Source organism: Dendropsophus ebraccatus, chromosome 11 (assembly GCF_027789765.1).
Source record: "Dendropsophus ebraccatus isolate aDenEbr1 chromosome 11, aDenEbr1.pat, whole genome shotgun sequence".
In the NCBI taxonomy this organism is placed as follows: Eukaryota; Metazoa; Chordata; class Amphibia; order Anura; family Hylidae; genus Dendropsophus; species Dendropsophus ebraccatus.
Window position 1 is genome coordinate 91,533,973 of NC_091464.1, and position 72,089 is coordinate 91,606,061.

Genomic DNA, 72,089 nt, shown 5'->3' on the forward strand with positions numbered 1-72,089 from the left:
TCTATCTATCTATCTCCTATCTATCTATCTATCTATCTATCTATCTATTTATTATCTATCTATCTATTATCTATCTATCTATCTATCTATCTATCTATCTCTTATCTATCTATCTATCTTCTATCTATCTATCTATCTATCTATCTATCTTCTATCTATCTTTCTATCTATCTATCTATCTATCTATCTATCTTTCTCCAATCTATCTATTATCTATCTATCTATCTATCTATCTATCTATCTATCTATCCATCTATTGATTTATCTATATATCTTCTATATATCTATCTTCTATCTATCTATCTATCTATCTATCTATCTATCTCTCTCCTATCTATCTCCTATCTATCTATCTTTCTATCTATCCATCTCCTATCTATCTATCTATCTATCTATTTATCTATTTATTTATCTATCTATCATCTATCTATCTATCTCCTATCTATCTATCTATCTATCTATCTATTGATCGATCTATCTATCTATCTATCTATCTATCTATCTATCTATCCATCTTCTATCTATCTATCTCTCTATCTATCTATCTATCTCCTATCTATCTATCTATCTATCTATCTATCTATCTATCTCCTATCTATCTATCTATCTATCTATCTATCTATCTACCTATCTATCTATCTCCTTCCTATCTATCTATATATCTCCTATCTATCTATCTATTATCTATCTATCTATCTATCTATCTATTTATTTATCTATCATCTATCTATCTCCTATCTATCTATCTATCTATCTATCTATCTATCATCTATCTATCTATCTATCTATCTATCTATCTATCTTCTATCTATCTATCTATCTATCTATCTATCTATCTTCTATCTATCTATCTATCTATCTATCCCCTATCTATCTATCTATCTATCTATTTATCTATCTATCTCCCATCTATCTATCTTCTATCTATCTATCTATCTATCTATCTATCTATCTATCTATCTATCTTCTATCTATCTATCTATCTATCTATCTATCTCCTATCTATCTATCTATCTATCTCCTATCTATCTATCTATCTATCTATCTATCTATCTATCTATCTATTTATTATCTATCTATCTATTATCTATCTATCTATCTCCAATCTATCTATCTATCTATCTATCTATCTATCTATCTATCTATCTATCTCTTATCTATCTATCTATCTATCTCTTATCTATCTATCTATCTATCTTCTATCTATCTATCTATCTATCTATCTATCTATCTATCTTCTATCTATCTTTCTATCTATCTATCTATCTATCTATCTATCTATCTATCTTTCTCCAATCTATCTATTATCTATCTATCTATCTATCTATCTATCTATCTATCTATCTATCCATCTATTGATTTATCTATATATCTTCTATATATCTATCTTCTATCTATCTATCTATCTATCTATCTATCTATCTATCTATCTATCTATCTCTCTCCTATCTATCTCCTATCTATCTATCTATCTATCTCCTATGTATCTCCTATCTATCTATCTATCTATCTATCTATCTCCTATCTATCTATCTATCTATCTATCTATCTATCTATCTATCTATCTATCTTCTATCTATCTTCTATCTATCTATCTATCTATCTATCTATCTATCTATCTATCTCCCATCTATCTATCTTCTATCTATCTATCTCCTATCTATCTATCTATCTATCTATCTATCTATCTATCTACCTACCTATCCATCCATCTGTGAGGCTGGATTACACATGACATACATCCCTCGGGTGAGGTACAGCCATATTTTGCCTCCTGTGATGTCATAGCAGATGATCTCACCGCTGTCCTCATCACCTGAACAATGGAAGCTGAGGTCTGGGGGTCTGTGTGCAGAACACACCCTGCTCCTCTCCCCTCTGTCTGGAGATGTATAGTAGTGTATGGGGGGGGGGGGGGGTCGGTAAATGACATAAGCAGATGAGGGGCCGGGGGCTGGGGTATGAGGCGCCCCCTCTGCTGCTCCTGCACAGGGAAAGTCGTGGGTAATTGGGTACAGATTGTAGGTGTTTAAATATTCATGACAGGGGATTGGGAGGAGGCGGCTGACAAGGATGAGGAGGGGTGGGAAAAGGAGAGACGGAGGAGGCGAGCAGTCATTGAGAGCCAGTGAACAAGTCTGCTGAAGATCCAGGGAGAGGGAGCCAGAGATAGACTGGGCGTGCATGCATGTGATGAGAGCAAGGGACCAGACCCTCCAGTCTCTGCGAACCCCCCTACTGCTGCATGTGTGAGCGTGTGTGCCTGTCTATGTGTGTGTGAGAGAGGGGGAGACCCAAGGAAGAGAGAGAGAGAGGAAGAACAGAAGGAGACACGAAGGAACCACGAAAGTAGACCAACAAATTGAACCATGCTGTGCTGTATGAGAAGAACAAAACAGGTAAATCTCCTCCATCCTTGGCTGGGAAGCAGAAGAGGGGGCGGCGGTGGTGGTGGAGGAGGTGATGGTGGTGGAGTTGTCTGCAAAGACCCCCAGCCCCATGGCCATATAGCATCAATGCATCTGATTGCCTCCGGTGTAGGCGACAGCATGGGGGCTTCCGTATGTGCAGCCTGCACCCACACCTGTTATGGGGGGCTGCTATGTCACCCGGGGGTCTTCTCCTCTATGTGATACATTGTAAGGTGGAAGAATCACTGTGTAGGGTGTTAGAGGTGGAGGATTAAACCTGTTGTTTTATGATGGAGAACAATGAGGATGATGCTGAAACCATTAACATTGGGGGGAATTATAAGGGGGGGAAGAGGATTTTAATGGTTTGTACCCTGTAAATCCCCAATCCTAGTCTGTGGAAGAGATATGGAGGACCCCGCCCCTAGCACATTCCGGGAGACCTGTTACCAGCTGAGGCGGGGGACACGTACAGGTGACCCATCTCATGCTAGTTATACAATGTAATCTGTGATCTGCATATATATGATGTGTAACAAGTGGGGTGTCTATGTCACTTGGACTACACCCAGAGTCCAATCCAGTGATGTGAAGTGATTGGAGACATTGATACAATCCTCATACAATGTATCAGTGTTAGGTATACTGTTATACATTGTATCGATTATGATTGACAGGTGTGAAGCAAGAGCGAGACAGTCTATGCAATACCTTTGATATCTTGTCATTGCCTCATTCCATCTACATGTGGGATTTAATTCCCCAAATGCTTCACAGGGTTATATTCATCCTTTTCCACGGCTTTCATCCATCCCTGGTGGCTATGGAGGGGTTAAAGGTGTGGCTGACAACGTGTATCACTTGTAGAATAGGAGTGAAGACCATGGTAGGGTGGGGTTAGCGAGAACCAAGGAGGGTGGGGGTAAAAAACTGAGCCGGCTTTTATGATGTACCGCATGCTGAAATGTTCCTGAGCTGCTCACACATCTCCGAGACGGTGGAGGTGTTCATTGTGTCTATGGCTTGGGAGGTGGGGAACCTTGGCTATAGGTGTCTCAGATAAGACAGACATGTAAATTGCTGAATAAGGAGGAATAGATGCTACATTATACTTATTGGTCTACTTGCCTATGGGGCTGGATTTTTTTTGTCTCTGGTTGTAGGTGACCTTTAGAGCGTTAAGCCTTCACTATCAGTAGCTGTCAATGAGTTGCCTCCATTGATGATAATTGCTTCTTGTGATCTCTGAAATTAAAATTCAGCTGCCTCGAAATCCCGCTGGGAATGATGACGCCAGTCAGTGCTGCCCTAGAATAAGCACCTGGACTTCTGTCAGTCCCTCTCCAGCCCTTATTGACCACACAAATGAATTGTCCATCTGTAAAATCGTTTAATAGTCGAGCGTAGCCAATAGGCTGGTGGCTATAGGATTTCCATACTTTTAGGTGGCTGTCGGCTCCTATAGGGTGATGCCACACCTATTTCTGCAGCCACAATGGGCTTCTCCATCTTCTTAGCCATGCTGCACTTGTAGGAGGTGCCGGCACGGTGACACTTTATTGTTCCAATTGTGTCCTGTCAATCAACATGTTGCAACGTAAAGCCTATTACACGGAGCATCATCCCTTCTAAACGTTAAACCATTTACAAGTGCAAAGTATTACGGTGACCTGAGCGATTAAGAGAGATTTACTCTGGATGGAAGCCATGTAAGCTGCTCGAATAACTGGGATAAACCATTGACTTGGCCAAGAATTGGAAGCATCTATAGGACGTTTAATGCAAAGGATGGATGGAAAATTCCAAAATCTACAAAAGATGGATTGCTGAGTTGACTTAGAGCCTCTCCTTAATAGCGAATCATTCCACTCCCGAGGCAAAGTCAATGAATGGAGTGGCCCTGGGGGTGGCTTCCAATCCTTGAGTTAAATAAATGTCTGAAAATGAGGACAGAGCCAGGCGGGAAGCAGAGATGATAGATGAATTTCTTAGAAATGGCTTCAGACTGTGGAAAAAATCTTCCTGCTCATTTGGGATTCAGGGAGAACTTCATTACTGTCTCCATGCTCCAGCTGAATTCTCCATTAGTGGCAAAGACGTCCAGAAGAGAAGGATTAAAGGCTTTAAGGGATGGCGAGATGCATGGATGCTCTACACATTGCAGTTTGCCGGTGGAGGTTCTCAGAGATAGACGCTCTTTTTTTTTTTTTTTTCTTGCTTCATAAACCCTTAACTAAGCGAGAGATGAAATGGGTCACTGTCAACTGGTGGTGGCACGTGATGAATGAAGAAGATGCCTTTCAGCTCTTAATATATTCCTACCTCATGTTCCTGTCTGGGTGAGCTGCCAGGAGACCAGAAGATGCAACGTGACTGTGGGATTTCCGGATTTTCTTTTGGATCTTGGAGACGTGAAGCATCTACAGTCAATTGTGAGATTTTGTTCAGGAAGGTCATCGATTAGGAGATGGAAGGACATGCACAAAAGATGACTATGGTGTCCGTGCACTTTTTGCATCATGGGTAGAGACTATGACCTGGGAGGACATCAACAACATCGGGGCCCTGTTAAACCATTTTAAATAAGCTCCTTACTCTCTAATGGAGTGCCTTCATCCATGTCTAACAGTCCAATGAGCTATGACATTCATTGACCCCCCTAATCTAATGGTACAATGCTGGATCTGATTTAGTACTTGTACTGGGTGTCCATGGAGCCTCCATAGTTTTGCCTCTGAACCAGAATACGCAACAGAATACAAATAGTCTATAAATTAAAGTCTGATATAAATAAGAAATAACTATATGATGACTCCAGATGTAGATGGAGCCAAGGAGGTCATTTTATATGATGGAGATATCACAGGGATTGCTGGAGCATTAGCTCAATTTAATTCACAATCCACTAAAGCGACGGTTCAGCAAGTTTAGCTCTGCTACGTCTGTATGTGGATAAAAGTTGCACAAAAACAATCCCTTATACAATGCAAAACATGAATGGAGGAGTTGGATCCAAAAGATCCACCAGCAAGCTGATCCACCTGATCGACTGATTCTACGTTCACCAAAAGGCAATGGTTGAACTGGTTGGCAGATGTTTCATCGAATTCAAGTGGATCATTGGTTACATCACCAAGATTGTAAAGACTATGGGCTGATGGGGCCCTGATGCCAATACATTGGTTTTAGAGGTGAGAGCAGTTTAAAGTGTAAAAGAGACTAAAATCTGAGAGGAGAGAATGGGGAGTAGAGAGAAGGCTGCAGGGATAGAAATCCTTTCATTTCCCGAGTGCACTTGCTGCTTATAGCTGTATGGGGTAGCATGCTAGATTTTCTAACTGGGCTTCACACTTGCTAAATTTGTTAAAGGAAAGTGCAAGTGGAGGTGTTGCAAATGTCAGAAGTTTAACCTGAAGTTACCGAGTCCCATAGGTCTCATAGGTACTAGAGGCTCCATATGTAGTCAAGGCGGTGTGTGGTGTTATTAGTGCAATGATGGAGTCATCTCACTATAACTGTGGTTATGGATTGCCCACAATTACCCATTCGTCTCTAGTCAGGTAATGCAATACTTCCAGGAAACTCCAACCAATATACCCTATGCCCCAAGATTTACCATGACAAGGCTTGGTATATCCATAAAGCTACTGGTCAGGACTACTGTGTTGGTCTAAACTAGATATGGAGTCACTTTTTTGGTTGAACATTCTTCTAAATTTTCTTTGTCTTAAAGTAATTTTTCTGAGATCTCAACACCAACAGTAAGAATTAATCATTCCACGGTCAATGGCTGGGCTTGGGCGGGGGATGGTGGTGGTGATGGGGGTCACTTTCTTTAGCTGTAATGTAACTATAGGAGGTAACAGCTGCACCTCGTGCAAAAAGTGTCACAAAGGCCTCTCTTCCATAAGATACAATATTGTGCGGTATTACAAATGGAGTGTTTCCTATGAAAAGATTTTATAGTGGAGTCCCGTAGCTTAGGCCACCGCTAAGCTCCTGGAGGAAGGGTCTGGGGAGCTCTGTGCAGCTTGCAACCTCTTTTTGTGTGATTCTTTTTTATATAATTTTGCGAATGTGCATGGCTTTTTTTTATTATTATTATTTTTTAGAGAATTTTATATACTGTAGATACTGTTTGCTCTGGAAATTGGTTGAGGTTCCAGATTAAGAGCTCCATTGATCAGATCTCCTAAAGTGACAGGGGGACACTCTTAGGTGAATTTTTCCTTGAGTTGCAATGGACTCTAATGGGCCCAAAGCTCAATGAAGATTAGTACAAGGAATTTAAGGAACTCACATAGGCTTTGTATTTGTACAGATGAAAGGGAACATAACACTGGGGATCCATGGGGACCCTCAGTGGGAAAACTGAGTGTTACCAATGTTTTCTTAAAGGGTAAAAAAGTAAAAATCAATCACAAATGTCTTGGTGATCGTCGCTTTTCATGGTAACCCAACAGTTTTTTTCTTTATTGCAAATCAGTTACACTGTGTGAATGAAGCCTAAGATCATATTGAGGGAAGTTTTTCCGTAGTGGACATTTGATAAATCCTCTATAAAGTTGTTTTTATCCCTTTTTGAAAATCAAATTACAGTGTATTTGTAGTATTATGTTGCACATACTTTGCTCATCTTATAGATCATGTTGCACATACAGTGCTTTGCTTATCTTATAGATGATATTGCACATACTTTGCTTATCCTATAGACCATGTTGCACATACTTTGCTCATCTTATAGATCATGTTGCACATACAGTGCTTGGCTTCTCTTATAGATCAAGTTACACATACAGTGCTTTGCTTATCCTATAGACCATGTTGCACATACTTTGCTCATCTTATAGATCATGTTGCACATACTTTACTTATCTTATAGATCATGTTGCACATACAGTGCTTGGCTTATCTTATAGATCAAGTTACACATACACTGCTTTGCTTATCCTATAGACCATGTTGCACATACTTTACTTATCTTATAGATCATGTTGCACATACTTTACTTATCTTATAGATCATGTTGCACATACTTTGCTCATCTTATAGATCATGCTGCACATACTTTGCTTGTCCTATAGACCATGTTGCACATACTTTGCTCATCTTATAGATCATGTTGCACATACAGTGCTTTGCTTATCTTATAGATGATATTGCACATACTTTGCTTATCCTATAGACCATGTTGCACATACTTTGCTCATCTTATAGATCATGTTGCACATACAGTGCTTGGCTTATCTTATAGATCAAGTTACACATACACTGCTTTGCTTATCCTATAGACCATGTTGCACATACTTTACTTATCTTATAGATCATGTTGCACATACTTTACTTATCTTATAGATCATGTTGCACATACTTTACTTATCTTATAGATCATGTTGCACATACTTTACTTATCTTTTACTGGGCTTGTTTTATCAAGTCTTAAAGGGGAATGATTAGCATGTTAAAAGAATCTAGCCTGCTCATAGCCCTTTAATGCACACGGGGCAAGTTTTATGAGGAGGAAGTTATGTCTCTGCAGTTAGTAGTTTGCTCCATATTCCGGTGAGACCATTAGGAGCACTGGGGCACCTGTTAGAAGTACTGCCCCGCCCCCATAGCGCTGATCAAGCCCACCCCTTTCTAATGATAATGAATGGAGTGAGCAGGGTGGATTAGCGCTATGAGGGTGCGCAGTGCTCCTAATGTTGTCCCCGGACTGTGGAGCAAACTTCTAACTGCACCGGAATGGTGCCGAGGAGGAAGGTAAGAGACATACTATAACTGATACAACTTCCTTCTCTCCATCTCCTATTCAATAGGGACCTAGCAGGTTAGATTTGTCTAACCTGCTGATAGTTCCCCTTTAATGAGTTTTACTTATCATATCTTGATCTTTCCAGTCACATTCAGAGCTGCATTCACAATTCTGCTGGTTTTCCTTTAGACAATCACCCCCTGCAGTAAAAAGGACTGCGTATGTTAAGCACTGCTTTGGATGTGACTCCAATAAAACAGGAACTAAATCCAATGTGAACTATAAGATCCTAAAAGAGATTTACACTTTGGACAATGTCTTTTCTTGGAGGGATTCACTGAGGATAATCAGATCACAGTGTTACAAGCTCCGAGGACCCCTAGTGATCAGCTGTAGTAAGTGCTCATTATACCTGCAGCGCCACCACAGGAAAAATGAAGTATTACACAGTGTCTATTAATATCAATCTGCTTTCTATGTAACTTGTAGATTTGTTGGGTCCTTCAAAAAAGCTGCTTTTAAATGGGCCTACCTGTCCCTGATGAAGAGTAACTAGAGTGGATAAGCCATGAAGTCAGGCAGGGTCTGACTCCTGCTGAGGGGGTCTGTATAGCACACTGTGAGAGGGTACCAGGCTAACCCGTGAAGGTCACTGTATAGAAAGTGTTATGTAAATGCCATGACTGGTGCACTCTTAGTGAACCTAGAGGAAGCCATCGTGGTGTTGCTGACAGCCGCCTCCATGAATTAGGCCTCTGTGTAACATGGAGTTGACCTGACACATGTTCTGTCAATGAAATCTGCCAGCTCCAGGGCTTTAAGTCAGGCCTTAGAGCCGCGTCATGAGCAGGGAAGGCTTTTAACGCTTCCACCTTTCCGCTGACACCGACCGTAATTGCAGATGGTAATTAGCGCGTTTTACAGAACACATCAATAAACCAAAACAGATACATAATATCAGCCACAGTCCAATCCTGCGCCAGACACAGATGCAGCAGAGCTGAATGGGTTAAAGTAATAGTTCACAAAGAAAAAAATTATCTTAAAGCGACTCTGCACCCACATTCTGACCCCCCCCCCCCCAAACCACTTGTACCATTAGATAGCTGCTTTTAATCCAAGATCTTTCCGTTCTACAGGTGATGCAGTTATTGTCCTAAAAAATTACTTTTAAAATTGTAGCTCGGTGCCCTACGGCGTATCTGTGCCCTAACTTTGCACCACCCCTCCGTCCCTCCTCCCCACCCTCCTCATCATTAGGGCACAGATACTCCCGTAGGGCACGGAGCTGCAATTTTAAAAGTAATTTTTTATGACAATAACTGTATCACCTGCCGAACAGACCCAGGACAGATCTTTGATTAAAAGCAGCTATCTGAAGGTACAAGTGGTTTGGGGGGTCAGATTGTGGGTACAGAGTCGCTTTAAATCAACTGGTTCCAGAAAGTGCCAGAGATTTGTAATTTACTTCTAATTAAAGATGTCCAGTCTTCCAGTACTCATCAGCTGCTGCATGTCCTGCAGGAAGTGGTATATTCTTTCCATTATGACCCAGTGCTCTCTGCTGCCACCTCTGTCTATGTCAGGAACTGTCCAGAGCAGCAGCAAATCCCCATAAAAACCTTTCCTGCGTTCCAGACTGGAACCACTTTAATATAGCCCTAGGGCCAGTGGTGGCTCAAGCTACCATGCTGCCCATGGAGTCCCAGCAGTAAGGGGTGACATGGCCTCTCTGCTGCCACCAGTGATTGTGTTGGGAACTGCAGAGCTGCTCAATCTCTGGTCCTGGCACAGTTACATATTGCATATATGCAGCACTTGTGAATCTGATACCCAGGGGTGTTTCTAGGGTCCTATAACATCCGGGGTCCGGGGCTTATGAGTTTCATCAATTTGCCACAAGTGGTTCCCACTAACTTGTTAAGAACAGAAAAATGGAGAACTGATGTCTGATCTATTGTAGGCATTTTTTAATTACACTTGATAGTAATCCTTCTTCTCACACAAGAAACATAAATCTAAATTATAGTGCAAAAAACAAAAATAAAATCTATAGACAAAAAAACTTAAACAAAAACTCTACTAAAACTATATTAAAATATAAAACCGCCATGCCATGAGCACATATTACCACCACCTAATGACTAATACCGTCATACTGTATAGATGTATGGATGAGCATATCACAGCACAGATACTGCACATCCAGTGACTCACAAGGGACGGCTTCTTTGATTGGAGTCTTGCTCTTTTGTTGTCTTCCCTGCTTGGCTGGCCCAGGCTGTCATGATGACTTCTTCTGCCCCTTCCCCAGTACTCATATACACTTAAAAAGGACCCTAGAGGGCATCAGTGCATCCTCTGTGCACCCCCTATATAATGCATGGCCCCCTGTGTAGGTCCACCTATATAGTAGATGTCCACCTTTGTAGTCACTCTACATTAGATGGCCCCCTGTGCAGTCCCTCTTTAGTACATGGTTCCCTCCTTTATAGACCCCCTATTATAGATGGGCCCCATCCTGTGTAGTCCCCTTTTAGTAACTAGCCCTCTCTTGTATTGTCCCCCTTTTATAGATAGCCCCCTCCTGTGTAATCCTCCCTATTGTAGATGGCCCCCTCCTGTGTAATCCTCCCTTTTATAGATAGCCCCCTCCTTTGTAATCCTCCCTATTGTAGATAGCCCCCTCCTGTGTAATCCTCCCTATTGTAGATAGCCCCCTCCTGTGTAATCCACCTTATTGTAGATGGCCCCCTCCTTTGTAATCCTCCCTATTGTAGATAGCCCCCTTCTTTTGTAATCCTCCCTATTGTACATGGCCCCCTTCTGTGTAATCCTCCCTATTGTAGATGGCCCCCTCCTGTGTAATCCTCCCTATTGTAGATGGCCCCCTCCTTTGTAATCCTCCCTATTGTAGATGGCCCCCTCCTTTGTAATTCTCCCTATTGTACATGGCCCCCTCTTGTGTAATCCTCCCTATTGTAGATGGCCCCCTCTTGTGTAATCCTCCCTATTGTAGATGCCCCCCTCCTGTGTTATCCTCCCTATTGTAGATGGCCCCTCCTGTGTAATCCTCCCTATTGTAGATGGCGCCCTCCTGTGTAATCCTCCCTATTGTAGATAGCCCCCTCCTTTGTAATCCTCCCTATTGTAGATGGCCCCCTCTTGTGTAATCATCCCTATTGTAGATGCCCCCCTGCTGTGTAATCCTCCCTATTGTAGATGGCCCCCTCCTGTGTAATCCTCCCTATTGTAGATGGCGCCCTCCTGTGTATTCCTCCCTATTGTAGATGCCCCCCTCCTGTGTAATCCTCCCTTTTGTAGATGGCCCCCTCCTGTGTAATCTTCTCTATTGTAGATAGCCCCCTCCTGTGTAATCCTCCCTATTGTAGATGGCCCCTCTTGTGTAATCCTTCCTATTGTAGATGGCCCCTCCTGTGTAATCCTCCCTATTGTAGATGGCCCCCTCCTTTGTAATCCTCCCTATTGTAGATGGCCGCCTCTTGTATTGTCCCACTTTTATAGATGGCCCCCTCTTGTGTAATCCTTCCTATTGTAGATGCCCCCTCCTGTGTAATCCTCCCTATTGTAGATAGCCCCCTCCTGTGTAATCCTCCCTATTGTAGATGGCCCCTCCTTTGTAATCCTCCCTATTGTACATGGCCCCCTCCTTTGTAATCCTCCCTATTGTAGATGGCGCCCTCCTGTGTATTCCTCCCTATTGTAGATGCCCCCCTCCTGTGTAATCCTCCCTTTTGTAGATGGCCCCCTCCTGTGTAATCTTCTCTATTGTAGATAGCCCCCTCCTGTGTAATCCTCCCTATTGTAGATGGCCCCTCTTGTGTAATCCTTCCTATTGTAGATGGCCCCTCCTGTGTAATCCTCCCTATTGTAGATGGTCCCTCCTTTGTAATCCTCCCTATTGTAGATGGCCCCCCCCCTTTGTAATCCTCCCTATTGTAGATGGCCGCCTCTTGTATTGTCCCACTTTTATAGATGGCCCCCTCTTGTGTAATCCTTCCTATTGTAGATGCCCCCTCCTGTGTAATCCTCCCTATTGTAGATAGCCCCCTCCTGTGTAATCCTCCCTATTGTAGATGGCCCCTCCTTTGTAATCCTCCCTATTGTACATGGCCCCCTCCTTTGTAATCCTCCCTATTGTAGATGGCCCCCTCTTGTGTAATCATCCTTATTGTAGATGCCCCCCCTCCTGTGTAATCCTCCCTATTGTAGATGGCCCCCTCCTGTGTAATCCTCCCTATTGTAGATGGCGCCCTCCTGTGTATTCCTCCCTATTGTAGATGCCCCCCTCTTGTGTAATCATCCTTATTGTAGATGCCCCCCTCCTGTGTAATCCTCCCTATTGTAGATGGCCCCCTCCTGTGTAATCCTCCTTATTGTAGATGGCCCCCTCCTTTGTAATCCTCCCTATTGTACATGGCCCCCTCCTTTGTAATCCTCCCTATTGTAGATGGCCCCCTCTTGTGTAATCCTCCCTATTGTACATGGCCCCCTTCTGTGTAATCCTCCCTATTGTAGATGGCCCCCTCCTTTGTAATCCTCCCTATTGTAGATGGCCCCCTCTTGTGTAATCCTCCCTATTGTACATGGCCCCCTTCTGTGTAATCCTCCCTATTGTAGATGGTCCCTCCTTTGTAATCCTCCCTATTGTAGATGGCCCCCTCCTGTGTAATCCTCCCAATTGTAGATGCCCCCCTCCTGTGTAATCCTCCCTATTGTAGATGGCCCCCTCCTTTGTAATCCTCCCTATTGTAGATGGCCCCCTCCTGTGTAATCCTCCCTATTGTAGATGGCCCCCTCCTGTGTAATCCTCCCTATTGTAGATGGCGCCCTCCTGTGTATTCCTCCCTATTGTAGATGGCCCCCTCCTGTGTAATCCTCCCTATTGTAGATGGTCCCTCCTTTGTAATCCTCCCTATTGTAGATGGCCCCCTCCTTTGTAATCCTCCCTATTGTAGATGGCCGCCTCTTGTATTGTCCCACTTTTATAGATGGCCCCCTCCTGTGTAATCCTCCCTATTGTAGATGCCCCCCTCCTGTGTAATCCTCCCTATTGTAGATGGCCCCCTCCTTTGTAATCCTCCCTATTGTAGATGCCCCCCTCCTGTGTAATCCTCCCTATTGTAGATGGCCCCTCCTGTGTAATCCTCTCTATTGTAGATGCCCCCCTCCTGTGTAATCCTCCCTATTGTAGATGGCCGTCTCTTGTGTAGTCCCCATTTTGAAGATGGACATCTCCTGTGTAGTCCCTATTTTATAGATGGACATCTCTGGATGTCCCCGCAGCTTCTGTAAGTAATCTGTGTGTGTTTGTGTGTGCGGCTTAGGCTGCAGGGACATCTGGTGCAGGCAGTATCTCTGTACCCTGCTTCCTGTCCCGTAAGGTGGCAGGAGAGGGCGCGCTGCCAGGAGAGGAGCTGCTGGGGAGCAGGTGACAGGTCAGTTTAGGTTTTTTCTTTTCTTCTCCCAAGCAGCTTAAACTTTCTGGGTTAGCCTATATATGTCCGTGGCTTGGGCTCTGGGTGATACCTCCCCTGATGTCTATTCTAACACATGCTAACATTAGTACAGACATTAGACTTGGGGAAGCTGGCTGTGTCACAAGCGCTGTAGCAGACCAGTGATTGACAGTGATCCCTGCTCACTCTGCTACACTATTCTGCATCTGCAGCCCTACTGACACAGGCAGCATCTCCAACTGTAATGTCTATTCCAATGCTAATGTATAATAAAAAAACATCAGAAGAGGATCAATATCGTTATGCTACATGCTTGCACTAGGACTTGAGCAACCCTGCTGTTCCTGACCCAGCCATAGGCCTTGCTAGTAGACTATGTAAAAATGTAAAAATAATATAATATATATTTTAGAGATGAGCATAATTTAAAAAAATTCCATTCGCCAGGTTTACAAACTTGTGAACTGCACTTAAACAGCTAAACAATGTATTAGCTGTTTTGGTGTACTACTCACCTGTCCATACTCCCCCTGTGTCCTCTTCTCTGTCTCTGTGCTTCCAGTCTGCCCAGCGAATTACTGACTGAGACGGGAAGGCGCCATGGCCAGTGATTGGCTGAGCAGGCTGTCACTCTTGCAGGGACACAGAAGAGGACACTGGGGGAACGTGGACAGGTGAGCATATCTTTTTTTTAAACAAATTTTTTAAACAAAGCATGCAAAAATTAGCTTCACTCATCCCTAATGTTTTTCATAAAGGTATTTTACATATTAGATAACTTTGTTATATAAATAAAGGAAATCTGAACTACAATATTCAGGAGGTTGTCAAAGTTAAAGGGGTACTCCAGCGGGGGGGAAATTATTTTAAATTAACTTATTTCAGAAAGTTATATAGATTTGTTATGTACTTCTGTTTAAAATTTTCAGTCTTCCTCTACTTATGAGCTGCTGTATGTCATGCAGGAAGTGGTATATTCTTTCCAATCTGACACAGTACTCTCTGCTGCCACCTCTGTCCATGTCAGGAACTGTCTAGGAGAGGTTTTCTATGGGGATTTGCTGCTGGTCTGGACAGTTCCTGACATGGACAGAGGTGGCAGCAGAGAGCACTGTGTCAGACTGGACAGAATACACCACTTCCTGAGGACATACAGCAGATGATAAGTACTGGAAGACTTGAAATTTTTAAATACAAGTAAATTACAAATCTATATAGGTTTCTGTAACCAGTTGATTTTAAAAAGAGAAAAAAAATGCCAGAGTACCCCTTTAAGAAAAAATACAAACTTCTCTTTACCAGTTTCAGCTCCACTTGTCTATAGACAGTGCCTGGTGTTACAGTTAAAGTGAATGGCGATGAGATGCAATACCAGACTCAGCCCATAGATAAGAGTGGCGCTGTTCTTTCTAATCCTGGACAACCATTATAAGACTATGCCATCTTTGTGCAGCATCTCTGCTCTTTATTACTCAGTATTTGGGGTTAGGACCCAGGTGCTGGCGATCAGTCACCCGAGAGGGAGCTGTCACTGACAGCTGGATGTTTTGGAAACATCTACCACCTCTTTTCCATTGAGCCTTTCAGTACATTCCTCTAGAGGCTTCTCTGCGGCTCTTGTGCTGGAGATTAAAGGAACATTAGAAGGCCGGGACAAGAGCGGCTCCTTTCCTCTTTCTCCTCTGTGTGTGATGAATAGATATGAGCGGGGGACATGTTCCTTTGATGCTTTCTTCCGCTTCTGGCATTAACATTTCAGTAGAAGTCAGCAGAAAATCTGGAGCAGGTTTGCATATAACACATGATAATCCCTCAACAGCTGACGTGGGACGCTCCATCCGCAGCCAAAGTTCCCGCTCAGAGTGAGTGCCGAGATCTGGGTCACTTACTTCATAGGTTGGGTGGGTGTACCGCACTCTAGTATATGGAGGTGCCATAAAGGAAATGATAATAATACAGTCTAGGATTATACAAAGTTTGGACCAGGAGTTGTGCAAGACTGTAATCCAGAGTTGCGCTATAACAGCAGTCTGTATAGTCTGGAGCCCCCTATAACACCAGTCTGTATGCGGTTCAGGGAAGAAACAGAGTGCTGCACCTCACACCTATGGCTGATACCAGTGCCGCTAGGCTAAATAAAAAACACATCAGAATTTTGTGTATGAATTGATCAAGCCATACTGCCCCATGTACCTCGTGCCGGTATCTGATACACATGGGTCCCTACACTAAGTCCACACCGTGCCAGTCAGTCGCCACCAACCCCGCAGGCGTGCACAGTTAGGGAACGGGGGCCATGGGACGGCCCTGCAACCCCCATGCCACAGGACCAGACCCAAAAACACCACACCAGAACCCGGCCGGCACCGCCGACCGGCACGGTGTGGAGTTAGCGTAGGGACCCGTGTGGACCAGAGGACCTGCGCGGTGGTACACGGGGCAATATGGCTTGATCAATTCATATACAGACACTCTGGTGTTGATTTTTAATATAGGCCTGGCGGCATTAGTATCAGCCATAGATGGGATGTGCAGCCGTTCCATTCTCTCCAGTTCGTGTTTCACATTTCTACCAGTCTGTATAGTCTGGAGCCCCTTATAACAACAGTCTGTATAGTCTGGAGCCCCTTATAACAACAGTCTGTATAGTCTGGAGCCCCCTATAACAGCAGTCTGTATAGTCTGGAGCCCCCTATAACAGCAGTCTGTATAGTCTGGAGCCCCCTATAACAGCAGTCTGTATAGTCTGGAGCCCCCCTATAACAGCAGTCTGTGTAGTCTGGAGCCCCCTATAACAGCAGTCTGTATAGTCTGGAGCCCCCTATAACAGCAGTCTGTATAGTCTGGAGCCCCCTATAACAGCAGTCTGTATAGTTTGGAGCCCCCTATAACAACAGTCTGTATAGTCTGGTGCCCCCTATAACAGCAATCTGTATAGTCTGGAGCCCCCTATAACAGCAGTCTGTATAGTCTGGAGCCCCCTATAACAGCATTCTGTGTAGTCTGGAGCCCCCTATAACAGCAGTCTGTATAGTCTGGAGCCCCCTATAACAGCAGTCTGTATAGTCTGGAGCCCCCTATAACAGCAGTCTGTATAGTCTGAAGCCCCCTATAACAGCAGTCTGTATAGTCTGGAGCCCCCTATAATAGCAGTCTGTATAGTCTGGAGCCCCCTATAACAGCAGTCTGTGCAGTCTGGAGCCCCCTATAACAGCAGTCTGGAGCCCCCTATAACAGCGGTCTGTGTAGTCTGGAGCCCCATATAACAGCAGTCTGTGTAGTCTGGAGCCCTCTATAACAGCAGTCTGTATAGTCTGAAGCCCCCTATAACAGCAGTCTGTATAGTCTGGAGCCCCCTATAATAGCAGTCTGTATAGTCTGGAGCCCCCTATAACAGAAGTCTGTGCAGTCTGGAGCCCCCTATAACAGCAGTCTGGAGTCCCCTATAACAGCAGTCTGTGCAGTCTGGAGCCCCCTATAACAGCAGTCTGTGTAGTCTGGTGCCCCCTATAACAGCAGACTGTGTAGTCTGGAGCCCTCTATAACAGCAGACTGTATAGTCTGGAGCCCTCTATAACAGCATTCTGTGTAGTCTGGAGCCCCCTATAACAGCAGTCTGTATAGTCTGGAGCCCCCTATAACAGCAGTCTGTATAGTCTGAAGCCCCCTATAACAGCAGTCTGTGCAGTCTGGAGCCCCCTATAACAGCAGTCTGTGTAGTCTGGTGCCCCCTATAACAGCAGACTGTGTAGTCTGGAGCCCTCTATAACAGCAGACTGTATAGTCTGGAGCCCTCTATAACAGCATTCTGTGTAGTCTGGAGCCCCCTATAACAGCAGTCTGTATAGTCTGGAGCCCCCTATAACAGCAGTCTGTATAGTCTGAAGCCCCCTATAACAGCAGTCTGTGCAGTCTGGAGCCCCCTATAACAGCAGTCTGTGTAGTCTGGTGCCCCCTATAACAGCAGACTGTGTAGTCTGGAGCCCTCTATAACAGCAGACTGTATAGTCTGGAGCCCTCTATAACAGCAGTCTGTATAGTCTGGAGCCCCATATAACAGCAGTCTGTATAGTCTGGAGCCTCCTATAACAGCAGTCTGTGTAGTCTGGAGCCCCCTATAACAGCAGTCTGTATAGTCTGGAGCCCCCTATAACAGCAGTCTGTACAGTATTGAGCCCCCTATAACACCAGTCTGTATAGTCTGTAGCCCCCTTATAACACCAGTCTGTATAGTCTGGAGCCCCCTATAACAGCAGTCTGTATAGTCTGGAGCCCCCTATAACAGCAGTCTCTATAGTCTGGAGCCCCCTATAACAGCAGTCTGTAGAGTCTGAAGCCCCCTATAACAGCAGTCTGTATAGTCTGGAGGATCTGTCACAGTGGCTTGCAGGCTGAAGGAACAGAGAAGTGCCAGAGGAGAGAAGACCTGTCTTCTGCCCAGATCAGGTGAGTATGAGGCTTTGTTTTGTATTGGCACATCAGAGCAGGGATATATACTATAGGGGCATATATTAGAGCAGGGATATATACTATGGGGGCATATATCAAAGCAGGGGTATATACTATGGGGGCATATATCAGAGCAGGGGTATATACTATGGGGGCATATATCAGAGCAGGGGTATATATATATATATATATATATATATATATATATATATATATATATATATATAACATGATGGCATCACACAGTTGCCGCAGATTTGTCGGCTGCACATCCATGATGCGAATCTCCCGTTCCACCACATCCCAAAGATGCTCTATTGGATTGAGATCTGGTGACTGTGGAGGCCATTGGAGTACAGTGACCTCATTGTCATGTTCAAGCAGAAATCGAGACTCATCAGACCAGGCAACGTTTTTCCAATCTTCTACTGTCCAATTTCGATGAGCTTGTGCAAATTGTAGCCTCAGTTTCCTGTTCTTAGCTGAGCGGAGTGGCACCCGGTGTGGTCTTCTACTGCTGTAGCCCATCTCTGTACTGTGCGTTCAGAGATGCTCTTCTGCCTACCTTGGCTGTAACGGTTGGCTATTTGAGTCACTGTTGCCTTTCTATCAGCTAGAACCAGTCTGCCCATTCTCCTCTGACCTCTGGCATCAACAAGGCATTTCCGCCCACAGAACTGCCGCTCACTGGATGGTTTTTCTTTTTCGGACCATTCTCTGTAAACCCTAGAGATGGTTGTGCGTGAAAATCCCAGTAGATCAGCAGTTTCTGAAATACTCAGACCAGCCCTTCTGGCACCAACAACCATGCCACGTTCAAAGGCACTCAAATCACCTTTCTTCGCCATACTGATGCTCGGTTTGAACTGCAGGAGATTGTCTTGACCATGTCTACATGCCTAAATGCCGCCATGTGATTGGCTGATTAGAAATTAAGTGGTAAAGTGCAGTTGGACAGGTGTACCTAATAAAGTGGCCGGTGAGTGTATATAGCCTGTGTGCAGTGTATGGTATATAGCCTGTGTGCAGCATATGACATATAGCCTGTGTGCAGTGTATGATATACAGCCTGTGTGCAGTGTATGGTATATAGCCTGTTTGCAGACTATGATATATAGCCTGTGTGCAGTGTATGATATATAGCCTGTGTGCAGTGTATGATATATAGCCTGTGTGCAGTGTATGGTATATAGCCTGTTTGCAGACTATGATATATAGCCTGTGTGCAGTGTATGATATATAGCCTGTGTGCAGTGTATGATATATAGCCTGTGTGCAGTGTATGGTATATAGCCTGTATGCAGCCTATGACATGTAGCCTGTGTGCAGCATATGACATGTAGCCTGTGTGCAGCTATATATGCCATGATCCTTAGGGTGTATTCACATGTACCATATCTGCTATAGATTCTAGACAACCTTTAAGTACTTTCTGGGTGCTCTTTACTGCTTCAGGTAGTTTATATGGTTGGGAACTGAAGATGGGACCTAGACTTGCAAGTCCAGGATCTGCCTGCGATTCACAACTGCATATGCTAGCTGTGGTGGCTAACACAGTGGGTAAGAGAGCACAGAAAGTGCTAAAGTGCTGTGTTCTCGCATTGAATTAAGTGGGAACACACCGCAATACTCACCCCTCCCCATCCTGTCTCTAGGGCCTGGCATCTTCCTCTGGACTGCAGCCTCTAGGGACCATCATATGCAGAACAGAGGAGGATGCTGAGCCATACAGACAGGAGTGAGGAGGGGTAGGTGCTAAGTCCCCTACAGTAACCAGCCACCTATATAGATTGCTGTATGGTTTATTTGTGGGGGAAGAAAATGGGGGGGTGCCCAACAAAATTGTTGCCCAGGGCCTCCACCAACCTTAATCCGGCCCTGTGCAGAATTCATTGGTTTGCATGAGAGCTGTATACACAAAAATTTGGCTATTGTTTATCATGACTTGGCAAAAGTTTCCACACCCTTTAAGGACAGTGATGTCATGTGGTGTCTAACAAGCCGCCTGTCAGACTCTGCAACCTGTTGTCTAAAAGGATGAAAAAGCTCTAATTCCTGTATTTACCAGCCCCACACCTGCCGCTGCCGCTGTCATTGTCCTGGCGGTGAATGGAGTGTCCAGCAAATTACCTAGTGCTATAATAGTCGCCACCGCCCCCCGACCGTCCCAGGTGACCGGGGACAATAGAGCCATTGATTTCTCCACTTTATCTGCTGATGGCAGCTGGTTAAGATGTGGCGCTGCATCTATATACCGCCGTCCAGGGAGGAATAAAAAAAACCTAAAAAGCAATATACAGCCTAAATGGAAGATCTTCCAGCTAAACAGGAGACAATGGCAAAAAGGGAAAACGAAACCAGGCATTCTGGGTGAATGTCAGCGATGTTCTCAGTGTCTGCGCGGCAGCCAAAAATAATGGGGGCTATATGCAAGGAAAGCTTCATCTTTATCATCTTCATCATATAATGTTAAAGGTTGTATGTAAAAGAAGCTTCATCATCATCATCATCATCATCATCATCATCAAATAATGTAAAGCTCCTCGACTTTATATATTATAATCTACTTATTATATCATTTCTGCATCATTTCCATTATCTTTTTGCTTTCAGTGGATGAATACATGCAATGCTCTGTGAGCTCTACAGCCTGGACTCCACACATATATTATAAATAGCTAGTCCTGCTCTGAGCTGTTTCAAGTGTAGACAATGCTCTGTGAGCTCTGCAGCCTGATACATTGTACATAGCTAGTCATGCTCTCAGTTGTATCCAGTGTAGACAATGCTCTGTGAGCTCCAGACTGATACATTGTATATAGCTAGCCCTGCTCTCAGCTGTATCCAGTGTAGACAATGCTCTGTGAGCTCCAGACTGATACATTGTACATAGCTAGTCCTGCTCTCAGCTGTATCCAGTGTAGACAATGCTCTGTGAGCTCCAGACTGATACATTGTACATAGCTAGTCCTGCTCTCAGTTATATCCAGTGTAGACAATGCTCTGTGAGCTCCAGACTGATACATTGTACATAGCTAGTCCTGCTCTCAGCTGTATCCAGTGTAGACAATGCTCTGTGAGCTGCAGACTGATACATTGTACATACAGTAGTTAGTCCTGCTTTCAGCTGAACACAGGATACAGTTGTTTTGTTTTCCCCTAGAGATTGCTATGTGAGCTAAACATTGTATACACTGGATATAATTGTATCACTTCTCAGCTGAGAGCAGGACTAGCTATGTATAATGTATCAGTCTGGAGCTCACAGAGCATTGTCTACACTGGATACAGCTGAGAGCAGGGCTAGCTATGTACAATGTATCAGTCTGGAGCTCACAGAGCATTGTCTACACTGGATACAGCTGAGAGCAGGACTAGCTATGTACAATGTATCAGTCTGAAGCTCACAGAGCATTGTCTACACTGGATACAGCTGAGAGCAGGACTAGCTATGTACAATGTATCAGTCTGAAGCTCACAGAGCATTGTCTACACTGGATACAGCTGAGAGCAGGACTAGCGATGTACAATGTATCAGTCTGGAGTCCAGGATGTTTAGCTCACAGAGCATTGTCTAGACTAGATACAATTGTTGCCATTGGGTTGCCATGGTAGCACAGATACACAGACCCCTGCCCTACAACTCCCATCATGCCTGGACGGCTGTGGCTTTGTTGGGAGTTACAGTTTTGGCACAATACGAGGAGCGTTCCTGCTGTACAATATGGTGAGGTATGGCCGTTGTGAGGAGGACGGTGATTTACACCCCGATACTCTCTCACACGTCCCAGGGCCGTCACCATAGACATTAGCATCTCCAGGAACGGAAACCTTGTATGTAAAATGTAACATAAAGCATCCCGGACGGTGACGGCCGGAACACGGATACAATGATGTAAACAGGAGGCGACTGTCTCTCCAGATGTCTCATAAAACCTCAAAAAAAGCAAAACAGGATCTGTCCTTAAAGGGGCCCTCCAGTAACATACATTGTGACACCGCCTCAGGATCTCTGCTTATTGTCAGTGAACGCAGACGCTTGTTTATATTGATGAGTTGGTGGTTTTGCAACAGTGTATCAGCGCAGGTCATAGTCGCTGTCATTGTTCAACAACTACAACTCCCATCATGTCCCAGGGCTGTATGACCGGGTCCAGATCGGCTCCTCTGCGGCCTGGTGATGCATTTAGCACATGGCTAATATTCATACGCGATATTCTGATTTACGGAGACAACGCCATGGCTGCGTCTGCACAATAGCTGACAGGCGACATCTCCGCGCAGGCTGCCAGGTTACTAGGAGACAGGAATGCCAGGGTACAGATGGCTCCTTGTCACCCAGGAACGGCTGTGCCAGCTTTTAGTATTAGCAGGATCTCAAGGATGTACTGCTCATAAGGGATAACTGTGGTCACCTATAGGGGATAATAGGGTCATGTGGGTGAGGACTAATGTACAACGCACTATGCAAAATCTGCAACAGGGCCTCTGACTTACCATAGGTCTCTGGGGGTCCAGGTATGACATCGGCCTCTGTACTCCCTGGACCAGTGCTATTTCGAGTTTTTTTAAGTTGATGGGCAGTTTACCCATCCTCCCCATTAATCAGCTGTAATGTGACAGTGTTTGTTTTATCTGTAGCGCCATCTCCAGGTTTGTCATGTTGTAATTGCATCATGTACCTATCATCATGGACAACACCAGTATAATCAAGATGCCAATGGCTGCAACCTAAAGCTTCAGCCGTGATAATCTTTGATCTGCCTACTTTTCCACGTGATCATTGTCAATCACATCCAGAGGCAGATATAGGAGGGGCGAGCCCTATCTAATCATATGTAATCATGTAAGGGGGATAGTCCTGAGAAGCTAACACTGACTATACCTAGAGCTAAATAGAGGTGTTTATGTTGATGAGCAGTGTACCCATCCTCCCCATCAATAAGCTGTGATGTGACTTTGTCTATGTTTATGAGCAGTGTACCCATCCTCCCTATCAATGAACTGTAATATGATGGTTTCCATGTTGATAAGCAGTGTACCCATCCTCCCCATCAATCAGCGGTGATGTGACAGTGTTCATGTTGATGAGCAGTGTACCCATCCTCCCCATCAAGCAGCTGTGGTGTCCATCCCCAGGTTTACCACCTACAGACACAGGACATGAGCGTCTCTCGTACCCAGGGTTGTTTGGACATATTGCCCTCAGCCTTTAAATAAACAGGATGATTCCATTCACTGACAGCAAACAGAGACATTGAAAATGTAGTTATTTCTACCATTGAAAAGTGACACATCTGTATAGGAATTGTCTCCTTCAGATGAGTGAGGCAGAGGAGAGTGTGAACTTATATTCGGACTGTTTGCAAGGAAGACATAGGGGGGATGTATGGTTTCGTCCTATAGTAAGAATGTCCTATGTTGCCCATAGCAACCAATCACAGCTCAGCTTTCATTTTACCAGAGCTCAGTGATTGGTTGCTATGGGCAACAGAGAGAATCTTACTATGAGACAGCAGCACTATCTCTCCCATTGCCCCCATTGGTTTCCGAAAATATACAAGACTTTTCCCGATGCTGCATCCTCACTAAGGAGTCACTACTCTTTCTTATAGTCCTTATTGCTCCCAGGTGTCACTGCAAACTATTGAGGTCTGTATTAGATTAGGGGTCTGGTCTGTGATCTGTATTAGATTAGGGATCTGGTCTGGGATCTGTATTAGATTAGGGGTCTGGTCTGGGGTCTGTATTACATTAGAGGTCTGGTCTGAGATCTGTATTAGTTTAGGGGTCTGGTCTGTGATCTGTATTAGATTAGGGGTCTGGTCTGGGATCTGTATTAGATTAGGGGTCTGGATTGGGGTCTGTATTACATTAGGGGTCTGGTCTGAGATCTGTATTAGTTTAGGGGTCTGGTCTGGGGTCTGTATTAGTTTAGGGGTCTGGTCTGAGATCTGTATTAGATTAGGGGTCTGGTCTGGGATCTGTATTAGATTAGGGGTCTGGTCTGGGATCTGTATTAGATTAGGGGTCTGGATTGGGGTCTGTATTACATTAGGGGTCTGGTCTGAGATCTGTATTAGTTTAGGGGTCTGGTCTGGGGTCTGTATTAGTTTAGGGGTCTGGTCTGAGATCTGTATTAGGTTAGGGGTCTGGTCTGGGGTCTGTATTAGTTTAGGGGTCTGGTCTGGGGTCTGTATTAGTTTAGGGGTCTGGTCTGAGATCTGTATTAGGTTAGGGGTCTGGTCTGGGGTCTGTATTAGTTTAGGGGTCTGGTCTGGGGTCTGTTTTAGTTTAGGGGTCTGGTCTGGGGTCTGTATTAGTTTAGGGGTCTGGTCTGGGGTCTGTATTAGTTTAGGGGTCTGGTTTGGGGTCTGTATTAGTTTAGGGGTCTGGTCTGAGATCTGTATTAGGTTAGGGGTCTGGTCTGGGGTCTGTATTAGTTTAGGGGTCTGGTCTGGGCTGTGTATTAGTTTTGGGGTCTGGTCTGGGGTCTGTATTACTTTAGGGGTCTGGTCTGGGGTCTGTATTACTTTAGGGGTCTGGTCTGGATCTGTATTAGGTTAGGGCTCTGGTCTGGGGTCTGTATTAGCTTAGGGCTCTGGTCTGGGGTCTGTATTAGTTTAGGGGTCTGGTCTGGGGTCTGTATTAGTTTAGGGGTCTGGTCTGGGGTCTGTATTAGTTTAGGGGTCTGGTCTGGGCTCTGTATTAGTTTAGGGGTCTGGTCTGGGCTCTGTATTAGTTTAGGGGTCTGGTCTGGGGTCTGTATTAGTTTAGGGGTCTGGTCTGGGATCTGTATTAGTTTAGGGGTCTGGTCTGGGGTCTGTAATAGTTTAGGGGTCTGGTCTGGGGTCTGTATTAGTTTAGGGGCCTGGTCTGGGGTCTGTATTACTTTAGGGGTCTAGGGTCTGTATTAGTTTAGGGGTCTGGTCTGAGATCTGTATTAGATTAGGGGTCTGGTTTGGGGTCTGTATTAGGTTAGTGGTCTGGTCTGAGGTCTGTATTAGTTTAGGGGTCTGGGGTCTGTATTAGTTTAGGGGTCTGATCTGGGGTCTGTATTAGTTTAGGGGTCTGGTCTGGGGTCTGTATTAGTTTAGGGGTCTGGTCTGGGCTGTGTATTAGTTTAGGGGTCTGGTTTGGGGTCTGTATTAGTTTAGGGGTCTGGGCTGTGTATTTGTTTTGGGGTCTGGTCTGGGGTCTGTATTACTTTAGGGGTCTGGTCTGAGATCTGTATTAATTTAGAGGTCTGGTCTGGGGTCTGTGTTAGCTTAGGGGGTCCAATCTGTAGCTGTGTCAGTTTAGGGGTCTAGTCTGGGGTCAATATTCGATTAGAGGGTCTGGTCTGGGGTCTCTGTTAGCTTAGTCTGTATTTTTTAGGGAGTATGGTCTTTACTTTATATTAGTTTAGGGGCTCTGCTCTGTATACATTTGGATTGTAATGAAGGGGGCCACATGTTCGACTTGTGAGTCAAATGCCCTAGGTCCTGGGGTAAATGGTGAGGCCATAATTCAGAAGTGTTTATGTCCTGCACCCCTCATCAATTCCCAGAATCTCCCTGTTTCTCATACGTTGCTTTGCTCTGAGGCCGTTATTCTTGCTGCCGTCCATGATCTCAGTCTCGTCTATTATTAGATGCTTGCACTTTGCTTGATTGCAATTAACACGGCTGCTCGGTGTGAATCATGTGCGCTCACTCGCTTGCTCGCTCTTCAGTTCTCCATGTTATTATTCTTCACCTTTAGATTGGATAATATTTTCTACAAGAGCTGGGAATAAGATCAGCTGGATGTACAGCCCCTTAGTAGTATATATAGGACGCTATACTTCACCCATAAGGCAGATCACACCTTAAAGGGCGTTGTTAAAGGGGTTGTCCGGCGATAAAAAATTATTCACAGAATAACACACATTACAAAGTTATACAACTTTGTAATGTATGTTATGTCTGTGAATGGCCCCCTTCCCCGTGTCCCACCACCCCCACCCGTCATCAGCTGCTCAGCCGCGATTGGCTGAGCACAGTTATGCTCAGCCAATCGCGGCTGAGCTTCGGATGACGCTGCAGAGGGTGGCCGGCACTCGGGAAGATCCGCCGGCCTCCCGAAGAAGACGTCACTGCTGAGGATCGGAGACCGTGGACGACACGAGATGCGGTGAGTATAATGCACCACACTTCCGGGTCTAGCGTGGGTGGGGGGAAACATGGGGAAGGGGGCCATTCACAGACATAACATACATTACAAAGTTGTATAACTTTGTAATGTGTGTTATTCTGTGAATAATTTTTTTATCGCCGGACAACCCCTTTAATTTAACAGAATCTACATATGAAAACTCTATACTAAAATACTCATTCTTATGGAAATCAGCAATTTCCCCTTCCCAAGGCCTATAGTCACACATCAGGCCTATAGTCATATGTCAGGCCTATACTATAGTCACCTATCAGGCCTATAGTCATATGTCAGGCCTATAGTCACACATCAGGCCTATAGTCATATGTCAGGCCTATATTCACACATCAGGCCTATACTATAGTCACATATCAGGCCTATAGTTACATATCAGGCCTATAGTCACATGTCAGGCCTATAGTCATATGTCAGGCCTATAGTCATATGTCGGGCCTCTAGTCATATGTCAGGCCTATAGTCACATATCAGGCCTATAGTCATATGTTAGGCGTATAGTCACACATCAAGCCTAAACTATAGTCACATATCAGGCCTATAGTCATATGTCAGGCCTATAGTCATATGTCAGGCCTATAGTCACACATCAGGCCTATAGTCATATGTCAGGCCTATAGTCACACATCAGGCCTATAGTCATATGTCAGGCCTATAGTCACATATTAGGCCTATAGTCATATGTCAGGCCTATAGTCACATATCAGGCCTATAGTCATATGTCAGGCCTATAGTCATATGTCAGGCCTATAGTCACACATCAGGCCTATAGTCACATATGAGGCCTATAGTCATATGTCAGGCCTATAGTCATATGTCAGGCCTATAGTCACACATCAGGCCTATAGTCATATGTGAGGCCTCTTGTCCATCCTTGGTACAATGCTCTCTTCTGAATAGTCTAACAAATAGAGGGTTTCTTTAACCCTTTCCCTGCTTCTTTTTTTTTCCACTAACACTCAATATCATATGAAAACATGAAATATTTTCACTACAGCAGTCACAATAGGATGATGCGTTCTGTTCTCTGCAGCTTACAGCTTAGCTATATAGACTGGGACATAATTGTCATATTGCAGCTCTTGTTTAACCTAATAGGGCTGAGCTGCAATACCAGGTGCAGCCACTACTACATGTATGGCGCTGTGCCTTGTAAACTATAAAGGAGACACAGGGTGGCATTTATTAAGTCCGGCGTTTTTTACGCCGAACTTATAAATGCCCCCGCAGCTCCGGCGCTACGGAGATTTATGTAGAGGCGGACTGCCTCTACATAAATCCTGTGCGCGCCGGTGCGCACCGCCGAAAACCTACGCCAGCTGAGGACTGGAGTAGGTTTTCGGCGTACATGTGGGCGGAACGGATGGTAAATCGCGCGGACTCTGAGTCCGCGCCCTCCGTTCCGCCCACTACACGCCCCCTTTCCGCCCCCCTGGCGTACTCGGCGGAAAGTGCCGATTTGCAAATATTTTATTCGCAAATCGGCCATTTGTGAATAAAAAAATACGCAAATTTCCGCCGAAAATCATCCGTTCGCCGGATGATACATGTGGCCCACAGTGCTTATGAAAATACAAATCGGCACATATCGGTTGGGGGATATAAAAATCCTGATATGAAGGCCAAACCAGAATTCACACATACTGTATTAAGCTCTTGTAATGGCACCACACCTGGCTGTGTCTGGTACTGCATGTTAGCTCCGTTAAAATGAATGGGTTCTAAGCTGCAATACCGCACATAACCAGAGGACAGCTGTGGCATCCTGCTTCTCTAACCTTGTACAACCCTCTTTGGTATAATTCTTTCAAGAACGTCTCCATTTACGGACAGCAAGCAGAAAAAAATGGAAATGGTAAAAACTGAAAAAAAAAAGTCTTTTAGACTATTATAAAGTTGTAGAATGTTCATAATACAATGACTAATAACCTGAAATGTACAAATCACATGATCCTAGGAACCTACTGAGTTACATACAGTATGTAGAGTCCTGTTGGGCTGAAGCTACATTATAAGTAAATGCATCACTATGCGCCATAAATCCTGACTGCCTTAACCAGCTGAGTGTCACCATGACAGCAGGAAGATGCTATAGAGGCCGGCCGTCCAGGATAGTCAGTCCTCTGCAGGTTGCTTTGTGTCTCTCCATTGGGTGTGCATTGATTATATTGAGTTGTGCTGCTTGCGTTGCAATTGCATAAGGAGCTGCTTTTGTTGCTTTCTCGGCTCCAGCGCAGCAGGTACAATACAATTTCTTCTTTGTCGCCGTCGTACAGAGATTTAATATTTGCTTGATGAATAGCGCCTCTTTGTAATGTGTCCGACGCTTCCTTTCACTGAGTTGCTTTTGGCTCTTTGTGGCCATTATTAGCGGTAAAATATTTCACGCCAGGTCCCCGTGGCTTTAATACTGCGTTCTGCCTGAACTCTGCGCACCTCTTTATTCTTCCCGTTCTAATGCTGAAAATGAAAGCTTGGGGTCCTCCAGAGGTCTTGTGAGGATTGTACAGGATTAGAAAAACATGGTGAATATGGCCGCTTTTCCTCTAGAACTGCAGCTAAGATGCAATGCCTATTGTTACCTGGTGTGGCGCTGTGTCAGGCAGAATTTTATTTTTTTTTCCCCCAAATGGATTTGATCTTCTTTGCCTGCCAGCAGGATGTCTGCAGCTGAGTATAGGATGGGGAGGGAGGAGGGGGATACAGCTGCAGTGTTTCTGTGTCAGTCTGTGTTTGAGGCTTATGCTGTGAGAGGGGAGGAGGGGGCTGCAGCTGCAGTGTCCCTGCATCAGGCTGTGTGTGAGGCTTGTACTGTGAGAGGGGAGAAGGAGGATGCAATGGCAGTATCCCTGCATCAGGCTGTGTGCAGCTTGTGCTGTGAGAGGGCAGGAGGGGGCTGCAGTGTCCCTGCATTAGGCTATGTGTGAGGCTTGTGCTGTGATAGGGAATAGGAGGAAGTAGCTGCAGTGTCCCTCTATTAGGCTGTGTGTGAGGCTTGTACTGTGAGAGGAGAGGAGGGGGCTGCAGCTGCAGTGTCCCTGCATTAGGCTATGTGTGAGACTTGTGCTGTGAGAGGGGAGGGGGCTCAGACGTCATAGAATTATAAATTTTTTTCATGTAAGAGAATGGAAAATTATGAAATTTGTGATAAAACCTATTCCCACCCATTCTTGATTGGCCGTCAATCTTTGTTAAGGAGCATGTTGGCCACAGGGACATGTCACGTGACTAAAGCAATCCAGTTGGAATACTCTGATGTCACCATAGCTGGTAATGATTGGTCACTGCTCACACCAGGAAGGGGCATCATGTGGCCCAGTAGAGTGGTGACACTGGAATGGGTAAGAATCTTCATGGTAATGGTGGCCATATTGGCTGGAAACTTTCAGAGCAGAAATCTGTAACACCTACTATAGTCAATGTCATACTGGTGTCCTATATAAACCTCCTCCGGCACTAGGACCCAGGTGTGACTGCTCCCTCTAGCTACACCCCCGATCACCGTATATTTTGGGATTTAAGTTGCGGGAATCCTCCCTGTGATGTTTTTGATACTTTTACGTGTCTTTTAAGCCACACATGACATGTATATGAATGGTTTGTAATCGCTACGTTGAAACATCATTACTCTTGTGGCGTTTAGTAAACCACCCGAGAGTGCGAGGATCGAGGAGCTCATGAATGATTCATTCCACTTTGTACCAAAATGTCGTTTATTATCATTTAACAACCGAAAAAATTCCCAGAGGCTCAAAAATGTTACATTTCTTAAATTTTTTTTTTATAGTTACGAGACTTATAACTGATTTTTCTTTTTCTTTCATTGCAAGCCCGATTCATGACATTTTCTTCTGTCTTCTCCCAAAGGTGGAGAAAAACGAGGAGGGCGACCAAAAAATCGAACAAGATGCAAACAAGCCAGAGGACAAAGCCCATAAAGCAGCCACCAAAATCCAGGCCAGCTTCCGCGGACACATAATCCGGAAAAAACTGAAGGGCGACAAGAAAGGAGATGAGAATACCGGAGAACCCGTGGAGAACCACAAAGAAGACGCAAAGGAGGATGCCGAAAAAACAGACCACGAGGTCCCAAAAACAGGGGAACCCACCAGTGATGGACCTTTGTCTGAAGACGAGAAGAAGAAGAAGAAGGCAGATAGCTCTTTGGAAGATAAAAAGCAAGAGGCGGGTTCAGAGGAAGAGGCCAAAAACACAGAAAAATCTGCCTCTGAGGAGGCAAAGGGCACAAGTGAGAACTCCTCGGGTCAGGACGCCAACCAGGCGAAGGATGAGCCCAAACAAGCCGACGTGCCTGCCACTAGTCCAGAAGCTGCCCCGGCAAAAGAGCAAGCCAAACAGGACACGGGGGACAGTAGTCAAGATGCCGACAAGAAAGGAGGTAAGGGACGATGGTTGCTAAGCAACGAGAAAATGTTTAGAACAATTTTTTTTCCCTATGGTGCCAAAAGTAACTGTGGAGTCACATGATGCATCACATGATGCCTTTAAGCCAATTCAGGAACTTTGATAAGGATCATGTGACTACATCAAGTTGTAAAAGTCACAGAATGCATCACATGATCCTTTTCACAGCTGCTGATTGGTTGTGAGGGCTCAGACCTTCCTCCATACCCTTTAGACTCCATTTTGAGGATCATCCACTAAACTTTCCAGAAGAGAATGTTTCGGGACACATTCGCACTCCCGTTGTGATCCTTCATGTGACTCCGTACAGACAGATGGACTGATGCGATGCAGCAGAGCCCAGTGTGTATATATGTAACTCGTGGAGGCTGCCATCCTCGCCAATGATGTCACGCCTCTCAGCAGGATTGGCGCTCTCCAGTCGCTCTCATCTTCTAATTAATAGCCCATTGGCTTCTCAGACATTCCTGCCAAATCAGAATTTTATTGGCCGCTCCCCAGCGTCCGCTCCTTTAGCAGTAAAACTCCGATGTCAGGAGGAAAATGAGCTTTAACGTAGACAGTGTGGAGTCATCATATGTTATAGACAATATCGATAATTGGGATTAGATGGCAGAAATTGTCTCATTCAGATCATTAAGTGAGTAGAATCACCCATTCCCATAATTCATCACATATTCCATTATCTCCTATAATATTCCCGATGTTTGGTACAGTATATGGAAAAAAATGGCAGAACCACAATGAAGGGATTGAAAGAAAATAATCGAAATACAAATACAGCTATTAAAGAAGTCTGGTGAAAAGTCTTGTATTGTCCCCTAAAGTTATACAAATCCCCAATATACACTTATTACGGGAAATGCTTATACAGTGCGTTTTTCCCTGCACTTATTACTGCATCAAGTCTTCACTTCCTGGATAACATGGTGATGTCACTTCCTGGATAACAAGGTGATGTCACTTCCTGGATAACAAGGTGATGTCACTTCCTGGATAACATGGTGATGTCACTTCCTGGATAACATGGTGATGTCACTTCCTGCATAAAAATGGTGATGTCATTTCCTGGATAACATGGTTATATCACGCCCCGACTCCCAGAGCTGTGCGGGCTGTGGCTGCTGGAGAGGATGATGGCAGAGGGATGCTCAGTTTCCCTCCAGTGCCCTGTGTCTCTCAGTGTCCCCCTACCATCATCCTCTCCAGCAGCAACATCCTGCACAGTTCTGTGAGTCGCGTCGTGACATCACCATTTTATCCAGAAAGTGACATCACCATTTAATCCAGGAAGTGACATCACCATGTTATCCAGGAAGTGACATCACCATTTTAACCAGAAAATGACATCACCATGTTATCCAGGAACTGAAGCCTTGTTGCAGTAGTAAGTGCAGGGAAAAACGCACTATATAAGCATTTACCGTAATAAGTGTATATTGGGGATTTGTATAACTTTTGGGTTGCAACACAATACTTTAATAACATTTTCGCCGGACTTCTCCTTTAAATAGATAGAAAATAGCAGTTGTGGTTGGGAAATCTACAATCAGTGGCGTAGCTATAGGGGTCACCATGGCTGCAGCGGTCACCATGGCCCCCTGGACCCCCTCACCACTTTTTGTCATTCTGCAGTTCTCCCAAATCAGCTGTGATTATGGCAGCCGATTCAGGAGAACTGCACTGAGCCTGCAGGCTGCTCTCCCTCCCTATTCAGTTGTATCGGCAATCGCTGATACAACTGAATATACTGCTTGCAGGAGGCCTCTGTTCCATCTTCTGCCTCCTGGACCTCTGCTCGGTGTAAGGAGGAGCAGAGTGATTAGCCACGCCCCATACACCGCAGCCAGACCTGAGCAGAGCAAACAGGAGTATAAAACAGCGCAAACAGGAGTATAAAACACTGTAAACAAGAGTATAAAACACTGCAAACAGGAGTATAAAACAGCAAACAGGAGCTGAGATATTGGGAGGTACAGGAAACATGGGGGAATTGCTATTTTGGTAGCTCCTATGGGGTGAGGGTGGGGACTTGGGGGGGGGGGGGGGGGGCTTTATGTTTTTTTTTTTTTTTTTTTTTTTTAATTTAATACAAAGGACAAATTGAAGGCCGTAAATTTATTTTCCTGTTTAATTGCAGCGTTTTTCTGGCAGCCTCTTCTGTTATTTTACAGCAGACGCCGATCCTTCATGAGGACGTTCATCTTGCTATTAATTGTTAACGTCCTAATATATGGAAGTGTCACGAATATTCCCTGCGCCTAATATACCTCATGGTGATTTCTTAATGTATGCCATCACTTAAGGGATAGCGGGTAAAGGGGACCCCCGCTGGCACAGCGTTTATCATAGTCGGATCGGCAGTTACGATGATACATTGTATCCAGGATGAGTGCCGATGCCTTGTCAGCAGTTTAGGTATCTTACATTGGATTCTTCTAGCCAAACTCAAATGTATTAACTTTATAATTAATAAACAGGAATAAATTATTAATTTACAGCCTGAGGGGGCACCGGTAATCATAAGTTAATTAAAAACAGTAAATGTTACGCTGCCGAGAGGGAAATATCCAAGATGGCTTCTTTATTAAAAGGGGAAATACACTTTTAAATGGGTTGTTTCATAATGCCAAGGCAGGTGTTAGGGTTGTAGGGGTAACTTATTCTACAAGGGTTGGGTGGAAGGGGACCCCTGTGGTCCCTGGATCCATAATACACCACTTGATCATCACACATGTAAAATCCTTCATCTGTTACCAGGGGCATAGCTAAAGGCGCATAGGCCCTAATGCTAAATTTTGGCTGGGGCCACCCCTGCCCCTCTAAAGATTGCAACCAGTGGCGGTCTTTGGCACCAAGCACCCCAAGCGATCGCTTGGGGCCCCCAACATCCAGGGGGGCCCCCACGCCCCGCTCTTGTGCTCAAGACCCCTGGACAGGGCCCCGCTCGCTGCTGCCATCTGAACTGTAACTATGAGCACTCGTAATGAGCGCTCATAGTTACATGCAGCAGCACTGACAGGGCGGGAGACGTTGGCTCCCTTCCTGTCAGTCACTCTTGTGGCTGCAGGAAGGGTTTTCCCTGCGGTCACAAGTGGCAGCTTTGTCCTTGTGGTGCCGGCGCTCTAGTGACATCACTGAAGCATCGGTGCCAGGACAAGGGGAGCGGCCTCTTGTGATCGCAGGGAAAACCCTTCCTGCGGCCACAAGAGTGAAGGGAAGAGGAGACGCCCAGACCCAGGTGAGTATAAGTGTTTGTTTTATTGTGTTATATACTATATGGGTGGGGGAGCACACAGGGGTCTGTTTAACTGGGGGAGCGCACATCGGGGGTCTATATAAATGGTTATGGTTATGGCTATATAACAGGGGAAGCACACAGGGGGGCTATAGACTACTGGGGCTTCACAGAGGGGTCTATATACTACTGGGGGCAGCACACAGGGCGTCTATATACTACTTGGGGCAGCAAAATGGGCTCTATATACAACTTGGAGAGCACACAGGAGGTCTATATCTAAGTGGGGGAGCACACAGGGGGGCTATATACTACTGGGGGAGCACACAGGGGTCTATATACTACTGGTGGGGAACACAGGGGTCTATATACTACTGGGGGAACATACAGGGGGTCTATATACTACTTGTGAGGCACACAGGTCGTCTATATATAACTGGGGGAGCACACAGGGGTCTGTATACTACTGGGGCAGCACACAAGGGGTCTATATAATACTGGTGGGGCACACAGGGGGTCTATGTACTACTGGGGGAACCACACAGGGGGTTTATATACTACTGGAGGAGCACACAGGGGTCTATATCCAAGTAGGGGAGCACACAGGAGGTCTATATCCAAGTGGGGGAGCACACAGGGGGGCTAAATACCCCTGAGGGAGCACACAGGGGGCCTATATAATAGTGGGGGAGCACAGAGGGGGTATATACAACTGGGGGAAGCACACAGGGGGTCTATATACAACTGGGACAGCACACAGGAGGTCTATATACTTCTGAGGGAGCACACGGGGGGCTATATATAACTGGGGGAACACACAGGGGTCTATATACTACTGGGGGCAGGACACAAGGGGTATATACTATTGGGGGCAGCACACAAGGAGTATATATTACTGGCGGTAGCGCACAAGGGGTATATACTACTGGGGGCAACACACAGCGGTCTATTGTTTTGGAACGCGTGTCGAGGGGGGGGGGCCCAGACATAACTTCGCTTGGGGTCCCAGGAATGCCAAGACCGCCCCTGATTGCAACGCTCAGCAGGGCATAATGGAGATTGCAGTTCTGCAATCTGGAGAGTCTGGGTTACAGCCCATATTATTGTGCACTGGTAATACTCACCATTCCTGGCTCCTGCTGTGCTCCTGTGCTCTGGCCTCTTCTGGTCAGGTCTGAATGATGTGTAATATGGGCAGAGCTAATCACACTGCTCTCCCAGCATTACACAGGAAGTGGCAGGATGGGGAGCACAGGGTTCCCCAACTCCTGCCTGCAATTGGCTATTCACTTGTATCAGTGCTTATACAATTGAATAGTTGGAGAGCTGCTTGCTGCAGTTCTCTAAAACCATTTTCACAGCCTATTCAGGAGAACTGCAGAGTAAGAAGCGTACTCCCCCCACTAGTCATTATAATGGAGGGCACCTCCAATGGGGTTATTGTGGAAAGGCTCATAGTTAGAAAAACATGGAAGAAGCAGAGTCCTCAGCAGCACAGAGTATTTTTTGGAAAGAAATTTGGTAATATTATGGAGGAAACAAATTGAGAATGAGAGTGGACGGACCGGTGTCCCAGCAGCACAGAGTATTTTCTGGTCTATGTCTCTGCTGTCTCTTACTCTTAGGCAGGAATTCTTCCATCTTTAAGGTGGGACGTTGCGATGCGGACAGCTCTCAGACACGGAACCCTCCGTTCAGATCTTTTGATCCTATCCGTTTCCTCATGTAAAATGGATGTCATTTATTTTTAATAGCACAAAATAATTTCGGACTAAACGTGGCATTTATAGCGATTCCTCCGAGACGCTTTACTATTTTCGTTAATGGTAAAATATGGCAGCGAAGGTGGCGGGGCTGATACCAGCGAGAGGAGCCATTAATCAGTGACAGCAAGAGTAATTAGAGTTATTTTTACATGCGCTCTCGGCGGCGCAGTCAGCGGTGACAGACTATTGTTCCAACGCAACATTGTATATTACAGAAGAAGAAGAAGATAAAGATTATAGTAGTAACAGACACCTGTCTACAGAGGGCGCTCCAGAACCAATGAAGTATAAGTTACTGTTTAAAGGGATTGACTTTTAAAACCTCCTGCCTGAGACATCATGTAACCACATCCACTACTCCTTAAGCATTAACCAAAAATAGAGCTGCCATATAGCTAGTGCCCCCAAAATATTAGTGCCACACAAGTAGCCCACAGTGCAAGATAGATGTGAACAGTGATCGCACATTAATTACTGACACAGTGCCCCAGAAAGTAATTATGTACAGATAGTGCCCCCTGGTAGTAGTTAGTGCCAGTAGTGTCCCCCAATATAACTATGCTAAGTGTAGAGTTTTCCTATTGCCCCCAATGTTACTAGTGCCCATATAGTGCCCCAAAATGACTGTGCTGAGTATGGTGGTTCCTTAGTGCCCCCAATGTTAGTAGTGCCTATATAGTGCCCCCAATGTTACTAGTTCCCATATAGTGCCCCAAAATGACTGTGCTGAGTATGGTGGTTCCTTAGTGCCCCCAATGTTAGTAGTGCCCATATAGTGCTCCAAAATTACTCTGCTGAGTATGGTGGTTCCTTAGTGCTCCCAATGTTACTAGTGCCCGTATAGTGGCCCAAAATGATTGTACTAACCATAGGGCTACCATTGTGTCTCCAATGTTACTAGTGCCCATATAGTGCATTGAAATATCTGTGCTAAGGATAGTGGTTCCTTAGTGACCACAATGTTACTAGTGACCGTATAGTGCCCCAAAATGACAGTGCTAAAAATGGTGCTTCTATAGTGTCCTCAATGTTACTAGTGCCCATATAGTGTTTCAAAATAGGTGTGTCAAAACAGAGGTCCACATAGTGCCCCCAAAATATCCGTGTCTGGCATAATGCTCCCACAGTAATAGTGCCCAATGAAATTGTTCCAAAACCAAAGTCCCCCATAGTGCATCCAACATTAATAGTGCCCACATAGTGACCCCAAAGTACCTGCCAAAGAAGAGGCTCCCTCCTCATTACACAGCAGGGTATTTGTTGGATAACGGAGATGCCTGTAATGCAGCTCTGCGCAGGGGGGTACCGATTCTCCTATGAGTGGGATATTGTCTAACAGGGTTGTTACCTACAGGTGGCACCAGAGGGACAGTGTTCTTCTTAATTTGCATATGTTTTCTTCCCATGATGCACTGCCTGTAGGTTTCCATATACCACCACTTCACTAGCACTCCAATACCTCTCCACTACCTTTCCACTATCCCACTACCTCTCCTCTACCTCTCCACTATCCCACTACCTCTCCACTACTCTATTACCTCTCCTGCACCTCCTCACTACCCCACTACCTCTCCACTACTCTATTACCTCTCCTGCACCTCCTCACTACCCCACTACCTCTCCACTACTCTATTACCTTTTCACTGCTCCACTACCTCTCCACTTTCCCACTACCTTTCCACTACCCCACTATCTCTCCACTACTCTATTACCTTTCCACTGCTCCACTACCTCTCCACTATCCCACTACCTCTCCACTACCTCTCCACTCTCCCACTACCTCTCTGCTACCTCTCCACTCTCCCACTACCTCTCCACTATCCCACTACCTCTCTGCTACCTCTCCACTCTCCCACTACCTCTCTGCTACCTCTCCACTCTCCCACTACCTCTCCGCTACCTCTCCACTAACCCACTACCTCTCTGCTACCTCTCCACTAACCCACTACCTCTCCCCTAACCCAGAGAAAGTGATAAAAAACACAGGTACAGTGACTCCAGCGCTGCTACCGTAGGACCATCACAGGATTCCGATAGTTAAGATCATAGAGGATTTATTTACAAAACAAAGCATGAGGTTAACATGTTTCGGGAAAAGACTATCCCTTCCTCAGAACCAGTAGGAAGGGATAGTCTTTTCCCGAAACATGTTAACCTCATGCTTTGTTTTGTAAATAAATCCTCTATGATCTTAACTATCGGAATCCTGTGATGGTCCTACGGTAGCAGCGCTGGAGTCACTGTACCTGTGTTTTTTATCACTTTCTCTGCATCATTCCTATACGGGCCCCCGGTGGGAGCATCCCGTCCGTTGGTACGTCTAGCTTAGCAGCTACCGGGATCTGGACATTTCTACACTTCTTAACCCTCTTTGGGTGATACGCATCAAGCCCAAGTGGCTCTTAGGTGAGTGCAACATCTCCCTACCCACTATCCCATTTATCCTAAGGTGTTACATGAGGCGCCGGTGCCTGTGTTTTTTTGCTCTCTTTCTTTTATCTCCACTAACCCACTACCTCTCTGCTACCTCTCCACTAACCCACTACCTCTCCACTAACCCACTACCTCTCTGCTACCTCTCCACTAACCCACTACCTCTCCACTAACCCACTACCTCTCCACTAACCCACTACCTCTCCACTATCCCACTACCTCTCCACTAACCCACTACCTCTCCACTAACCCACTACCTCTCCACTAACCCACTACCTCTCCACTATCCCACTACCTCTCCACTAACCCACTACCTCTCCACTAACCCACTACCTCTCCACTAACCCACTACCTCTCCACTATCCCACTACCTCTCTGCTACCTCTACACTAACCCACTACCTCTCCACTAACCCACTACCTCTCCGCTACCTCTCCACTATACCACTACCTCTCCACTAACCCACTACCTCTCCGCTACCTCTCCACTATCCCACTACGTTTCTGCTTCCTCTCCACTAACCCACTACCTCTCTGCTACCTCTCCACTATCCCACTACCTCTCTGCTACCTCTCCACTAACCCACTGCCTCTCCTCTACCTCTCCACTATCCCACTACCTCTCCGCTACCTCTCCACTATCCCACTACCTCTCCACTATCCCACTACCTCCCCACTATCCCACTACCTCTCCACTGTCCCACTCCCCGCTACCTCTCCACTATCCCACTACCTCTCCACTATCCCACTACCTCTCCACTAACCCACTACCTCTCTGCTACCTCTCCACTAACCCACTACCTCTCCACTAACCCACTACCTCTCTGATACCTTTCCACTAACCCACTGCCTCTCCGCTACCTCTCCACTATCCCACTACCTCTCCGCTACCTCTCCACTATCCCACTACCTCTCCAGTATCCTACTACCTCTCTACTATCCCACTCTCCGCTACCTCCCCACTATCCCACTACCTTTCTGCTACCTCTCCACTAACCCACTACCTCTCCACTATCCCACTACCTCTCTGCTACCTCTCCACTAACCCACTACCTCTTTACTAACCCACTACCTGTCCACTAACCCACTACCTCTCCACTATCCCACTACCTCTCCACTATCCCACTACCTCTCCACTAACCCACTTCCTCTCCACTCTCACTACCTCTCTGCTACCTCTCCACTATCCCACTACCTCTCCGCTACCTCTCCACTATCCCACTACCTCTCCACTATCCCACTACCTCTCCACTATCCCACTTCCTCTCCACTACCTCTCCCCTGTCCCACTTCCCACTACCTCTCCACTATCCCACTACCTCTCCACTAACCCACTACCTCTCCACTAACCCACTACCTCTCTGCTACCTCTCCACTAACCCACTACCTCTCCACTAACCCACTACCTCTCTGCTACCTCTCCACTAAGCCACTGCCTCTCCGCTACCTCTCCACTATCCCACTACCTCTCTGCTACCTCTCCACTATCCCACTACCTCTCCAGTATCCTACTACCTCTCTACTATCCCACTCTCCGCTACCTCCCCACTATCCCACTACCTTTCTGCTACCTCTCCACTAACCCACTACCTCTTTACTAACCCACTACCTCTCCACTAACCCACTACCTCTCCACTATCCCACTACCTCTCCACTATCCCACTACCTCTCCACTAACCCACTTCCTCTCCACTATCTCACTACCTCTCTGCTACCTCTCCACTAACCCACTACCTCTCCGCTACCTCTCCACTATACCACTACCTCTTCACTATACCACTACCTCTTCACTAATATACCACTACCTCTCCGCTACCTCTCCACTCTGCTACCTCTCCACTAACCCAGTACCTCTCTGCTACCTCTCCACTATCCCACTACCTCTCTGCTACCTCTCCACTATCCCACTACCTCTCCACTAACCCACTACCTCTCTGCTACCTCTCCACTATCCCACTACCTCTCTGCTACCTCTCCACTAACCCACTGCCTCTCCGCTACCTCTCCACTATCCCACTACCTCTCCGCTACCTCTCCACTCTCCCACTACCTCTCCACTATCCCACTACCTCTCCGCTACCTCTCCACTATCCCACTACCTCTCCACTATCCCACTCTCCGCTACCTCCCCACTATCGCACTACCTCTCCACTATCCCACTCTCCGCTACCTCCCCACTATCCCACTACCTCTCCACTGTCCCACTCCCCGCTACCTCTCCACTATCCCACTACCTCTCCAATACCTCTCCACTATCCCACTACCTCTCCACTATCCCACTACCTCTCCACTATCCCACTCTCCGCTACCTCCCCACTATCCCACTACCTCTCCACTATCCCACTCCCCGCTACCTCTCCACTATCCCACTCCCCGCTACCTCTCCACTATCCCTCTCCCTGCTACCTCTCCACTATTTCACTCTCCGCTACCTCCCTACTATCCCACTACGTTTTCACTATCCCACTCTCCGCTACCTCTCAACTATCCCACTATCTCTCCACTATCCCACTCCCCGGTACCTCTCCACTATCCCCCTACCTCTCCACTATCCCACTCCCCGCTACCTCTCCACTATCCCCCTACCTCTCCACTATCCCACTACCTCTCCACTATCCCACTACCTCTCCACTATCCCACTAACTCTCCACTATCCCACTCCCCGCTACCTCTCCACTATCCCTCTCCCTGCTACCTCTCCACTATTTTACTCTCCGCTACCTCCCTACTATCCCACTACCTTTTCACTATCCCACTCCCCGCTACCTCTTCACTATCCCACTACCTCTCCACTATCCCACTCTCCGCTACCTCTCCACTATCCCACTCCCCGCTACCTCTCCACTACCCCACTCCCCGCTACCTCTCCACTATCCCACTCCCCGCTACCTCTCCACTATCCCACTCCCCGCTACCTCTCCACTATCCCACTCCCCACTACCTCTCCACTACCCTACTCCCCGCTACCTCTCCACTATCCCACTCCCCGCTACCTCTCCACTATCCCACTATCTCTCCACTATCCCACTCCCCACTACCTCTCCGCTACCTCTCCACTATCCCACTACCTCTCCACTATCCCACTCTCCGCTACCTCCCCACTATCCCACTACCTCTCCACTATCCCACTCTCCGCTACCTCCCCACTATCCCACTACCTCTCCACTGTCCCACTCCCCGCTACCTCTCCACTATCCCACTACCTCTCCAATACCTCTCCACTATCCCACTACCTCTCCACTATCCCACTACCTCTCCACTATCCCACTCTCCGCTACCTCCCCACTATCCCACTACCTCTCCACTATCCCACTCCCCGCTACCTCTCCACTATCCCACTCCCCGCTACCTCTCCACTATCCCTCTCCCTGCTACCTCTCCACTATTTCACTCTCCGCTACCTCCCTACTATCCCACTACGTTTTCACTATCCCACTCTCCGCTACCTCTCAACTATCCCACTATCTCTCCACTATCCCACTCCCCGGTACCTCTCCACTATCCCCCTACCTCTCCACTATCCCACTCCCCGCTACCTCTCCACTATCCCCCTACCTCTCCACTATCCCACTACCTCTCCACTATCCCACTACCTCTCCACTATCCCACTAACTCTCCACTATCCCACTCCCCGCTACCTCTCCACTATCCCTCTCCCTGCTACCTCTCCACTATTTTACTCTCCGCTACCTCCCTACTATCCCACTACCTTTTCACTATCCCACTCCCCGCTACCTCTTCACTATCCCACTACCTCTCCACTATCCCACTCTCCGCTACCTCTCCACTATCCCACTCCCCGCTACCTCTCCACTACCCCACTCCCCGCTACCTCTCCATTATCCCACTCCCCGCTACCTCTCCACTATCCCACTCCCCGCTACCTCTCCACTATCCCACTCCCCACTACCTCTCCACTACCCTACTCCCCGCTACCTCTCCACTATCCCACTCCCCGCTACCTCTCCACTACCCCACTCCCCGCTACCTCTCCACTATCCCACTCTCTGCTACCTCTGTCTCTTCCCCTTCGCTTTTCTAATCTGTCACATATAGCAGGAGCCTGTTTTGTTGTGCGGCCCTTTTCACTTCCACAACCAAGGTGAGTGCCGGCCTCCAGGAAGCAGTCAGTGGATGTAGTGTTTGGAGGGGGCGGGGTCACAGCCAGCATTTCTGCAAGGGATGATATATAATTCCTTGCATCCGCCCACTTTCTGTGACACGCAGAAACATGTGCGGCCACCATGTTAGCAAATTGTATTAACAAATTTAGCAAAAAAAAACCAAAACACTTCACTCATCTGTAGCCACAGCACATCTGCAAACAACCTGCAGTAAATCCATCCTGTGTGGAATCCCTCTAATAGCCCGGCCTATCCCTTTAAGAGCTGGTAATTTATTGATTGTGATACAAGCGGTGATACAATCTCAGTATAGATGGCTGTGGCGGTCCTCGCCTCCATTCCATTATGCGGTATCTGTGATTAACACGTCGGGGCCATCGACAACATTTCATCAATCGTCAGACACACAAGTCGCTAAACTCTTCTGCCGCTAATCACGCCGGCTCATTATATGGTGGTTAATTACCACAGCACTGCAGTAAATCAAGCACTGAATGACCTCAGAGTATACGCTATATATTGTAGACTGCTAAGTCAGCAGCTACTGACCACTATATGAAGGAAGTTTTTGACATTTGTGTTAACAATATATATATATATTTTTTTGCAACTTTGTGATATACTTTGTGGGACATTTACTAAGTAGATTCATGCGTGCGACTCTTGTAGGTGGGTTTGGGTTTATTTATCACACAGAGGTAGGGCCATTTTCATCCTTAGCGCTGTTTCTGTGATATTAAAAGTTTAATCCCTATACTACTTAGGCGTTTTGGTGCTCTGGGGGTGGGACGACCACAAACAGTGCACCAATCCCCCACTCGGCCAGCTCTGCTGATATTTATTAGAAGGGGCGGATCAGTGCACTGGGGGCATTAGCCCCTCCCACAGTGCACCAAAATGCCTAATAAGCATAGGGATTAAACTCCTAAAATCACAGAAATGGCGCAGAGGATAAAGTTAAGAAACTTACCTTCATCCTCAGTGACCCCTGCGCTATAGGGTTAGGAGAGTCTTCTAACTTGCTGATATTTTCCCATATTTAATTTTTCACTCCAAGTGGATGGACTAGGAGCTGTAACACTGTATACCTGGGTGACATCCCCAGAAGCCATGTAAAGATCTGGAAGTAGATGCTTATGATCAGCACCTGACTCTTCCTCATACTCTTCACTCTTACATCTTGACATGTACATCATATGTCTGGAAGGGTTTAAAGGGGTTCTCCATTTTTAAAAGTCATTTTTGTGTTAGAAGATCAGCTCAGTTTCCTATGGATCAGCAGTAACTTGTAGGAGAACTAGGCAGCAAGCTTCTGTTTATTCTGCAGTGCCCCCACAGGAGATATGAAGTATTACATGTTCCTATGGAAATGAATGAAATGCATGGATGTGCCAGGTCCTCCAGAGTGGGAGATACTCTTCCCTCTATGTATTAGATGGAGACCCTGAATCATGGATGCTGTGTATTAGTGTATATACCATGTACTCATCTCTCCTGATGTCCCATAGTCAGAGATCAGAACCATCTGAAGATCCCCCCCTCCCCCATTGCCTCTGAGACCCCCGCCCCTCATCCTTTTATCCTGTAAGATCCGGCTTTTACATCTTGCGTTTCGCACATCTCCTGATGGAACTGACGGCTCCGCACAGCTCGGATCTGAAACCTTTCATTTATTCCCGCTCTCTGATGATAAATTGCTTTTACGAGTGGGACATATCTGGAGACAAACTTGTCAACAATTCATACCCTGCTGTCAACAAGAAGAATACAGAAGGCTGCAAGAAGAAAAGCAAAGAAACAAAGAAATGATCTGCGCTTACCAGACCGGAGAAAATCCACTCTCTGGCATCCATATCAATCAGTTCAATGAGAAGACTCTGCCTTCCTGCAGCCACCACTAGGTGGTGCTCACTGCAGACAGATTATCATGCCCACCCCTAATATTGACAGCCGGTACTCAACTGTATGGCTAAATCTATGTGGGAACTATATAACTCTATGGCTAAATCTATGTGGGGTTATCCAGGATTAGAAAAAGCACAGCTACTTCCTTGCAATACAGCACCACCCATGTCCTCAGGTTGTGTGTGGTATTACAATTTAGCTCCATTCACTTCAAGGAAGCTGAGTTGCACCCTAGCTGTGGACAAGAGTGGTGTTCAATAACCCCTTTAGGTTTACACCCTATATATGAAAGTTTTTTCTATCCCCTAGGAGTAGTGTTGAGCGAACTTCAGGAAAGTGTCAGGGTTCTTCAATTTCTCTGAACACAAATGCTCAGAATTTAAAGGGTTTATCCAGAGCTAAAAAAAAAAGACAGCCCCACTCTTGTCTCTAGTTTGGGTGCAGGTTTTGTAACTTAGTTCCACTGAAGTTAATGGAGCTTACCTGCAAACCCCACCTGACCTGGCGACAAGAGAGGTGCTCCCTAGGGCTGCATCTAACTTCTGCAGGGAGTTAAACGGCAAGCGTCTTGGTAAGGAGAAGTTGCCGAACCCAGACACTTTCTTGAAGGCAAACTGCTCACCTACTATAGATACTACAGATGCCCCTTAAGGTGCCCGTCTCTTGCCAAGGTTCTTGGTGGAGTTCTTGGATCACAAAGATTCATATTAGTTTTTTGGGACCTGCTCGGCCTGTCTTAAAGGGCCCCTAGATGGAGGGTTTCCTGTGTTTGGCTATATCTATCTAAGTAGCTCAGAGAGATGAATAAATGTAACCTGGCACAGACCATCTAGTCTAGGTCTGGACCGTATAGACATTGACCTAATATGCTTTAAAATTGTGGAGCACCCAGGCCCGCTTCTGCCATGAGGCGGAATGAGCATTCCGCCTCAGGCGGCAGATTCTGCGGTCCTGCAGGGGGCGGCAAAATGTTCCCCCTGCTGTCATTTTAGTTAAGTTTCACTTAACTATAAAATGACAGCAGCCCCGCAGCCGCTCACATGTCCCGCAGCAGCCGTCCAGCCGCCCACACTCACGGATGTCCCCCATGTCCCGCCGGGCTCCAGTGACGTCACCCAGCAGCTCTCATCTTCCTCCAGGCTGTGGTGAGTGCCAGGGGTCGGCAGAGGTCGCGTTCAGGCGTTCGGGGCGGCGATCGGGACGGCGGGGGGTGAGTGTGGTCAGCAGGGGGGGTGGCGGATGCCGGTGTTGGCGGCGGTATTCGGGTCGTTACGGACGTGCGGGGGGGGGGGGGCCAGTGAGGGGGCGGCCACCTGAGGTTTGCCTCAGGCGGCGGGAAAGCCAGAATCGGCCCTGGGAGCACCACATTACATTAAGGCCAGGCCCCCTGACACCGCTCATACAAATGTTTTCCTGAACCTTTTTCTACAGGTCTAGTGAACCTACATTTCCAAATCCACACGTGTGCCAAAAAATAATTCCAACTTCTTAGTCATGTAAGGTGCCTAATGATTCACCGAACGTAAGAAAAAGCATGAGGAACTGTGATGGGTCCAGGAGCGGATTAACTTTACCATAGGCTCCGGGCTGTTCACCAAGCCTGGGCCCCCCCACCCCACTGTAACTATGGCAGCACTAGCCTGGCGTTCATAGTACAGGATAGATATTGTCATGATGTCCTGATTTGTGCAAAATTGCCATTAAAAAAAACAGATTTTTTGCAAATCATGGCGGAAGTGTAGCCAGGAGACAGTACACCACTGAGAGTATAAGTCTTTTTGGGTGGTCATGGGCCCCCCAGGAGCTCAGGGCCCCGAGCTGCCGCCCGGAACGCCCCTATTATAATCCACTACTGGATGGGTCCGACACGTTCTTAGATTGTCCGGTCTGTATTCGTACCCAGTCAGTTTTAGAGCCCTTTTGCATGGAATGATTGCAGTGTGGGACTGGGGTACTCGGGCCCGCCATAGGAAATGATCCTGGGGCCACCAGAGGAAATTATCCTGGGGCCACCAGAGGAAATGATCCTTGGGGCCACCAGATGAAATGATCCTGGGGCCCACCATAGGAAATGATCCTGGGGCCCACCAGAGGAAATGATCCTGGGGCCCACCGTAGGAAATGATCCTGGGGCCCACCATAGGAAATGATCCTGGGGCCCCACCATAGGAAATGATCCTTGGGGCCACCAGATGAAATGATCCTGGGGCCCACCATAGGAAATGATCCTGGGGCCCACCATAGGAAATTATCCTTGGGGCCACCAGATGAAATGATCCTGGGGCCCCACCATAGGAAATGATCCTGGGGCCCACCATAGGAAATGATCCTTGGGGCCACCAGATGAAATGATCCTGGGGCCCACCATAGGAAATGGTCCTGGGGCCCACCAGAGGAAATGATCCTGGGGCCCCACCATAGGAAATGATACTGGGGCCCCACCATAGGAAATGATTCTGGGGCCACCATAGGAAATGATCCTCGGGCCACCATAAGAAATGATTCTGGGGCCACCAGAGGAAATGATCCTGGGGCCCACCATAGGAAATGATCCTGGGGCCCCACCATAGGAAATGATCCTGGGGCCCCACCATAGGAAATGATCCTGGGGCCCCACCATAGGAAATGATCCTGAGTAGAGCTTTGTGTGTGGAAGTGACTTCAGAAGAACAGCACTAATAGGGGCGGCCATGTTGATGTCCAAAACTATTTTATGGCCCATCCAGACAAGCACATTTCTTATGTAGTAGCGTCCATGTCTCCTAATCCTCAGCATCTCCATTCTCCCAGAGACTTTGTTTTTAGGTTCTGTTGCTGTGATAAAGTGTTATCAGGCAGGAAAGCTTTATAGGATGGCGATAATCTCCAGACTGTGATGTAGTATCCGCTATTTCTTGGTGATACTATATATACACTACATACTCACTATATATTCACTATGTACCCACTATATATACACTACGTACTCACTATATATACACTACGTACTCACTATATATTCACTATGTACCCACTATATATACACTACGTACTCACTATATATACACTACGTACTCACTATATATTCACTACGTACTCACTATATATTCACTATGTACCCACTATATATACACTATGTACTCACTATATATACACTACGTACTCACTATATATTCACTACGTACTCACTATATATTCACTATGTACCCACTATATATACACTACCAGGGGCGTAACTAGAAATGGCTGGGCCCCATAGCAAACTTTCCAATGGGCCCCCCTCGGTCAGTCCTCTTTAATGGCGCCTGGAGCTCTGACCCTGCCCTCCAATTATACATGCAAGTACGGCAGAGCAGAGGGCACCTGCACACGTACACCTACGTCTAGGGCCGTATTTATAGTTCCTGCACTAAACCTGAAGATGTTCCCTTTTCACTCACCAATTATCATCATGATTTACTACTTTATAAACAATCATATTGATAATTGATCCGTCTTTGGCTCTGTTCCCAGATCTGCGTTACCAAATGCAACTCCAACCAAACCCCCCATGCAGTACCCAATAGCCGTATGGCCAATAATCCTGGTAACAGCACATGGCTTCTGTGGAAGAAATGGATGCATGGTTTTGGCCACATACATTGTATAATTCTTTTTTTTCTACATGATCTGCATATTGTCTGTAGCCATCTCATCACAGGACTGGTAGGTAATATTGCACATTTAACAACGCCTTACCAGGCCTGATACCACCATACTCTGACTGGATAACACCGCCACACCAGACCTGACCAATACCACCATACTGTGACTGGGTAACACTGCCACACCAGACCTGACCAATACCGCCATACTGTGCTGGATAACACAGTCATACCAGACCTGACCAATAACGCCATTCTGTGCTGGATAACACTGTCACACCAGACCTGACCAATAACGCCATACTGTGACTGGATAACACTGTCATACCAGACCTGACCAATATCGCCATACTGTGACTGGATAATACTGCCACACCAGACCTGACCAATACCGCCATACTGTGACTGGGTAACACCGCCATACCAGACCTGACCAATACCGCCATACTGTGACTGGGTAACACTGTCATACCAGACCTGATATCACACAGAATCAGTACTATTTTATTTTCATACACTGGAGGTTTCCACATGAGGTGATACCTAAAGTGATTATTTATCTTTTACAATTTTGATTCCCCCCCCCCCCTTATTTACAAAAAAAAGTAAAATGGGACAATACATATTCATATACATGAATATTATGCTTAGGGATGAGCTTTTCAGTTGTGCAGGAGCTGCAGTCACAGGGAAGCTTTGTATATAGACTGTGTGGGACTACAACTCCCAGTGTGGTCTGTCTCTCTCTGCAGTTTGTGCCTCATTTGAGTCTTTGGGGGGAGTGGGGGGCAGAGACAGCAGGCCACATTGGGAGTTGTAGTCCTACACTGTCACAACTACTGTAGAAGTAAACGCCACACTTATGCTGCTGAGGCCCCCTTCACACGTCCGGAAAATCTGTCCGGATTTCCTCTCAGGAAATCCGGACGGATTTCCGGACACATAGAGTTTCATTAGACACGGACACCCTTCCGGATTTTTCCGGAAGGGTGTCCGTTCCGGAAAATAGATCCGGAAAAAATAGGACATGTCCTATTTTTGTCCGGAATTCCGGCCCGGACACCCCCATAGCAGTCTATGGGAGCGCCGGAACCGCGGACGCTTTCCTGATGCATATCAGGAAAGCGTCCGTTCCGGATTGTGTGCCGACCACCCGTACCCCTCTCCCCCGAACCTGTCCGGTTGTCTCCTCCGGCCTCCTGCTGTTGCTGGTGTGCTCCGGTGTCTCCCCCGGCCTCTTCGTGCTGCCGCCTCAGTCTCCCCCGGCCTCCTACAGCTCCCATGCTGTCTCCCGGACCTCAGCCCCCGGTGCGCCGCGACATCAAAGGTCCATTTCCCCCAGCAGCGCACGCCACCCGACACCCTCATTCAGCCCCCGGCCCGCCGCACATCTCCTCCGTTCCGCCCCCCCCCTGCCCGGGCCGCAGCTCACGCTGCCCGACACCCCCATACCGCCCCCTCGGACTTTACCAATCAGCCCCCGGCACCCCCATTCCCCCCCCCCACACACACACACACACCCCCAGCCAGAAGCCAGATCGCAACCTCATACTTCCCCCCCCCCCGGACCTCAGCGCCCCCCACCCCCCAATCCTCAGCCAGGAGCCCGGCGCCCCCTCTCCTTTTCTTTCACCTCGGGGGACCATCAGAAGGAGAAGAGGACTATGGAGGCCAGAGCAGGATCAATGACAGGTGAGGTTATCCCCTAAAACTACTACTCCCATCATGTCCTGCTGACAGTCCATGATGGGAGTTGTAGTTCTGCAACATATGGCCATTCAGGTTGCAGAACTACTCCTCCCATCATGTCCTGCTGACAGCCCATGATGGGAGTTGTAGTTCTGTAACATGTGGCCACTCAGGTTGCAGAACTACTCCTCCCATCATGTCCTGCTTACAGTCCATGATGGGAGTTGTAGTTCTGCAACATATGGCCATTCAGGTTGCAGAACTACTCCTCCCATCATGTCCTGCTGACAGTCTATGATGGGAGTTGTAGTTCTGCAACAGATTAGAGTATGACACATGGCATGAGGGGGAGACGGTGACAAGGTAGACGAGGGGGTGCAGTGGCAGGGTACACGAGGGGGACGCGGTGGTACGGTACACGAGGGGCGATGTGGGTACCTGTGATGTATGTTGGCATACTACACTATATTAAAATCACTTCTTTTTTTTTCTCATCAGGAAATCCTGAAGGTTTTTCCTGATGGTTTCCTGATGGTTTCCTGAAGGTAAAAACGGATTACTGTCAGGAAATCCTGATACTATCCTGATGACATTTCAGGCCTCCTGATCAGGATTTCCTGACAGTAAAAACTGACACGGACGTGTGAATGGGGCCTGACAGTATGTCAGTATGTACTCACACAAGTTGCTGTCACTGTCTGAGGTCCGGCAGGAAGGGGTCAGAGGTCATCCATCCGGTCAGAGGATCCTCCGTGCAGACAGCAGAAGCTAAGAAGAGGAGTCTCTACTCCAATCAACGCTGCCGCACAGTGACCGGGGGAGAGAGGGAGGGGGAGCGCGGATGGTTATCTCCCCCTCTCTATGCTCTGTACAGGTGACAGTGATGCCGGGGCCCTGTGTGAGCGGCTGTGGCGCAGGCTTATGTGCGCACACTATTCTCCCCTGGTTAGCTGGTGTCAGGACAAACGTCCTAATTGGCTAACCAGGGGACATCAGGAAGGCTGACCTGACCGCCGGGCCCCTTGATGAGGCGGGCCCCGTAGTAGCGGCTACCGCTGCTACGGCGGTAGTTCCGCCATTGTACACTACGTACTCACTATATATACACTACGTACTCACTATATATTCACTATGTACCCACTATATATACACTACGTACTCACTATATATTCACTATGTACCCACTATATATACACTACGTACTCACTATATATACCCTACGTACTCACTATATATTCACTATGTACTACATATATATATATATATAAACCCGGAGAAGAAGCAAATAAGAGATACAATGTGAGTACGTAGTGTATATATAGTGGGTACATAGTGAATATATAGTGAGTACATAGCGTATATATAGAGTGAGTACATAGTAAATAGGGCAAAATTCGCTAAGCATGGTGGCCGCACATGTTAGCTTACAGTAGTGTCACTTGACGGCCGTCCAATCAATTTTTGACACTGCCGCAGCAGCAACATCTAGTGAAGGAAACATTCCTCTGTAATAGTCCCAGTATTGTAGCTACTATAGTTTGGCTGTTTTAATGAGATTCATTTGCATGCGGTTCACAAATATTCACAAATATGTCCCGGTATTCGTGAGTACATAGTTAATATATAGTACATAATGAGTAAACGCTTAATATATAGTGAGTATATTGTGAGTACATGGTGAATATACTGTTTAGTGAATATATAGTGAGTATATTGTGAGTACATGGTAAATATATAGTGAGTACATAGTGAATATATACTGATTATATAGTGAGTACATGGTAAATATATAGTGAGTACATAGTGAATATATAGTGATTATATAGTGAGTACATGGTAAATATATAGTGAGTACATAGTGAATATATAGTGAGTATATTGTGAGTACATGGTAAATATATAGTGAGTACATAGTGAATATATAGTGAGTATATTGTGAGTACATGGTGAATATACTGTATAGTGAGTAAATAGTGATTATATAGTGAGTACATGGTAAATATATAGTCAGTACATAGTGAATATATAGTGAGTACATGGTAAATATATAGTGAGTACATAGTGAATATATACAGAATAGTAAGTACACAGTAAATATATATATATATTGAAAATATTGTGGGTACATGGTAAATATACAGTGAGTATATAGTGAGTATATGGTAAATATATAGTGAGCACATGGGAAATATATAGTGAATATATAGTAAGTACACAGTAAATATATATAAATATATATACAGTAGCGGTATTTTGCACCAAGCACCCCAAGCAATTGCTTGGGGCCCCCAACATCCAGGGGGGCCCCCACGCCCCACTCTTCTCTTGTGCTCAAGACCGCTGCCCCGCTCGCTGCTGTGATCTGAACTGTAACTATGAGCACTCGTAATGAGCGCTCACAGTTACATGCAGCAGCAGCACTGACAGGGCGGGAGCCATTGTCTCCCTTCTTGTCAGTCACTCTTGTGGCCGCAGGAAGTGTTTCCCTGCGGTCACAAGTGGCCGCTCTGTCCTTGTGGTGTCGGTGCTCCAGTGACATCACTGGAGCATCGGCGCCAGGACAAGGCGAGTGAGGCCTCTTGTGACCGCAGGGAAAACCCTTGCGGCCACAAGAGTGAAGAGAAGAGGAGACACCCGGACCCAGGTGAGTATAAGTGTTTGTTTTATTGTGTTATATACTATATGGGAGGGGGAGCACACAGGGGCCTGTGTAATTGGGGGAGCGCACAGAGGGGGTCTGTATAAATGGGGGGGAGCACACAGTGGGGCTATATAACGGGGAAGACACAGGAGGCTATATATATAACTGGGGGAGCACACAGGGGGGCTATAGACTACTGGGACTTCACAGAGGGGTCTATATACTACTTGGGTCAGCACACAGGGGGTCTATATACTACTTGGGGCAGCAGAATGGGGTCTATATACTACTGGTGGGGCACACAGGGGGTCTATATACTACTGGGGGAACACACAGGAGTCTATATACTACTGGTGGGGCACACAGGGGGTCTATATACTGCTGAGGCAGCACACATGGGGTCTATATATAACTGGGGGGCACACAGGGGTCTATATACTACTGGGGCAGCACACAGGGGGTCTATATACTACTGGAGGAGCACACAGAGGTCTATATACTACTGGTGGGGCACACAGGGGGTCTATATACTACTGGGGGAACACACAGAGGGTCTATATACTACTGGTGGGGCACACAGGGGGTCTATATACTACTAGGGGCAGCACACAGGGGGTCTATATATAATGGGGAGCACACAGGGGGTCTATATATAACTGGGGGAGCACACAAGGGGTCTATATATAACTGGGTTCAGCACACAAGGGGTCTATATACTGCTGGAGGAACACACAGTGGTCTATATACTACTGGGGGAGCACACAGGGATCTATATAATACTGGTGGGGCACACAGGGGGTCTATATACTACTGGGGGAACCACACAGGGGGTTTATATACTACTGGAGGAGCACACAGGGGTCTATATCCAAGTGGGGGAGCACACAGGAGGTCTATATCCAAGTGGGGGAGCACACAGGGGGGCTATATACCACTGAGAGAGCACACAGGGGAGCTATATACAAGTGGGGGAGCACACAGGGGGTATATGTAACTGGGGGCAGCACACAGGGTATATACGACTGGGGGCAGCACAGAGGGGGTTTATATACAACTGGGACAGCACACAGGGGGTCCATATCATTTTGGGGGAGCACACGGGGGGGGGCTATATATAACTAGGGGAACACACAGGCGTCTATACACTTCTGGGGGAAATATAGTGAAAATATTGTGAGTACATGGTAAATACTGTATATAGTGAGTACATAATGAGTAAACGCTTAATATATAGTGAGTATATTGTGAGTACATGGTGAATATACTGTATAGTGAGTAAATAGTGATTATATAGTGAGTACATGGTAAATATATAGTCAGTACATAGTGAATATATAGTGAGTATATTGTGAGTACATGGTAAATATATAGTGAGCACATGGGGAATATATAGTGAATATATAGTAAGTACACAGTAAATACTGTGTATATATATATATATATATATATATATATATATATATATATATATATAGTGGAAATATTGTGAGTACATGGTAAATATATAGTGAGTAGATGGTGAGTATATAGTCAGTAGATGGTGAATATCTAGTATATACATAGTAAACCCATTTCTAGTGCAGACTGAGCACCCAAGAAGCCACAGTTCTCTTTCTCCTCCCTTTCGGTGCTCCTAGGAAATCGTCTTATCCGGTCCAGCAGCCTAAGGTGGCGTCAGGTTTCCAGGGCCACCATGCAGCTGTTGTCTAGACAAGGAGCAGTGTGGGTCCCTGCTGGCGTCATACCCTTTGTATCCTGAGCCCTGGGTACCGCACACACAACACTGCTGCATGTCCCTGGGTGATCGCCGCTCACAAACAACTGGGACCGCGGTATTTATAGCTTCCAACTGGAAAACAGAGGACAATTAGATTAGACGCCGATATCTGTCCAAGTGCATTACGTTATCTGCCATAAGCCTCCACCACTGACCGCCTGCCGCAGGGCGACCGCCTCATACACTATGTTGTAAACAGCAGGAGAAAACTTTTTTTTTTTTTTTTATAAACTTTTGTAATAATGATAAAATGAAATTAAAAAGTTAAGAAAATAGACAAGAAGCCTGGTGGTGTTTCCCTACAGCACCCCCACAGGAGAAATGAAGTATTACACCGTGTCCATTTATATCAATGGGTTGTGTAATGTAGGACGGGACAGGTCCTGCCACAAGAGAGACGTTCTTTGTAAGGATCGTCACTCTTACCAAGGTAGGGAGATCCTGAAAAGACAACCCTGAATAAGAAAGCATTTTATTTTATTTTTTAAGCATAGACAAGTGCAAAAGTGAACAAGTTACAATATAATGAAAGTAGTGATGTATTTCCTGGAACAAGAAATCATATAACACGGCGCTGTACTGTAGATGTGTAGCTGCTATATAGCTATAGGGGTCCCGTACGCCTATGTGTATATATATGAAACTCATATATTAGTATACAGCGCTACAACACATTGCGGTGCACTGATCCCTATAGTGCTAATACCGTATCCTATGGTCATACTGCGATATCTTAGTACTTTTGGTGACGTCCAAGGCTTGTTTGTACAATGTCCTCTCCATGCCCTCAGATCCAGAGTAGGTTAGGGGTGTGTGGATATGGTGGCTGGCAAGGGTCAAGCTTCTAACGTGTTTCTGTGGTCACAGCCGCCTTCGTCAGGGGGACCGCTCCCAACACACTTCTAACCTACTCCAGATCTGAGAGGCGGAGAGGACATTGTACAGACAAGCCTTTCATCAAAACTACTTAAGGTATCGGAGTACGACCATAGGATAGGCTATAGTGTTAGCACTATAGGGATCAGTGCACCGCAACCCATTGTAGCGCTGTGTACTATTATATAAAAATTATAATAATATTATAACAGCAAATAATATAACCGCAGCAAATAATGCAGGGAACAGAGATCAGCCATAACAATAAAGGGGTATCCCGGGGCAAAATACATTGTTTAATCAAATATTCCAATAAAGTAATATGCAGAAGAATATACCCTGGCTGTGTAATATGCCTTAGACCAGGGACGGGGCCCCTGCGGCCCTCCAGCTGCCTTTGCCCTAAGCTCTCCAGGCATGATGGCAGTTGTAGTTCCTCCCATCCCTGCTAGTTATTGAGCCTTTTCGTAGTGATTCCTGGGTGCCGGATACTGTATGTGTTACTGTGGGGTATATATAGCGGCAGGTATACACGGGTGACTCTCTGACATGAATAGCCGCCTCTCACCTCTAATTACTCTCTCGGGGCTGTAATTTTGCTTTTGTGTCGAGCGAGATCTCAGCTCCTGTTCTATTTATCCCGTAAGGCCGGGAAGGCTTCATTGTTCTCACCTACAAATTACCCAGTGAAGGACGAGGTGATACTGGGTAGCTAAGCCTATTGTCTTTTCTGCTTGTCATGGGTTGTACTATTTGTTCAACTGGTGTATCTAACCTGTCTTTTGTTGCACTTTCTGTTCAGCTGATGTATCTAAGCTTATCATGTATAATACTGAGTCTCCTGGTCTCCATAAGCCTAGGGACATCCCCCAAAAGTGAATCAGGGTAGGTCCATAAGCTGCCTGCTGCTACAACCCTCTGTGAATATCTCATAACATTGCCCCCCCCCCCCCCACCACCACCATATTCTGACTCCAAAATGAATGTAGATCCCAGAGCAGACCCTAAAATTAAAGGGGTACTCCAGGGGAGGGGAAATAAATGTTTGTTTGTTTTTAATCAACAGGTGTAAGAAAGTTATATAGATTTGTAATTTATTTTTCTTTACAAATTTCCAGTCTTCCAGTACTTTTTAGCTGCTGCATGTCCAACAGGAAGTGGTGTATTCTCTCCAGTCTAACACAGTGCTCTCTGCTGCCACCACTGTCCATGTCAGAAACTGTCCAGACCAGTAGCCAATCATCATAGAAAACCTCTCCTGCTTCGGACAGGTCCTGACATGGACAGAGGTGGCAGCAGAGAACACTGTGTCAGACTGGAGAGAATACACCACTTCCGGCAGGACATACAACAGTTGATAAGTACTGGAAGACTTGAGATTTTTATTAGAAGTAATTTACAAATCTGTATATCTTTCTGGTACCAGTTGATTTGAATTTTTGAAGGACCTTAGGGTAGAAACCCAAAGGAATTTAGACCCCATGCCGGACCCTTTCATTGTATTCAGATCACCGAGCAGAGACCTCAGACCAGACACCTAAATAACTACTAATCCCATCCAGATCTGCTGTATGCCATGTTATAAATCGCACAGTTTGTAGTATACGTGTATGTTTTTTGGCCCCATCCAGTGCTGTAGACTATAACCCAGCCGGGCGATGTGCTGACTATCCTTATTACCAGGAGGCAAATCCTAATCTCTTCTGCTTATTGTTCTCATTTTTCCTGTAGTGTTGTTCAAATTACAGCAGGATTATATGGGATTCATGTAATCCTTTCCCCGGAGAGGCTGTAATCTTATTTGTGTATTGGAGGCGGACAGGATGGTTGGTGTGATGGAGGCGGCAATTATTTCCCTACTGATCATCATCAAGTACATGGCTTCCACCTAGCTTTATGGGGGGACTGGGGCCCCTCTGTACTGTTTCCCTGTATACTCAATGGTATTCTGTGATATCACTAGTATCCAGTGACTAGTGATGGATAGGCTGTATTCTCAGTGATGTCACTGATCTCTAGTGATGGATAGGCTGTATTCTCAGTGATGTCACTGATCTCTAGTGATGGATAGGCTGTATTCTCAGTGATGTCACTGCTGATCTCTAGTGATGGATAGGCTGTATTCTCAGTGATGTCACTGCTGATCACTAGTGATGGATAGGCTGTATTCTCAGTGATGTCACCGCTGATCTCTAGTGATGGATAGGCTGTATTCTCAGTAATGTCACCACTGATCTCTAGTGATGGATAGGCTGTATTCTCAGTGATGTCACCGATGATCTCTAGTGATGGATAGGCTGTATTCTCAGTGATGTCACCGATGATCGCGAGTGATGGATAGGCGGTATTCTCAGTGATGTCACTGATCTCTAGTGATGGATAGGCTGTATTCTCAGTGATGTCACCGCTGATCTCTAGTGATGGGTAGGCTGTATTCTCAGTGATGTCACTGCTGATCTCTAGTGATGGATAGGCTGTATTCTCAGTGATGTCACTGATCTCTAGTGATGGATAGGCTGTATTCTCAGTGATGTCACCGCTGATCTCTAGTGATGGATAGGCTGTATTCTCAGTAATGTCACCGCTGATCTCTAGTGATGGATAGGCTGTATTCTCAGTGATGTCACTGATCTCTAGTGATGGATAGGCTGTATTCTCAGTGATGTTACTGATCTCTAGTGATGGATAGGCTGTATTCTCAGTGATGTCACCGCTGATCTCTAGTGATGTATAGGCTGTATTCTCAGTGATGTCACTGATCTCTAGTGATGGATAGGCTGTATTCTCAGTGATGTCACTGCTGATCTCTAGTGATGGATAGGCTGTATTCTCAGTGATGTCACTGATCTCTAGTGATGGATAGGCTGTATTCTCAGTGATGTCACTGCTGATCTCTAGTGATGGATAGGCTGTATTAATAATTTTACGCCTCTGTGGTACATGTTCTTTTATATGTCACTGTTCTCTAGTGGATATACGGTATAATGTGATTCGTGTGGTGCTGAGGATGTGATTCTTTGAACTTGTCCAGCATTATATAACAATTCACTGCGATCATCACTGTGCTCTGTATTACCATTGAGCGGAGCATTGACCACTCACAACCATCTCGTTTTATTTTCCAGATGACGTAGAAGGAATCAAACCTAGTGAAAGTGCCCAACAAGAAGAGGCTGCCAGTGAAGAGCCCAAGGCGGACCAAGAAAATGCCTGAACACATTGAAATCCCCCCCGTTACTCTCCTCTTGGACTCCATTGTTCTACCCTTCCGGCTCCTCCTTGACCTTTCGATCCTCTTCCTCACGTGGGTTCCTCCACCTCACTCCCCTCTTCTTCTTTCTCTGTGTGGCAGAACATGTAAAAGCAGGAAAGTTTCAGTCAAACAGTGTGGCTTAAACATTTTAAGTGTTTCTTGGTGTTGTTATGGCAAGTTTTCCAGTATGGTCCAATCCGATTCATTTTGGACATTTCTTTTGCACTGTATCGAGTTTAATTCCAGCTCCCTCGCTCTTCTCTCTTTCTCTCTCTTACACTGTGTGCAATGTTCCGTTAATCTATGGGTTACAAATCAAATTCGGTGAATTTCAAAAGGCGTCTAAGTTTTTTGTCTTTCAATTTTTTTTATTTTTTTTTAAAGAAATTTATAATTATTATTATTTTTTTAATTCTTGTTCCTCTTCAATGTGATGGAATGAACTTATCAAAAAATAATCAGCCCTCCCTTCGGTTTGTTTTCCAAAAATAAAGCGATGTGCCAACTAGCGTATATATCCGGCAGTCACCTGTGTGTTTTTCTTGTCCGGCTCACTGTCTTGACTTTGACTCCTTGGGAGATCTGAGATTTCTGCCTATGTTTTCTATCGTACTTCAGATGTTAGTCCTATGTGTTGTGAATGAGGAACACAGTCACTTGCAAGGCATTGAGAATGTATGGTCTGATTTTTGGCAAACACAGAGGTAATAAATAGTTTGATCTCAAGTTCTTGGCCGTGTCCTGTGCAATGTGTTCTGATGAAATTCATGTCAAGCTGGTGCCCCATTGTAGATGGGGGCAACCGATCCAGGTATATGTTACTCTCTAATTAATCCACCATCCAAGCACTGTTAGAGTCGTTGGGTTAACCCACATTGGTCGTTGGTTTTAGGGGCCTATTTCACGGAGCGATAATCGGCCAAATCGGATCGATAATTGGCCGGATAGGCCCAATTCGCCCATTATCGCTCCGTGGAATAGAGAGAACGATCAGCCGATGATCATGTCATCGGCTGATCGTTCATTTAGGTTCAGACCTAAAATCATCGTTTGCCACCAGCGCATCGCTACGGTGGAATAGCTGTTCACGGCGGCGACTGACGATTTCAGCAGCATCATACATTACCTGTCCGGGCGGCAGGTCTTTTCCTTCTTCCTCCCGGTCCCGCACCGCAGCAGCTTCGGAGTGGCCTGTCTAAACTGACAGACCGTTTAGCCAATCACTGGCTGGAACCGCCGCGGCCAGTGATTGGCTGAGCGGTCTGTCAGTTCAGACAGGCCGCTCCGAAACTGCTGTGGCGTGGGACTGGGAGGAAGAAGGAGAAGACCTGCAGCCCGGACAGGTAATGTATGAAACAAGAGCTGCAAGGATATCGGTAACAATGTCCCTGCAGCTCTCGCTCAACGATCATCGGGGCCGTGGAATAGGCCCAGTAAACGAGCTCCGATCTAGCATATCGGGGCTCATTTACATCATTGATCGGGCCCTGCTCGGCCCGTGGAATAGGACCCTTAGTGCAGTCACCACCATATTGTTCCCCACTTGCACTACAAAAACTCGGTAGAATATTTGCCACTTGACTTGCTCATCTCTGGTTGTCACAGTCGGAATATACAGCACCCAGGAAGGCTATAAGTGGTAGGCTTCCTTCACATGGCTGCATATGGTTGTGTAAGTGAATGGTCTGCACATGGTCCATGGATGACACTTTGATATGCCTCCCCCAGTCATGGAACATCTATTTGTGAAATCTTTGGAACCAGGCAAATGCATCCACGGTTGTGTACATTTGCCAACAGACTTTAACCGGTCCTACATTGTTCTTAATTGTAGATTTAAAGAGTCACTGTTGTTAATTTTTTTTTTTGCAGAAATCAAGTACAGGCAATTAAAAAAAAAAACTTTGTAATTGTGTTTATTAGAGAATTATGCCATTATCTGCATTTAAAAAGCCTTTTCCCAGTCCCCCCCCCCTCTCCTTTCTGTCATCCACTGCTCAGAATCAGGAAATCTCAACAGTTTTTTTATCAGTCAGATCCTGTCTGTGCTATGGAAATGGGAGGGGGGAGGAGGAAGGAGCGAGATAAGTCCGCAGCAGAGAGCAGAGAACAAAGGATTACACAGCAGGGGAGCTATTCAGAGTGCTATTCAGAGGTCAGAGAATTCAGTGGTGACATCAGAGGAGAGAGCCTGGTCATGTAGCTGTAAATTAACTCATATTTTGTCCTGTTTTGGTGCCTCATCTTTCCAATCTCCATTGGAAAACCATGAAAACAGGGGTGGAGAGCTTCAAACTGCTTTTTCATGACAAAAAATTCCTTTTTCGGCTAATAAACCCAATTACAAAGTTTCTTAAAACCGCTGTACTATTAATATCTGCAAAAAATTTTTAACAATAGTGACACTTTAAGACTTTAACCCCTTAACGACATCGGGCGTAAATTTACGCCCTGATGCCGGTAAGGGAGTTCAGAGCTTGACAGCTGCATCCGATTACCGGATTCAGCCGTTCCCTGGTGTCTAGTGGAGGAGATCGCTCCTCCGGGATGTTATCCTGGAGGAGCGATCTCCGTTTCTGAAGCCGGCCGGGGACCGCTCCAAGATGGCGCCGTCCCCGGCTCGGCACTCATTTACTTCCGGCTGCAGCAGCCGAAAGCAAACGAGTGCCGATCTCATGGATCTCTGCAGCATATCTATGCTGCAGAGATCTCTATGAGAGATCAAAGCACTTATACTAGAAGTCCCCCAGGGGGGCTTCTAGTATAAGTGTTAAAGTAAAAAAAAAAAGTGTTGTTAATAGTAAAAAGCCCCCTCCCCTAATAAAAGTCTGAATCACCCCCCTTTTCCCAGGTTATAAATAAAAGTAAATAAATAAATAAATAAATAAACAAACATGTTTGCTATCGCCGCGTGCGTAATCGCCCAAACTATTAATTAATCACATTCCTGATCTCGCACGGTAAACGGCGTCAGCGCAAAAAAATCCCAAAGTGCAAAATTGCGCATTTTTGGTCGCATCAAATCCAGAAAAATTGTAATAAAAAGCGATCAAAAAGTCGTATATGCGCAATCAAGGTACTGATAGAAAGATCACATCATGGCGCAAAAAATGACACCTCACACAGCCCCATAGACCAAAGGATAAAAGCGCTATAAGCCTGGGAATGGAGCGATTTTAAGTGACATATATTTGTTGACAATGGTTTAAATTTTTTACAGGCCATCAGATACAATATAAGTTATACATGTTATATATCGTTTTAATTGTAACGACTTGAGGAACATATATAACAAGTCAGTTTTACCCCAGGGTGAATGGCGTAAAAACACATTTCCCCTAAATAAACAAAATGCTTTTTTTTTTTCAATTTCACCACACTTTGAATTTTTTTTCTGGTTTCGCAGTGTACTTTATGCAAAAGTTCAGCCTGTCATTGCAAAGTACAATTAGTGATGCAAAAAATAAGGGCTCATGTGGGTTTCTAGGTGGAAAAATGCAAGTGCTATGGCCTTTTAAGCACAAGGAGGAAAAAACTAAAACTCAAAAATCGAAATTGGCTCTGTCCTTAAAGGGTTAAGGAGGCATTAAAAGGAGAAGTCCATCGAAAATTTCTATTAAATATTGTATTGTCCCCCAAAAGTTATACAAATCCCCAATATACACTTATTACGGGAAATGCACATAAAGTGCTTTTTTCCCTGCACTTACTACTGCATCAAGGCTTCAGTTCCTGGATAACATGGTGATGTCACTTCCTGGATAACATGGTGAGGTCACTTCCTGGATAACATGGTGATTAGAGATGAGCAAATCGGGTTAGGGTTCAAGTCCATCCGAACCCGAACGATCGGCATCTGATTAGTGGCAGCTGCTGAACTTGGATAAAGCTGTCAGGTTGTCTGGAAAACATGGATAAAGCCAATGACTATATCCATGTTTTCCACATAGCCTTAGGGCTTTATCCAAGTTTAGCAGCCACCGCTAATCAAATGCCAAAAGTTCGGGTTCGGATCGACTCGAGCATGCTCGAGGTTCGCTCATCTCTAATGGTGATGTCACGACCCGACTCCCAGAGCTGTGCTGGCTGTGGCTGCTGGAGAGGATGATGGCAGGGGGACACTAAGGGACACAGGACACTGGAGGGACACTGAGCATCCCTCTGCCATCATCCTCTTTAGCAGTCACAGCCCGCACAGATCCGGGAGTCGGGGCGTGACATCACCATGTTATCCAGGAAGTGACATCACCATGTTATCCAGGAAGCGACATCACCATGTTATCCAGGAAGCGACATCACCATGTTATCCAGGAAGCGACATCACCATGTTATCCAGGAAGCGACATCACCATGTTATCCAGGAAGTGAAGCCTTGATGCAATAGTAAGTGCAGGAAAAAAAGCACTTTATAAGCATTTTACCGTAATAAGTGTATATTGGGGATTTGTATAACTTTTTGGGGGCAATACAATACTTTAAAAAACGTTTTCAACGTACTTCTCCTTTGAAGAGGGTGCCCAGAGAAAATTAACTTGTCCCCTATCCACAGGATGGGGACAAGTAAGAGATTGCAGGGGGGGCGGGGGATGGGGGGATGTCCGACCTCTAATCCACCCCCCCCCCCCCCCCCCCCCCCGCCGATCTCTATATCGGGCCCCCTGCTTCTTTGTTATGAATATAGCCGCTCTGTTTATTCCTATGGAGTCATCGGAAAGAGCAGAGTGGCTGAAAAAATGTGGGGAGTCCTGGAAAACATGGATATAGCCGTAGGTTGTATCCATGTTTTCCAGGCAGCCTTGGGGCTGCATCCAACTTCTTCAGCCACTGGTAATCAAATGCCGAGAGTTCTGGTTTAGATGAGATCTCTATTAAGGTGGACAAATTGAAAGAATCTATTGTCTGTAGGTTCAACACTGTGTACTGTATATAGATAGTAAATGTTAAATTCAGCAACTCCATGATCTAGCGTATTACTTTTTTGTTGTTTATAATGCATGACTGATCTCATTATTATTATTAGGCTATGTTCACACACAGTATTTTGTTCAGTATTTTTCAACTAAACCCAGGAGTGGATTGAAAACACTGAAAGGCTATGCTCTGTCCCCCCTCCCCACTATATAGTATAACCCCTAGACGACCCTGGACGTACAGTTACGCCATGAAAGTCTGTCACCAGACGACCCTGGGCGAAACTGTACGTCCAGGGTGTTTCTCCTGCTATGAAGCGCTCTCCATAGGAGGTGGGGGCCAGCTGCAGTGAGCACCGGCACCTCACCGTTAATGACAGGCTGCAAAGATTGCGCTGCAGCGTGTCATTAACCCCTTAAACGCTGCTGCGGCATTTAAGTGTAAGTGATAGGGGGAGTCCCCTGTCACTTACCAATCGGGATCGCGGGGGTCCCAATCATTGTATCGGACCTCCCTCAGTGCGGTCCGATCGGCGATCTGCTCACTGAGCCTGCACAGGCAGGCTCAATGAGCAGATCGCCTATCACACTGATCAATGCTATGCCTATGGCATAGCAATGACCAGTGTATGAAATCAAACAAATGTATGTAAAAGTCCCCCAAAGGGACTTAAAATGTGTTAAAAAAAAATTAAAAACATTATTACACTAACCCAAAGCCCCTCCCCCAATAATAGCTAAAATCACCCCTTACCCATTAAATTAATAAAACATATAAAAATAAATAAATAAACATATAATATACCGTAGCGTGCATAATTTTCCGAACTATTAAAATATAACAAGCGTCATCACTAACGGCGAACGACCTAAACGAAAAGAGCAAAAAAAGTGCCAGGATTACCGATTTTTTGTTACATTATATATATTTAAAAAAAAGTGATCAAAACGTCCGATCTACACAAATATGGTATAAATAAAAAGAAAAGATCATGACGCAAAAAATGACACCCAATACAGCCCTGTAGGTGAAAAAATAAAACCGTTATAAGCGTCACAATAGGCCCATTTTATTAATAATTAATTGCATAAAAAAAAGGATTTAATAAAAAAAAATATATAACATTAGAGAATCTGTGTAACCTGCATATGGTTGTGTTCGGGCTGACCTATAGAATAATGGTATCATGTCGCTTTTACCATATAGTGCATTACGTAGACACAGGAACCCCCCAAACGTTACCATATTGCATTCTTTTTTACGATTTCACCAATTTATATCTTCATAAATAATATATTTGGGATTCTGTCATACATGTTATGGTAGAATGAAAGACGCCATTACAAAGTACAACTATTCCTGTAAAAAAAACAAGCCATTACATGGCCCTGTAGATAGAAAACTGAAAGTGCTAGAGCTCTTAGAAGGGGAGGATGGAAAAACGAAAACACAAAAATGAAAATTGTTGCGGTCCACTGGGTCATTTTTGGCCTGGTCCTCAAGGGGTTAACCTCTTAAGGACATATGCTGCACCGCGGCCCCGCTCTGAACTGCCGCGATCCCGACTTCTATCTGCAGCTTGGGACCACGGCTTTTAGCGGGAGCGGTCTGATCGCCACTCCCACTAATTAATACCGTTGGATGCAGCTGTCAAACATGACAGCTGCATCTAACAGTGTTAAATGCAGCCCATCCCTGGTGTCTAGTGGCGGATGCCCCCGGCACGATGCGATCGCAGAGGGGGATCCCTTCATCTTACCGGGCCGGGCTTCAGCGACGTAATGACGCTGATCCCGGCTCGGTATTCTATTGCATTGGCGTGCAGCAGGCTAAAGCAATAGAGCACTGATCTCATGGATCGGTGCTGTGTTATACAGCTACACTGATCTCTATGAATAACAGACCTCCCGTCATCATATTGAACTGACAGTGTATAAATCATTGCGGGAATTCACTGACACAATCTCGCTCCGTAGGGTCTGCAAATCCGGAGCATGTGAAGGACCTCTATCTCTTTAAGTTAAATGAAAATGTAAAGTCCTAAGATCAGTAAACAGCAGCTTACCTACTTGTTGATAGTGTCCGAGGAGCAACATTTTAAAGGTAAAAGCAGCAAATTAGGTTAAAAAAAAAAAGTATTACATAGATGATGGGTTTTGCATTTGAGAACTAGAGAGCCAATGTCCCAGAAGGTGGAGCATCACTTTTAAATAGAATTTTTGAAATAACATAAGGCTTGTATTTACTGAACAGAAGATCCCATTGTTGCATAGTTAATAAGGTTCTAAGAGCACAGGTCCATCGGGTCTAACCTACAGAAGTGTCCACACTTGGGAGATTAGCAGTTTTTCACAGTAACTTGAGGCCATGACCTTCTAAGCATGACCTTCACTATCTTCGTCTATAGAAGGTGACACAGAGACTGTTATCTAAATGAGGCTTTTTCGAGTAAATTAATAACAAGTCAGGATAGGCTGTCATAAAAAATTCCTTACTTCACTTATCTAAAGAAAAGATGAGTCTGGACACATCTGTATAGTGTTACTGTGCTGACCTAGAGGAAGGCAATAAGTTATTCTTCTGAGATATAAGTAAAATGCTCCATACTAGGTGCACAATTCCCTCTAGGCCCCCAGTGTGGTAATCAAAATAGATCCCTGGATTAATACCTCACCTGTAGTTCCTATAACTTGTTACAAACCTATATTAGAAAGTCATGACTTCAAGCTGCTAAGAAAAGCTCACAACCTCACTACAAATCACTACATATATTTACTTCTGACACCAGATAAGAATGGGCACATCTGTGTTCAACGTGGCAGTTTCATAGTCTCCTGCTCTTACAGTAAAGAATCCCCAACAATTGTCCTCATAATAAATTCAGACACCAGACTCCAAAATAAATCAAACCCCAATAATATTCCAGATCCCAGACGAGACCTCAAAATAAATTTATACCACAGATCACTAAATGAGTTAGCCAGTTGGAAAAATGAATTAAGGATAGGCCCCCAAAAATTGATCTGGTCCTCAGAGAAGAGCCAAAGAAACCAATTCAGGCCTCAGACCTGACTCCTTTATTTGCTTACATTGCCCTCTCGGGTTCTCTTCACTTCTTGGCACCACTGCCCAGTCCTAGAGACGACAAGCATCATGGTACTGCGCATGGTGAGACATCGGTGTAAACAGAACCCCAGACCTAACAGGTACTAACAAATTCTGAAAAAGTGGGTGTTACGTCCCACACTCTACCAACAGTATGGGAGGTCAACTGGGAGTACGGGAGGTCAACTGAATAAAATAGTACTGCCACCATATCACTATGGATATAATAATATCGGGCCAGAGGTAAGCCCTGTAGCATGTAGCATGAAGGTGTTTATTCACGGATTGAGATAAAAGAACAACCCAGGATTAAATGGAATATTTAATTGCCTTAAATAGCTTTTTTCCAAAAGAGACAGAGGAGGTGGCTGAGCAACATGCACCTACCTCGCCGGCTCCAGAACTGGGGTAGTGGAGTCCTGCCTCGGCCGCTGAATGGCTGAATGGGCCTGACACGTCATGACCAGGGACCCTGTTCATACAAAAAGTGGCCAGGGGACCAGGAACCAGAGCGGAGGGCAACAGACCGCAGCACTGGAGCAGGGGAGGTAGGTGCTCTTTTGAAAAAAAAAAAAAAGTCCGAGCCTGGACACACTAAACACTAAACATGACACTATATACACATTAAAAAAAAAAAAAAAAAAAAAAAATATATATATATATATATATATATATATATATGTATAAAAATATATATACGTATATATACACAATGGTTGGATGCAAATATAGGCAGTGATGTAAACAGTCTTAGCAATAGTCACTTGCTGTTACGATGCGGGACTTGGGAGGTGTGTGCTGCTAAACGTGTCCTGGAACCTCCCCAACATGTAGACCTCCTTTGGATGAAGAACACTGCTCGCTGCCAAGCCCCCAAGACATATACCTGCCAGACATGCCCCCTGTGAGACGGTCCGATTACCTCCCCCTTGGACTAAAAGCAAAAACCCATATATTCCTAAGAGGGGTCATAATTGCAACAGGGGGTCATAGAGAAATGGATCTGGTACCATTAGATCCTGCTGGGTCCCCAGAATGTTTGAAGACCAAACTCAGTTTTAACTACCATTTCCACGTATTTCCCTACCCCGGGGTCCTAGAGAGGAGTGAGACGCTGGAGGGCGTTCGGCTTTGCAAACGATCTGGAAAATGTAACTGATGTACAGTACTTCCATAACTTATTATGGTTCTAGGCCGTCTACGTGTTTTTTCTGATCCAACACCAATCTGCTATCAGGGTCTGGGTGCCTGCTGGACTATAGGGGTGAGAGATTTCACACTTTGAGGAGGCTTTGAGGGCACTAGACATGTGGAGTTTGCTTTCTGGCAGAGGGCCTGGTCTGTACAGCTTATAAAAACAATATCGGTTATTAACCCCTTGTGTGTTTTTTTGTGAAAAACATCAAAATATCATGAAAAATTTAAAAAATTAGCATTTTATGAACTTCTGAAACTGATGAAATTCTCTGCTTCTAAAAAAAGAAAGTTGTATTACATAAATTAGTTACTAAGTCACATTACCAATATGTCCTCTTTATTCTGGCTTCATTTCATAAACATATTTTACTTTTTTAGGGTGTTACGGGGCTTAGAAATTTATCAGCAAATTACCACATTTTCGTGAAAGTTTCCAAAACTGATTTTTTTAGGGACCAGTTCTTGTTTTAAGTTGATTTAGGAGGTTTGTATACTGGAAACCCCCATAAGTGACCCCATTTTGGAAACTAGACACGTTAAAGAATTAATCTAGGGGTATAATGAGCATTTTAACCCTACAGGGGCTGGAGGAAAGTATTCACCATTAGGCCGTAAAAAAATGAAAAATTAAAATTTTCCAATAATATATACATTTAGATTAAAGTTTCTCATTTTCAAAAGGAACATGAGAGAAAAAGCACCCCAAAATTTGTAACGCAGGTTCTCTTGAGTACTACGGTACCCCATATGTGGGCGTAAACCACTGCATGGGCACACAGCGAGGCTCAGAAGGGAAGGAGCGCCAATTAGCTTTTCCATTGCAGATTTTGCTGAAGAAGTTTCCGAGCGCCAGGTGCATTTGCAGAGCCCCTGTAGTGTCAGCAGAGAGAAAAAACCCATAAGTCACCCCATTTTGGAAAGTACACCCCTCAAAGAATTCATCTTCGGGTAGGATGAGCAATTTGACCCCACAGGTGTTAGAGGAAAGTATTCAAAATTAGACAGTAAAAATGAAAAACTCGAATTTTTCCAATAATATGTTCCTTTAGTTTGAAATTTCTCAATTTCACGAGGAACAAGAGAAAAAAAGTACCCCAAAATTTGTAACGCAGGTTCTCCTGAGTAAAAAGGTACCTCATATGTCGGTATAAACCACTGTATGGGCACACATCAGGGCTCAGAAGGGAAGGAGCGCCAATTAGCTTTTTCAATGCAGATTTTGCTGAAGAAGTTTCTGAGCGCCAGGTGGGTTTGCAGTGCCCCTGTAGTGCCAGCGGAGTAAAATCTCGCCATAAGTCACCCCATTTTGGAAAGTGCACCCCTCAAAGAATTCATCTTGGTGTGTGGTGAGCATTTTGACCCCACAGGTATTAGAGGAAAGTATTCAAAAGTAGACAGTAAAAATGAAAAACTCGAATTTTTCCAATAATATGTTCCTTTAGTTTGAAATTTCTCAATTTCACGAGGAACAGGAGAGAAAATTCACCCCAAAATCTGTAACGCAGGTTCTCCTGAGCAGAACGGTACCCCATATGTGGGCATAAACCACTGTATGGGCACACAGCCGGGCTCAGAAGGGAATGAGCGCCAATTAGCATTTTCTCTGCAGATTTTTCTGAAGAAGTTTCTGAGCACCAGGTGCGTTTGCAGCGCCCCTGTAATGTCTACAGAATAGAATCCCCCCAAAAGTCACCCCATTTCGGAAAGTACACCCCTCAAAGAATTCATCTTGGGGTAGGATGAGCATTTTGGCCCCACAGGTATTAGAGGAAAGTATTCAAAATTGGCCAGTAAAAATGAAAAACTTGAATTTTTCCAAAAATATGTTGGTTTAGTTTGAAATTTCTAAATTTCACAAGGAACAGGAGAAAAAATGTACCCCAAAATCTGTAACGCAGGTTCTCCTGAGTACAACGGTACCCCATATGTGGGCATAAACCACTGTATGGGCACACAGAAGGGCTCAGAAGGGAAGGAGCGCCAATTTGCTGGAGCAAAACCGCAGCTAGTAACAGTTATTAGAATAGCGCAGTTACTAAAATACAATAAAAAAAATTAGATTACAGGTAATGTGGGGTGGTTACGGACAGTCTGGGGTGGTTCCGGGTAATCTAGAGGTGGTTACGGGCAGTCTGAGGTGGTTACGGGCAGCCTGAGGTGGTTACGGGCAGTCTGAGGTGGTTACGGGCAGTCTGGGGTGGTTACGGGCAGTCTGAGGTGGTTACGGGTAATCTGGGGTGGTTACGGGTAATCTGGGGTAGATACGGTCAACATGGGGTGGTCACAGGCAACCTGCTGTGGTTACGACAACCTGGGGTGGTTAGAGGCAACCTGGTGTGGTTAGAGTCAACCTAGGGTGGTTAGAGGCAACCTGGGGTGGTTACGGGCAACGTGGGGTGAATACGGACAACCTGCTGTGGTTACAGACAATCTGGTATGGTTACAGGCAACCTGCTGTGGTTACGGACAATCTGGGGTGGTTGCGGACAATCTGGGGTGGTTGCGGACAATCTGGGGTGGTTACGGACAATCTGTGGTGGTTACGGACAATCTGTGGTGGTTACGGACAATCTGGGGTGCTTACGGGCAACCTGGGGTGGTTACGGGCAACCTGCTGTGGTTACAGACAATCTAGGGTGGTTACAGGCAACCTGCTGTGGTTACGGGCAACGTGGGGTGGTTACGGACAATCTGGGGTGGTTACGGACAATCTGGGGTGGTTACGGACAATCTGGGGTGGTTACAGACAATCTGGGGTGGTTACAGGCAACCTGCTGTGGTTACGGATAAACTGAAGTGCTAATAGGTAATCTAAGGTGGGTACCTGTAATCTGGCGTGGTTACGGGCAATCTGGAGGGGGTCACTGGCAATTTGGGGTGGTTAGAGGCAAGGTGCGGTGTTCAGAGGCAAGGTGCGGTGGTCAGATGCAAGGTGCGGTGGTCATAGGCGACGTGCGGTGGTCATAGGCGACGTGCGGTGGTCATAGGCGACTTGCGGTGGTCAGAGGCGACGTGCGGTGGTCAGAGGCGACGTGCGGTGGTCAGAGGCGACGTACGGTGGTCAGAGGCAAGGTGCGGTGGTCAGAGGCAAGGTGCGGTGGTCAGAGGCAACCTGCGGTGGTTGCAATCTGGGGGGTTACATGTAATCTGGCATGATTACGGGCAATCTGGGGTGGTTATGCCCAACCTGCGGTGGTTACGGGCAACCTGGGGGGGTTACAGACAATCTAGAATTGTTACGGATAGAGTGAAGTGCTTATAGCTAATCTGGGGTGGTTACATGTAATTTGGGGTGGTTACAGGCAATCTGGGGTGATTACGGACAATCTGGAGGGGGTCACTGGCAACGTGCGGTGGTTACGGGCAACGTGTGGTGGTTACGGGCAACGTGCAGTGGTTACGGGCAACGTGCGGTGGTTACGGGCAACGTGCGGTGGTTACGGGTAATCTGGGGGGTTACATGCAATCTGACGTGATTACGGACAACCTGGGGTGGTTATGGGCAACGTGCGGTGGTTACGGGCAACCTGCGGTGGTTACGGGTAATCTGGGGAGGGGTTAGGGGTAATTTGGGAGTAAACTGCAATTATTACTATAATAAAAAGTGTGTGTTTTATTTTTTTGTATGTTTGTCACTTTTTGTACTTTATACATTCATGTTCACTGTATTACTATGATTACTGTGATATTTTCTATCACAGTAATCATAGTTCAGTGACAGAGACCAAATTGGTCTCTGTCACTTTAAATTTTCAGAGCTTGGCTGGTTGTGGAGCGCATGCGCACTTCATAACCAGCCAGGACACGGAAGAGGAAGGAGCTCCAGGAGCAGGTGAGTATATGGGGTAGGGGAGGGTGACTCGGGGGCGGGGGTGACTGGGGGGGTGGGGGGCGACTTGGGGGGTGGGGGGGACATCACTTTTTATCCCCTGTCACCAATCATTCATGGTGACAGGGGATAAAAAGTGCCGGCGGCACATGGCACAAGCGATCAGCGGTATATAGTATATACCGCTGATCGCTTGTACCGGGACCCCACAGGGGGGGTCCCGATGACTGCCCCATGCTCTCGGCTACCTCCGGTGGCGGAGAGCATGGGGCTTTCATTCATTTTTCTTTTTTGATCACTGTGAACAGACATTAGTCTGTTCACAGTGATCGTGGCGGCCATCTTGGATCCGATGGCCGCCGCGGGAGGGGGGGGTTAGTGACTGGGGCACTAGGGGGCTGATCTGGGGTCTGATTTTTACTTATTTCATCTCCCCCCACCGTGGATTCACGGTGGGGGGAGATGAAATACAGCGGCAGCACCGGCCCATTAGTGACCGCCGTTTCGGCGGTCACTAAGGGGTTAATGGGGGGTCAGCTGCGGAATCGCAGCTGATCCTCATTATCTCCGGTGCTGTACACAGATGAGAGCGGGATCGCTGTCCCTGCAGCGATCCCGTTCTCATCACAAAGCCCCTGTCAGTCAGGAACGTATATGTACATTCCTACTGCACGGGGCATGTGCAATAGGAACGTATATATACAGATGGCTGACGTGAAGGGGTTAAGGAACAATATTCCCTACTCCTCACACTGGGACATGTGAAAAGCCTGACCCACAGAAAATCTAAATGTTTAATGTGTCAGGTGTATCCTGGTCAGCTGATTCCCTGTGACCTACACTATGACATCATCACCTATTAGATCTCTCCCCAACCAGATGTGTATGCTTCTCTATGGGATTTTATGGTGTATAGTTGTTATACTCCCTCTAAGGCTATGTTAACTTACTGTATTTGCCTTTCTTTCTGCTCTTTATGTCATTTTCCCCAAATTTCAGCAGAATTGTGTTAT

At 45.9% G+C, this 72,089-nt stretch overlaps 1 protein-coding gene across 1 annotated transcript; it reads left to right on the top strand.

Moving 5' to 3' along the window:
- Positions 1-2,107: 2,107 nt before the first annotated feature.
- On the top strand, positions 2,108-58,763 carry GAP43 (growth associated protein 43). The gene is made up of 3 exons (XM_069944968.1): positions 2,108-2,399; positions 30,153-30,684; positions 57,907-58,763. The coding sequence occupies exons 1-3, from the start codon at positions 2,370-2,372 to the stop codon at positions 57,993-57,995; spliced, it is 651 nt and encodes a 216-aa protein (XP_069801069.1). The 5' UTR covers positions 2,108-2,369; the 3' UTR covers positions 57,996-58,763.
- Positions 58,764-72,089: the final 13,326 nt, after the last annotated feature.

Bases quoted from the DNA above. Each gene is read 5' to 3' on its own strand.
- GAP43 (XM_069944968.1), top strand. From the start codon at position 2,370: ATGCTGTGCTGTATGAGAAGAACAAAACAG. The intron at 2,400-30,152 runs GTAAATCTCCTC...CTTCTCCCAAAG, and splicing joins GTATGAGAAGAACAAAACAG to GTGGAGAAAAACGAGGAGGG. The intron at 30,685-57,906 runs GTAAGGGACGAT...TTTATTTTCCAG, and splicing joins AGATGCCGACAAGAAAGGAG to ATGACGTAGAAGGAATCAAA.